The 72,089-nt window shown below is 42.1% G+C and overlaps 2 protein-coding genes across 2 annotated transcripts; one reads left to right on the top strand and one right to left on the bottom strand.

Annotated features, from left to right (window-relative positions):
- Positions 1-32,865: 32,865 nt before the first annotated feature.
- MED10 (mediator complex subunit 10) lies at positions 32,866-36,639 on the bottom strand. Its single transcript, XM_036378742.2, has 4 exons — positions 36,474-36,639; positions 36,207-36,290; positions 34,765-34,867; positions 32,866-33,682 (listed from the first exon to the last, which is right to left on the bottom strand). The coding sequence occupies exons 1-4, from the start codon at positions 36,593-36,595 to the stop codon at positions 33,587-33,589; spliced, it is 405 nt and encodes a 134-aa protein (XP_036234635.1). The 5' UTR covers positions 36,596-36,639; the 3' UTR covers positions 32,866-33,586.
- A 17,172-nt stretch (positions 36,640-53,811) lies between these two features.
- Positions 53,812-71,699, top strand: UBE2QL1 (ubiquitin conjugating enzyme E2 Q family like 1). Its single transcript, XM_036399221.2, has 2 exons — positions 53,812-54,899; positions 70,367-71,699. The coding sequence occupies exons 1-2, from the start codon at positions 54,111-54,113 to the stop codon at positions 70,496-70,498; spliced, it is 921 nt and encodes a 306-aa protein (XP_036255114.1). The 5' UTR covers positions 53,812-54,110; the 3' UTR covers positions 70,499-71,699.
- The last annotated feature ends 390 nt before the right edge of the window (positions 71,700-72,089 follow it).

The following is a 72,089-nucleotide window of genomic DNA, read 5'->3' as shown; positions in this document are numbered from 1 at the left end:
GTATGAATCACATACTTGTGATTTACTTGTGATTAACCTACTTCTGAAACGAGAAGTATAATGTTCTTCTAGATCACAGGTATAGTGACAAGAGGCAGAGGGCCTGTCATTCCTGGTAGGAATTTTACCTGTCCAGAGCTCTGGTGGTGGCTCTCCACATGCTTTCTCAGGATCAGCATCATTCATTGTCATGCTTGCAGTGACCTTGCCCAAACAGCCTTCCTTCCTTCTAGCCCTCTCACTCTCCTTCCAAACTGCCCCAATCTCTTCAATGTCAATTTGTTGTGGCACCTCTGGGGATGCATAGTAGGTACAGGAATGGAGAACAGGGACACTGACCGATCCAATTCAGGAAAGTGGAAAAGTTCTGCTGTGATACAAGTAGGAACATGTTTTGGATGAGCAATTTAAGTCATTAAATTGAACTTCATATCTCCCTGAAAACAATACCTAAAGGGTTTCCCCCAATTATGGTTTTATGACCTTCCTTCCTTCTGGCAGCAGCTCACCGTGTGCCAGTAAATTCCCCCTCTTGCAAAATCTGCAGAATCTGCCAGCTGAATGATGTACACTGGTGTCCCATGGACATGAAGAGTCGACTGTTTTTTGGCACTGCCATGGACAGCTGAGGAGCACACTCAGCACTGATGTGGTGTTGCTTTGGAAAGGATCGACATTGGACAGCACTCTCAGGCACACAGTGTGATTCTTGGGGTGTCCTGTGCAGGGCCAGGAGCTGGATTTATTGATCCTGATGTGTTCCTTCTGATTCAGCATATTCTACTCAATGACTCTATGGTACATCTGCATCCAGGGCTGTCATTCTACCTGATGCAGAACGCCTATGGAACACCTCTGTGGACGTGTCAAGTGAAGTCTATTACACTGAGATGAACTGCAGTTATGAAGAGGGGAGCAGGTTCCAAGTCCTGCTTGGTTTAGGTAAATCTGTTAATCACTACAGAAGGCACAGTCTGAAGGTACTTTACCCTCTCTTTTGCAGACATCTTCTAAAATAGACTAAAGTGTTCCTCTAAGGTATTCCTCTATAGATATGAGCAATTTTGAATTTGTTTAGGTGTGTGACCAAGTCTTAGTAAATTTTTTGAATGACTGTTTGTCTGGTCCTCTTCACTAAAGCATCTATGACAGACAATGGGAAATACCCAGTGGACAATAATAAGCCTTGTTGTTTTGGTTACTTTATCTTATAATGTGCTGTTAATTTTGTAATAGGAATGTCTAAGAAATGTTGAGGCAGTATCTTCACTCTCCAGTCTAAAACACTTAATGCATAAAGTTATGGTTTTTCTCTCTGATGGATGATACAAAATTTTTGTCTCCCATCTGTATCTGTTTCATCAGTTAGACACTGCTCCTGGACTTCTAAATTGTTTCATACTTCACAGGAAGGAGATGTGCATTAAAGGCCCATTTCAACTGTAATAAAAATAGAATCTAATATGGAACAACATATTACAAGTGAAGACATCTGTTCACATTATTATGAGAGTCTCAGTCCAATTACATTCACTATAAATTATGGAAGAACAATTGAGATAAAAATGTGCATATTATTGTTTCAGAGCCTTAAGCTGAGTTGAAGATTAGGGCTCTGGGCATCCTGAATTCTGAAAGCATTCCCTGAGATATCACAATCCAGACTTAATGCAATAACATAAAAAATTATATTCAAAAGCAGGTTAAACACAACTTTGTAAATATATTTAAACTATATTTAAAACTATATTTAAATATATTGTAAATGTATTGGTTGGCCAAAAAATCCCCACAGGATTTAAAATATCTAGGATTTAAACACTGTCTCTAAATAAGGAACTGTGTCATGTCATACTGTCCTGGACAGATACTTTTCCGATGTTTTAAAGTTGATATTTGGTTTACATAGAAATCAGGAGCATTCCATGCAATTCCATTCTTTGATGCAGCCATATGACTGGTGAATTTAACCTACTGTTTAAAAAATATATATTTCTAAAGAATCTGGCTCTGTTGAGATGAGAAAGGATTTTTTTTTTTGCAGGCATCAGCAGTATCATAGGATTATAGAACTTTATATGTTGGAAGGGACCCATTAGGATCATTTTGGCTCAATCTCTACTTCTTAACAGACACAACTTAGATCCCATTATTCAGGGCATTGAGCAATTACATTTTAAATAATCCTGAAGTGTGACATTTAATGAAGTCTCTCAGCAATCTCATTTATTTTTTTCCCCTAACAATTAATTAGAATTTCACACTTTGCAATGTCTGTCCATTTCCTCTCACCCTATCATTTTTATCCCTAAAAAGCATCTCTCTCTATCTTTTCTAAACCTTCTCTTTTAGTAGTCAAAGAAAGCAACAGGATCCTTCTCTTATCCTTCCCATAAGTAGTAATGGAGTGGCAAAACTGGGTACAGTTGTCTTGATACAATTTCACCAGTGTTGATCAGAGAGGGGAAAACAGTTCTCTACCTTCTGGCTTCACTCCTGCTTACGCAGTTTCAGTATTCTCTGTGCTTTATCACAGGGCTGCAGGGTTGACTCACCATGTTGTGTTCCTGAAAATCCCCAGGTCCTTTCTGACAGCAAATGACATCAATGAAAGGGAACTGTTAAGGCTGGCATTATCCTGGCCTTATTTCTTTAAAGAAAAGATTTAATAAACAGGAAGAATATGAGATGGGTCCGCATGCTGGAAATTCAGTTCGAGTTTATCAAAAACTGTTGCTACAACTTCAGTGTGTCACAATCTATGAATACCTCAGAGCTTCCTCTACCTCCATAATAGGGCTTTTTATGAAATTAACCATAATTTTCTTCTCACTTTTGATACTAATAACCTATAATTGTTGAAGAACATGAAATGTAGTCTGTATCTACTCTGCAAATGAAAATTACCTTTGCTGGCTGCCTTCAGTGACTCTCTCTGGTCAGTCACTGGAAGCTGTCAGGCTGCTCTAGTATTCTGGTGTATGAGCCCCTTCCCTTCACATTTCCTGATGTGAGTGTAGGTTACTTGCCTGTGTGCTGCAATTAGACACAGGAAGTTCGTGGACAAAGTTCCTGCTGGTTTCCCTAACTTCTGGTAGGATTCCATATCTCACATGCTCTTTGCTGGTTTTGATAAGAAGCCATAAGCTGGAAAGAAAATACATGTTTTGCATCTTGATTCACAAATGACTGACAGAAACCTGGAAAACACTTAAAATCTCTAACAATTGGCAAATGGGAACAGCAGTGATTGGACCACAAGGAAGGACATAAGTGAGAAACAGTGGTCCATGCTTTGGAGGTTATATATATACACATATATTTGGTATATAACCTCCATATAGACAGTATCTGGATTTCAGTAGCTTGTAAGAATGTTCCTACTCATTTCAGCACACTGAACCTTTTGGTTCCCAGGAATACTTCAAGGATCTCAGACTTCTGCAAAGAGTGAAAGTTACTCAGGACTATGAACTTGTGTGGGGTTAACAGGGTAGAATATAGGGTAGGTTAACAGCTTGGAATGATTATGTCCTTAATTTAGTGCTGCAGGTACAGCAAATGCCTTGTTATTCATTCAGTAAATGAAAACTAAACTGGGTAAAGCATATCCACCACAAAACCATCTACTTGGGTACCACCTTCCAAACTCATTTTCTTCTCCCTTACATAGTTTTGCTGATGGAGACATAATGCTTAGACAAAAAAATAGGAAGTTCAGATAACTATAGGTATCCAGAATTATTTTATCAGCATATTCATGGAATACAGTTGTTTACCATAATTGTTATCATCAAGGATGGCATCTACCAGTCTTACTTTTCTATCTTGCTAAGCTTTTCTATTTCTTCCTTTTTTAACATGGAAAGCCAAGCAATTTATCCACCTTTCTATTACTTTGATCTATTGCAGTAATCACTGCTTTTCTTTTACAATGGATAAATAGTGGGTATTTTCCCCTTTTCTCCTGGCCTAACTTATTTTCTCAGTCCCTCTCTGCATGACATTCTTTCCAAAACGCTCATATCCTTCCTCTTAGAACTCATTCACCAGCCCCTGGATGCAGATCTAGTCTGGTTTTCTCTGCATGCCCTGAAGTCTCTGAGCTCCTGTTACAAAAAAACTTCCTGTAGTGATGGGGTACCATAACTTCGGGTAGATCTGTTGCACAAGGACCCATGGCCCAGAGCACATGGGCACACATTATACCAATGTTACAGAAACACCCATTCTAGTGGGCTGTGAGAGAGTCCTTCAGGGTGTCCCAAAGGCTTTGAATGACAAACCCACAACACCTAATAGCTATACCCTGGGGCCATGGCTTGACCTTTGGTCTACAAAGACTGTGTGGCTCAGGCAACCATCCTCTTGCTCTCAGCTGCATGGAGCCAGCCTTGCTCAGCTCTACTTACCCAAACCAGGTTGGGCAGTGTAGGGGGATAGAATATAAGAAAATAGTGTAGAAAGTAATCTTACCCCTAAGGGGTTGCAGCTGGGCCAATTAGCAAGGATTTGGAACAGGCCTGTCTTTAAGAGGCCACAGCTGTAACCAATGAGAAGAAGAGTGCTATAAAAGAGTGGGGTGGCTGGTTGAGAAGGGAACTGGAGTTAGTTGGCTACTTTGTGAAGAAGAAAGAGTCAGTGCTTGGTGGAGATGCCCACAAGAAACACCAGGAAGGTATGAAACTTTTGTTAAAAGGAGACAACAGTATGGAACCTTTGTAATAAGATGATAACAGGGTAGGGAGGGGAAATGAATGGAAATTTGAAGCACACGTGAAGATTAATGTCATGGATGAAGACCAAGTCATTAAGCAGTTCCAGCTACTGGGAGGCTGCTATAAGTACTCCCTAGAGCCTTCTCTTCTCTAGGATGAGCAGCCCCAGCTCTTTCAGCCTTCCCACATGCTGAAGATGTTCCATCATCTCTGTGACCTCATGCTGGACCTTCTCCAATAAGTTTACATCTCTTTTTGTCCTCAGGAGCCTAGAGCTGAACACAGCAGTCCAGCTATATCTCACCAGTGCCAAGCAGAGGCAAAGGGTCATCTCTCTTGAATGCTTCTCCTAAAGCAGTCTAAGATACTTGGACTTCTAGGCTCCAGGCCTCGCTCCTCTCCCAGTTCCCCCAGATTTGAACTCTCCTGAAGTGCATGTGTTTATCAAGCTTTCACATTGTTTAATGCTTTGAAAGCAGAAATTTATCCATTTACAGCAATGCTCCTTCTGCAGCTTGCTTTAGTAATTGAAAGTTCCTTACAAGTTTCAGTTTCCACGAGGAGGAGTATTTTTCATAAAAGGGCTGTAAACAACATATAATGTGAACATATTCACAGCAACACATCCCACCTCCCAAGACAGCATTTTAGCTGGCAGCTAAGTTTACTTTACAATTTTAGCTCCTAAAGATGGCAGTTGTAAATCTGTATGTTATTAATTGTTGTGGCATATAAAGCAGTTGATGTACCAATTTGGCAAAAGTAGTCTCATAATGCAGAATATGCATATAGCATGTGGGCTATTAATAAGCAAGTCCCCTGCTGGTGAACAGGATTTTTCTTAGTATCATTATTATTGTGATAGTAAAATTACCTTGATCAATGCTCTATTTTACTGGTACATTTCTCTTGAGTGCTCCTAATGGTACAATCAGATGTGTGCAGGTCAACCACCGATTTTTTTTTTTAATGTAACACTTCTTACAATGGAGAGTAGAATCATGGCAAGTTTCTGGACATAAATTACTATCCTCATTGAAGAGGAAAAAAAAAAAAAGTGGAATGAATGCAAGAATAGGTTGGTTTACATAGAGACATATTGACGCGCAAAAGTTTCAGTGCACTTTCTGTTCCCGAGATACAGAAACAAACTGAAGAGTATATTAGCGCACAAGAGGCAAAAACAAAGTAAAGCAAAAACTGGGGAGAATCAAAAAGTGCCAGAAACAAACAACACTCATTATTTCCCTCTTTTCCTGCTCTGCCCAAGTGCTGCAGTCCATTTAGAGCTTCACCGAAACAAAGAGTGCTTAAAAGTAGACTCAAATGGCTTTGTCCTTCTGGGTACATCTGCCCTATTGCCAGGAAATACTGACATATGCCTGTTGGCTGTAAACAAAACAAACTTGCCAGCCACACAACAGAGTCAGATAACTGGATAAATTGGAACTAGAGAAGTCCTGAAACTTCTGCAGGGACCTGCTGCAGGTACCAGATTCAGCATGTTTATATTTGTGTTTGTTCTGAATGCAGAGGAAAGCTGGGAGAAGGAGAGGCAGGTTTATATTGGGTTATAATATAAGATGGTTTGGACATATTAAGTACAGTTCTGATTCAATGCATACTCATACAAAACAAAAGGTCATAATTTTTAGTCTTTTTCTGGGAATCCTGCACTGCAGTCTGTTCAGAGAGACAAACATTTTCAAGATTAACTAACCTCTGTGTTGTGCCTCCTCATGGGGCTCAGCTCTGTTTGTGAGGTTTTTTTCTGTACTCTATCTACTGCTCTTTTGAAGCTTTCATAGTCATTATTTTATTTCTTCAGGTTGTTGTAAGTGGTCTCTTAAGCCCTTTTTTTCAGGCTAAGGGATAGTGTGGATTCATTTTGACATTTGCTACTGTTGGTAAAGCCTTCAAGTTTCATTTTTACTTGATCACTAAATGGGAGCTTGATCTGACTGACAGATCAGTCCATGAAAATGGCTGTAGTAGATTGCAGTCCTTTCTGCTGTCAAGCTTACTGAGACCCTTTCACAAAGAAAAAAAACTTTGCAGATGCTGAGATTAAAAAAATTGTACCTTTTTTTTAAAATATGTTGTGCTCCTGTATAAATGCACTAGGATCCTTCTGTGAAAATAAACCAAGAAAAAAAAATCCTGGAAAGCTTTTGAAGGTCTTACACAGTTTCAGTCTTAGGTGAAGTATTATAGGTATGCTATAAATCCCCAAAATCACACAAGTTATAATGAAGATGTTGGCTCATCCCCAAAAATACAGACAGAGTATGATACTGTGTCCTTTTCTGATTTTGATCTAGTACACTGAGGCACTTCATTTCACGCAGATTGATCAAAATCAGTGTCTAGCTCACAGATTCTTCATTTCATTCTGTTGTTCCAGAATACCTGTCCTCACTGAATCATGGTGCAAGACAATATGTGAAAAAAGAAATAAAAGGACTGTGATCTAGATATTGCTTCAAGTAGCAATAATCTATGTTATTCCCTTTGTCTGAAGAAACTCACTGTGTATTGGGTGATTATCTCTTTCCCTCTGCTTTAGTCGGCCACTTAATTGAGGTCCTGTTTTACAATACTGAATAATGCATATCGATTCATAGCGTTCAGAAAAACTGCAAGAGTAAGATTGGCATCTGGTGGACTTGACAGATGCACGAGGTGCTCACAATGCTTTTCTGTCAGGCAATTCAGTCCCCAGAAAAGGAGACTGCATGACTAATGAGTTTTGCACCTCCTCTTCATGTGCTCATCTGCTTTCCCATTGATGTAATTTATGAGGCACTTCTGTGAGTCACGGTTAGCACACTGAAGTGGCAGCGCTCGGTGGCAGCCATTATAATAACCATAAAGCAAATAAAACAGGATTCAGGAAAGTGGGAAATGAAGTCTTGGCAGCAGGGAACACCTGTTTTCTGTTTATGCTGTCACTAAATATTTGCAATTCATTAAATAGTCACAATCAGAGTTTAATAATGTATTTACATTCACAACTGCTTTTACAAACCAGAATTCTTGCATAATTGCTGGACTTCTGAAGAGCAGGTTTTCTTCATCTCTACTAAATGAAAACTTTCATGCCAGTTTGCTCTGATGAAGTGAATAGTTTATGTGACATCACTTTAATAAGACTTTTGACACTCACATGACCATCTGCTAAAGAGAACAGAGCAGATATTCCTAAACTATCACAAGGAGACACTTCTGCAACCCCTACAGACACATCTAACCAAGCAGCAGATGGGGCTCAAAATAAACTTAATGTGTTTGAAATGCAGTTGTGTCACAAAGACACACTTGGAGCCGAGGACAGAAAGTCTTTGGTAACCATCAGAAAACTGCTGCTGTCTACAAGGGTCAATAGGGAGCCATTTAGTTGGTTCTTTGGAAGTGTATCAGTACAGGTACAGTACATGACAGTTTTTTCTGTGTAGCCCACTGTTTTTTGAGATGAACAGAAACACTGTGTTCCATCAGAATAAAATAAAGCAGGGAAGACTGTGTTCAGTCAGGAACACAGATTTAAGGTAGGTCAAGACAGACAGTGATGTTACTGTACATAGGATTTATTCTGACAGAATATAAAAGTAGGGTTGTCCAGGGTCTTTTAGGTACAAGCCAATAGCACAAGTCATGAATTTCTATTAGCATCCCAAAAGCTGTATTGCTAGAAGTCCAGAAAGCTGAGCAATACTTGTGTGCATGTTATGAAAAAGGGCATAATAAAGTGAATGTGTTCAGCAAGTCATTATTTTTATAAAAGCAGACTTTTGCTGACTGTGACAAATGTCTAGCAATCTGAAGCTGAGCTAATCATTAGGGAGAGCAGAGACAGGAAGTTCAATAAGAAGTGCAAAACACTGAATCAGCATTGAAACTGTCTGCATGAACAGCAGTCCTGCTGAGGAGGACCCGGAGACAACAGGGAATGGCAGGCTGAGTTCAAGCTGCCAGTGTGGCCCTACTGTAAAGAGGGCAGGTTATGGACTGCCCCATGTGAGGATCATGGCAAGCTGACTGAGGAAAGTTCTTAGCTTCCTTCTCTCAGTATTACTGATGAATGCCCATGTACGTGTAGATAGGGGTTCTTAAGTTTAATAGGGCAGTGGAGAAACTGGAGAGAGTCCAGCAGATAAAAGCTAGGATGGCACACAGAACGTATGTGAGGAACTGGACTTTGGTCTTGGGAAGAGGAGATCAGAGGAGCTTGGCTTTCAGAGGACTCATCAGCCTAAGTCTCTGCAAATGGCAGCTAAAAGCTGATGGTGCCACTCATCTCTGCAGAAGCTCGAGATGGACTTGAGTTGCAGTTTGGGAGGCTTAAGGTGGACATTAGGAAAAAATATGTTCAACAGGAGGTAGTGCAGCACTGAAACAGGTTATTCATGGGGCATCCAGAATCTATGATTTTGGAGGTTTTCCAGACATCTTAAGTCTGACTTACTAAATCTGCTGCAGCAACAGCCCTGTTTCAACCAGAAGGTTGGAGTACAGACCCCAAGAATTCCCTGCCAAACAACATTTTTTACAGTTTTAGCATGGTCTCAGGGTTTAAAACCAGCTGGCAACAAAGTACCAAACATCCACTTGCTCACTTCTCCAGCAAGATCAGAGAAATAATTGGAAGGGCAGAAGTGAGAAAACTCATGGGGTAAAGACTGTTCTAAAGGTAAAGCAAAAGGTACACACAAGCAAAACAAGGAATTAATTCATCCCCTCCTGTGGTCAGCCAGGTGTTCAGCCATCCCCAGAAAAGCAGGGGATGCTTATACTCTGATTTGGAAAGACAAATGCCATCATTCCAAATCTCTCTATTAGTTCTTCTTTCCCCAGCTTTATGTACTGAGCATGATGTCATATGGTCTGCAACATCCCTTTCATCAGCTGTGGTCAGCTATGCTGGCTGTGTCTCCTTCCATCTTCCATGCACCCCCACCCCTCTCACCATCGTGCCAGTATGAGAAGCAGAAAAGGCTCTGTGTGAGGCCTGCTCAGCAATAACAAAAAGATCTCCATATTATCAACCCTGTGCTCACCACAAATCCAAAACACAGCTCCATACCAGCCACTGTGAAGAAAATCAACTCAACACCAGCCCAAACCAGCACAGATTGTTTTCTTATCCAACCTGCCCCACATGATCTAGTTGTAAGCGCTCTGAAAGCAGGTGGGAAGACTGAAGCTTATTAGCAACACACAAGGTAAAAGGCTTCCTTAAAACTGCAGTAAAGGATTCATAGAGATTGCTTGCAAAGGCATCAAGAGAGAACGAGTGTGGAAAACAAATTAAAACTCTGAGAAAAGGCAATCTGAGATGAACAGAACTCAAGCCAAAAAGAAGTGTTGAGAGGTAAGAGTACTCTAAGCCCATTTATTTTTAAGGTTAGAAAGGTGAGGTAGTATACTGCAGCACTGAAATAAAAAGTTACATTTCTAATGCTATTTGCACAGAGGCATCACTCCTTTATGAAAATAAACATTGGCACTCAAAGAAAAAACAAAGATCCTGCAGAAAAGAAGTAGCTTTCTTCCCCTTCTGCACAGATCTATGAAGCCCCAAATCTTTCCCTGCCTGGGAAAGTCTGGAGAAGAAAGATGAGATGAAAGACTTATTTGAGACCCACTTCAACAGGCAGAAGCTTAGTGGGGCAGAGCAGCCTGATACCCTTACAGGCTGTGGTGAAGCACTTTCTATTTGCTGAAGTAATGAATTAAAAGTAGAGGAATGGCATAGAATTGATGAATCTAAAGGTGTTTAAAAAGTCAATGTAGCCATTGATTCAAAAGCAGTTCTATTTGAAAACTGTTTCAGTAGATTATACCTAGGTCATGGGTGCAGAAACCAGCATTTCTTGAAGGTTAGTGCTAAAAGTGCAGGGCCATGATGATAAGGACGTGAACAAGATCAGAGGGCTGGAGCACTCTCCTACTGGCTGAGAGAGCAGGGGCTGTTCAGCCTGGAGAAGAGAAGGCTCCAGAGAGCCCTTAGAGCAGTTTTTCAGTACTTAAAGGGGGCCTATAAGATGGGAACAGACTTTGACAAGCACAAGTAGCAGTAGGATGAGAGTTAGCAGCTTTAAACTAGAAGAGGGGTGATTTAGACTACCTGTAAGGTGACATTTTTAACAGTGAGGACTGTGAGGTAATGGAACAGATTGCCCAGAGAGATGGTAGATGCCCCATCCCTGGAAACATCCAAGGCCAGGTTGGATGGAGCTTTGAAAAACCTGTTATAGTGGAAGGTATCCCTGCTCATTGCAGGAATGTTGAACTAAATGAGCTCAAAAGGTCCCTTCCAACCTAAATCATTCCGTGATGCTGCTCTATGATTAAAATAGCTTTATTTCAGAGGTGAGCCACACACTTTTCACAGCAGCACTGCTATTTACTGACATAAGTCAACCAAGACTTTGTGTCTCGGTGCTGAAACAAATCTATCTACAATTACCCAAGGCAAGTCTGCACACTGCAGTCTCTGTGGTTCAGAGGTTGAGTTTACTGCATTTGTATCATTTTCTGTAAACTGAAACTGCTGATTTATGGATCAAATTTAAATTTTTACCTGAATTTGGTTATTGTGCTTATTAATGCATTGCCAGTGCAGTAAAATCATAGTAACTTAGCTTAGTGTGTTCTCAGTTAAGTAAATATTGATGTGTCCAATACAAGCAAGTTGTACGGAATGAACACTGAGACCTTAAGTAACCTTAGACAAGAAATTTACGACTCAGCTGTCTCTCTGCAGGTTCATTTCCTCTCAGCAGCAATTCAAAAAAGAATTAATCCACTGCAGAATTAGCTTTCTCCAGAAATGCAAATCTTCTTCAGCAGAGCAGCATTATTTAAGCACTTTTATTGCTCAAGCAATTGGGGGTGACGTCTTCTTGGAAGAGCTTATAGAATTTGTAGAGTGTGAAAGTTACAGCAATGTGCAACCACAGCACAGAGATGGAGATAGATGCAAGAAGACAGGGACCTAACTGTATGGAAAGAAGCCAATTTTATACTTCATTATGATTTTAGATATAACCTTCTCAGCCAATGCCTCTCTTCCACATCTATTATTAAAAATTTGAAGTTGTTCATAATCTTTGTATTTACATTTTTTTCATACTTCTGAATCATTACATTCTCTTGAAATAACAAGGTTAAAGATACATGGTCTCATAGTCCGATTACTCACCCTGTTGCAAACAATCTTATGGCATAATATTTTGAAACCTTAGTTATAAAAAAAAATTGCTTTCTTGTCTTCCAATGTAGAAGCAGATAAATCATAATGACAAAGACATTTCTGAAGAAGCAGCAGAACAGCTTCTTCCACAGCTACATATACACCAGAAAACAACCTAGACATATATAAATTTGATCTATTCACCTCCTTCAATACTAAAAAGTATTTGCAGTTAGAAATTGAATTATTTTGGGGGTGGACAGGGGGAGGAAGCAATAGGGAAAGAGGAGATGGAAGAAAAATTGCTACAGCAGCAAGATGTTACATTTTTCTGGTTGTTAGACAAGAATTACTTTACTTTTATAGGCCAAAGAGTGATTCTCTAGCCTGCTATTTAAAACACAACTGTAGCATTTGAGTTCCTCACAGCCTTGAATATTTTCACACATTCCATCTTCCCAAAGAGAGCACAAGTGACACCAGCCTGATTCCAGAATACGAAACATGGGTAAATTCCCCAAAATAAGTCAAATAAAACTACCTAATTTCCAGAGCAGAGCTGAGGAGCATGTTTTGAGCTGTATGAGTTCCCTACAGAGAACATGAAGAGAGTTAAGGTGCATCCAAATGCTGACTCTAAAGAGACAACTCAGACAGACAACCCGTTGGGAATATTTGCTTCCAGCTAACATGAACCCATCTCTCTGCTGGTTACACATGGAGCCAGATGGGATTTGCTTGGATGTAAATATGTAAATCCTAAACCTTTTCTTTTAGTCAAATGAATGTTACCTAGAACAGCTACAGTCTGCCTAAAGTAAGCTGATGGAGAATATTCAGTACACATATGACTCCTAAGTCTGAGTTTTCTCTGGAGGCTTCCAGGGCAGATCTTCAGCTACTGAAAAGTGTTCCATCATCCTTCTGTAATAGTGGGTAGAAAATTTCCCTCATAATTCAGCACTCAGGCTCATTCTTTCTGCTGCTGCCTTAGAGTGCAAGAATGGGAACTGTATCTTCTTGTCTCCTCAAAAAGTTTCCTAGTCATTAGGCCATGGGCTGTTTGGGACATAGCAGCTAGGAGACATGGACAAAGAGAAAAGGTTTGTGTTGCAAGTGCCACATTCTCTCTTTACCTTTTGGCTCCATGAGCTGTTTGCAATGGAGCTGCAGACTGCCTGGAAGGCAGCTGGAAGGGAGAACACCAACACATGCTCTCACTTGCTCTGGATGTTGCCTGAAGCATGCAGGCGCCCCTGTGACCCATAGCTGTTCCCCAGCTGCTGCACACAGAACCCCACAAACACATACGGAACAGGGAGCCCCATTACCAGGAAAAGAGGAATGGAATTTCAGGGGAAGACAGGATAGACTGCACTGGTGAGGCAACGGTCATGGCTTTTTCACAAAACCTTTGTTAGCTAGCTCAGGTCTCTTGAAAAAAAAAAAAAGTAATTAAAATGCTAGCTGCTGTGTCTGTAGGTTGCCAGAAACAGAGCTAGATGTGGCTGCTGTGCATGAGGCATGATTGCACCAGCCCCATTCCCTTCATAAAAAAGCCTGCCTGCTCCAGCTGGGAGAGAGTGTTTGGATTTTCGTATGCTTTGTTTTCAAATCAGGCATTAGTTATGCTTAAGGTCTACGAATCTGGTCTTGTGGTTTAAAAAATAGTACAACACTCTGTGTAAGCTATGCAGCATGGGGTTGGGGTTTTTGTTCAAGTGGCATTACAAAATGGGAAGATAAGACTTGTGTAACAAGCCAGGAAATTTCAAGAACAAATCTATTTGCTGTAAGTTTCCCTCTTGTTTTTACAGCTTCAAATGATTTTCTTGCAAGTCTTATTCATGGCCAGTCCCACATCCTGGGATCCTAATTAAATTCTTCCCATCTTATTCATTTAGTGAAGAACATAGATGTGTGAAAAGCCCCTAAAAGCAGGTATAACATAGAAAATGAATGCAATAATCCACAAATATTTCAATATGGAGACTATTATGCTGTTAGCATATAGCAGCTAAATTAGAAGTAGGTAAGCAACAAAAATAATCCCCAAGCTTCACAAACTCATTTGAATGGAAAATTACAGTTGCAAGAGCATCCAAATTTGAACCATGCTCTGCAGTATCCTTAGCATATGGTGTTTATTAACCCTGCAGGTATTCAGAGCCTTGTTACTGAAGGAGGTGGTCTGATGGTGTTATCTGGAATAACCCTCCTCCTCCTCCATTTTAATGCTGGAGACAGTAAACCATTCAGGTATTCAAGGATTTGCAGGCATTTTTGGAAACTATAGACTGACTTCCCTGTTATTATTTAACCAAAGAATCGAGACTGGCCACAAGTAGCAGTGAGGCATTAATGAATGAGCTTAGTCTTTGTGATATGAAACATCAAAGGGAAAGATAATTAAGAAACAATTTCGACTGAATTAAATACAATTGATTTGCCTAACCTGAGTTATGGGATGTGGAAGATGGCTCCTTCTCCACTTTCAGGACAGTTGCAGAAGAGGTTTGGTCACCTGGTAGCAGGACAGAAGCAGAATGTTGTGGCTGTGGAAGCATCCAAGCTGTCCATGCATAAACCACATATTATTGACAGGAGGCAATGGCAGGGGACAGTAGTGGTAGGTTTCCATTTGTGGTGAACAGAAGCCCCCATCTGCCTCCTTGGCTTGCTATCTAGATCAGTTCATGACTTGCCAGGGGCACAGATCCAAGGTGTAGCAGAGGAGCTACCACAGATCTTGGGCTATCACTCCCTGCTGCTTATACACATGGGTGCCAACAACATTGCCAGAGGAGATCAGTGGGGTCAAGAGTGCCTACAAAGATCTGAGAGCGAAGATCAGGAATTATAGGCTGGCCAGCCTGCAAAAAATCCTGGACCAAGGCTCCTTGGAGCACATTTCTGGGCCCATGCAGGTAATTAGGAAGAAACATCATGGGTTTACCAAGCATCAGTCATGCCTGAACAACCTGATTGCTGTCTATGATAAAATGACTGGACTTGTGGACAAAGAGAGAGCAGTGGATGACTTTGACCTTGTCTTTAGCACTTGTCAGCCCTTTTTAAAACACGCTTCCTTCTCTCAACTTAAAAAATAAAAATTACAACCAACAAAGTTCTGTAGTATTTCTCTACCAGTTAGCACATGGGTCCTTAGTTGCTTCCGACCACAGTGAGTTGGCATGGAAGATGGAAGAAGAACTCACACAAACAGTTATGTGAGTCAACTTACGGCTTTTATTTTTATTTCCATGAAAAAACAATACAGATTTCCATTGTATTGACAGATTTTTCTCCCACATAGAAGTAATGGTCCACACCCAGATCTTTTGGTGGAGGTCTGCCGTCCAGCTGAGTGGATATGGGCTGGCAGAGCACCTGGGGTAATGCCACAAAGGAGGAGAGGAAAAACAAATAAAGTGTCAACAACAGGACATGAAACTGAAGAGATCAGAGCAGTAGTTGTAGAAGAAACTTTCTGAGCCTCTGTTCACCCGGACAACAACCAGTCACATTTCTGGGATCACCAGCAACATTGCACCTGCAGGTTTAAAGCATTGTCTGGAGACTGCAGTCTTTCCTTGCTCTTTGGCAGAGAGCACGTTCACCTTCCCCTTGTCTTTCCTGTACTTTTCCCATCTGGGTAAGTAAAGGCATTGCATAGAGATCTGCTGACATCTTGAGAACCTTCTCTGTCACATGCCATCAACACTTATGACTCTCCTTGACCTCCACCACTGCTTTTGAGGTCTTCCCTTTCTAGGGAAACTCATCCAAAGACTTCTGCTGCAGATCTCTATAGGTGATGCAACATGCCCATCCCTGAAGGGCACTAAAGCCACTCCACTCTCCCCACAGGCACACTCACATGGGTCTGACCCGACCATTCCCGTTTCTGTCAAGTAGTTTCTTCCAGAAACAGCCCCAAACTTCAGGGTGCTTTTTGATAGCAGTGAGATGCTGGATGTAGGAATAGGACACAGGTACTTGCTTTCTGTGTGAGAAGACCTACACCTTCATCAGCACATGGAAAATATTCCCTCATCTGGAGCAAAAGCTCCACAGCTGTCCAACTCCTGAAGACAACAGCAAGAACACAACCACAGAACAGACTTCTCCTCATGCTGGCAGCCCATCCACACCTTTGCCTTTTAGCTCTACCACCTCTCTATGTTGATGCTGACCTATTTCTCTATCAGCTTTTTTCTGTAATAATTACATCTAGACCAATAATGATTCCTGAATTAGACTTAAGATTTTACTTTTGCTAACAATAACTCCTTGGCCTTTATATACAAGGTGTGTTTCCTCTTTGCACATAGACTTGAACACAACATCACATGAGTGGGTTTGAATCTGTCTGTATTGAGAGCCTCCACTGATAGCTTTTGATCTGGGATCTTTACCAGTTTCCATTGCAATCATTGATATTTGTCTATGTGTTGCTTGTTACATGTCTAAATTTTTGCTTGTGTATTTGCTTGTCTGTACATAATATTCCTTGCTTGGATTGTTTTACTGTTTCTATACACATTTAATTACAATGCTTACGATTATAATCCATATTTGGCTTCTATCACAAAGCAGAGACATGCTCCCAGCAAATTATTATTTACAACAAAACTGGTGAATGTCACGAAGGTGAGCTAGGGATTCATAAAGTTACCTGTATTTAGTAGTAAAATAAGTTACTGTGTTCCATCCACTGTGTAGTGATTTCTACAGCTACAGCCTATGGTATCTCCTGTGCATGCTGACTTACATAGTGAAAGTGTAATTAAATAGGTGATCATTGGAGCTACAGCTGCTCTTTAAGCTTCTTAGTATTCAAGTAAAAGTAAGAATGAGTTATTTCATTAGAAGGAGGGAATCAATTTCCACCTATATTCTGGTTTACAAGGTTAGTAGCACTGCATTTGTGTTAAGCATGAACATATATATCACCTTGGCTTCTCTTTGTTTCAGAAGTGGAACTGGTCTGGGAGTACCCAGATGACCTTCTGAGAAGGTCAAAGTCCAGGAAGGAAGAAGTGGTATTAATAATTCTAGCAAGGCAAGGAGTTATGCACTCAAGTGTTGTCCAGTTATCCCTCCTGGTGCCTAGATTCAAATTTTATATTCTCAGAAGTTCTATTTTGCTTGATGCCTGAGCCATAAAAAATCTGGCTAGAAGTGTCAATGTTTATATGCTAACAATTCCCGTTCTTTCAAGTCCTGTGGGGGATGGTCTCACCCAGTACACAGACAGGAGCCAGGGAGGAAAGAGAACACAGTGAGTAGAGAAAGCAGTTCTGTCATCTCTTTTATAAAAGAACCCTGAGGTTGACATCAGAGACAATACTGCAGAGACAGTGTTTCTCTGTCTGTGGAAATCAGAATCTAAAGCTCTTTTTGAACACTCACTCCATGAAACTTCATTCCAGTTTCTCAAGTGGCACTTCACAGGCTAATTTGAACTGCAAGCAACCAACAAGTATCCTGCTGATAGCAGGAGTCTTTCCTTGCACCAAACTTCACAGGATGTGATAAATGTGTCTGAGTGAAGGAAGGGCCAGAGATCACTTTTAGGCTTTTGCAGGAAGACTGGAGTGAGCAGAACTGGCTTACTACTGCTCAATCCTTGCTCCCTCAATCCAACCCTTTGCATGTGCATATTCACCTTCCTTTAATCTGTCAGACCTTACCTCCACAAATAAAAGGGTGGAACATTCCTGATACCAGGAAGTCTGAGATGAAAAGCCCTCAGCATCCCAACCTGTCCTACTTTGTATGGAATAATTATTGATTATTGAATCAGAGACTTATAAATCAACTTTTAGAACACTTGCTTAGAAGTTGCTGAATACCCAATATGACAGTGATATATTCAAAAAAGAAGGACTGTAAGCCTTTCAATGAAAGTAATGAAAATCAATACAAAACCCTATGAGAAAGGTGATATTAATTTTAAACAAAACTTATTCTCCACCCATCCTATCATTCTTTCCTCAGTTTTACTCATATAAACATATACACTAGTACTATGGGATGGATCACTTCTGCTTAACATGAAGAACAAGATGTGCCAGCCGGTGAATCCCTGCTATGTATTCTGAAATCTCTTTGCTGGTAGCTGTATTGGGCCACTTATTTTGCATCCCTCAGGAGTCCCCAGTTACTGAACCATAAATCTTTTGCCTCAGGAATTCACTTACAACAGCCTCCAAAATGTTAGGCAAGGCAGCTGCCCATTTTCTATTATTTCCTCATTTTGGGTGTCTTGTGGCTGCAGTCTGTCTTCCTGCTGGAATTCCAGGATGAGAGGGGCACAACCCACATGATATAGACATGCAGGCATTCTCTTGTGGCCAGAGTGCCAGTCTTCCACTGCCAAGGCACCTTCCTCAGCTGCTACTGATTTTATTTCTGTCCCATACGCCATTGGCCATTGATGCTGGCCATTCTCCCAACCTGTGCTCTAGTGCTTTTTGGGGTGCTTTCATGTGGATCAGTTTCTGTTCGTGCTGTCATCTCAATCTGTGTATTTCTGGTTTTTTTCCTTCAGCCTGGGTAAAGGTATGGACAGACTTTGAGAGCAGGGCTTAAAGCACATGCCTTGGCTCAACTCTCTCATGAGCTGGAGAGATTTTTAAGGTGCTGGGCTTTCTTCTGTCTTATCTGCAGGCATCAGAATGCATGGGGAGAATGAGTATATTCCTATTAAGCCTTCCAGAGGCACTAACTTAAACAAGACCAGTGGACTATACATGCATATACACTTCTTCCAGCTATGGAACCAGACCAGAGATGTCAAGTGTAGAAATTCTCCTTCTGGAAGAGTTCCATATGGAAAGAGGAATCAAATATCAAATTAATGTCAATAGTTTTCCACCATCTCCCCCTTTTTACTCAGCTGCTTAAGCCTTACTGAAATACAAGGAAAAAAAAAAACACAGAACAAAGCTCATAGAGTCAAATAAATTATTATAACAACTCACAGACAAAATTCTTGTTTTTCAAAACTCATTTCAAAACCTCATATATGGAGACACAGTCCTTAGTCTCAAGTCTTTGAGAGACCATGGAAAGACAATACAGTTTGTAGATGTGAGGTTTGGAATTTCTAAAGCCAATCTCTCCTGAAATACTTTAAAGTTTGATAGATGTACACAGAGCTATAGAATTGCATGTGCAAGAATAACAGTACTTCCTGCTGGAACTATGCACTATGCTTATCTCCATGGCAGCCAAGCAATTAAGAAAAGAATAAGCAAACATCTACTGCTGTATACTTCTTTCCCTCAGCCCTCTTCCCGTTTTTTGTTATTTGCCAGCAATAGGTACTATGATGTTTGGATCAGAAACATCAAGGTTAAAAGAACAGTTACTGAACAGGGCAAAACATTTTATATCCAGCCCTTCAAAGGTCTGTTCCTGCTGGAGGTATTCAGCCTGATCCTGTCCCACCTGGAACGAGGAGGGACTAAGGAATGAGTGCTGTAACAACTGGGTATCAGCTATCAGCTCTTTCCAGAAGGAGCTCTGCTAAATCTTCCACTTCACATTGGCAACTAATTGGCCCCAGCCCTAACCTCCTTTCCCTCATCACACAGGGGTGTCTACATCTTGTGCTGTCCTACTGTTGGCACTGTGAACCCTTGTGATCCATGGCCCCTTCTCTAGTTGCTGACACAAACTTCTCCACACAAGCAGAGGCTAGAGAGTGAGACTGCACAGGAAAAATATGTAGAGGGATACAGTATGGCTAAATGAAGGTGGTATAGAATGTAATCTTACCCCCTAAAGAGTTGCAGCTGAGCCAACTATTAGAGATTAGGAGCAGGCCTGATTTTAACAGGCCACAGCTGTAGCCAATAAGAAGCTTGTTATAAAAGAGCGGATTGGTTGGTTGAGGGGAACTGGAGTTAGTTGGCTGCTGTGAGGATAAGGAAGAGTCAGTGCCTAGAGGAGCTCTCTACAAGGAACACCAAGGAGGTATGAAATTCTATCAATATGGAACCTTTGCAATGTAACAACAATAGAACTCTTCCACTATAATGACAACAAAAATAGAATTAAGAATATTTTAGGAAGAAGGTAAGAGAAACTGCAGTTGAAGCAGGACTTGATTGGACAGCCATATCAACCAGCAACTTGCTTATACATGGCTGTCCTCATCTATCCACACTTTTCTCCATTTTCCTACGCTTCTAATTCCTGCCCCCACCTTGATCCATCTTTTTTCCCACCCTTGTCTCCAAAATAAACAACTGTAGTTACTTTTTCCCCATTGGTTCCGGTTTTGCTACATCCATAACACATCTGGCACTTCTGATACCTTTAGCTCTTATATCTCAACGTTACATGATACAGAACCATTAAGGTTGGAAAAGACCTCTAAGATCATCCAATCAAACTGTTAACCCAGCATTGCCAAATCCACATCTAAATCGTGTCCCCAGGTGCCACATTTACACATTTTTAAATACCTTCATGCGTAGTGACTCTACCACTTCCCTGGGCAGATGTTCCAATGCTTGACAACCCTTTCTGTGAAGTTTTCCCAAACCTTTACAAGGTTTTATTGATATGGTAACATGAACACTGAGGATTTTTTCCCAAGATTGCACTCTCCAAAAAGACTCCAATGTTGCCTTCCAGTTCTCTTAGAGTTACCTGGGAAGTTTGTCCTTCTCTCACACAGTTCCCTATAACCAGCTGTGAAATCCAGCTGTTTTTCATGGTGTTAAAACAAACTGTAATGTTTGCCAGCTGCTCACTTTGCTGTTTGTTATGTTTGGCAGTTTCTCTTGTTATGTTCCCTATTTTCTCATGTTCTGTTCCATTACCTAAGCCTCACCATGGGGCCTAGTCATCCTCATAATGTATTTCAGTGGGGAAAGTAATCCATAATGTGTCCCGGTGCAGAAATCACAGAAAAATACAAATAACTTGTCCCATAGAGGGAATCACAAAAAACATGATTGGAAAGGATTTCTGGAAGTCATCCAGGTGAGTCTTGAGAATTGCCAAGGCAGGAAATTCACCACCTCTTTGGTCAACCTGTTTCAGTGCTTAACTGCTCTCACCATGGAAGAATTCCTTCCTTACACGTCACTGGCAGTTCCATTGCTCTGCTTTGCTGCTGAAAATTTTTCCTCGTGTCGTTTCACTGCGCACATCTGATCCAGGTCTGGTGCAAAGTTCTCTTTAACAGCATGAAAGGAAAGTTTCTTCCTGTATCCTATGAAGTCCACTTTTCTACTTCTCTGGTTCAGGACAAAGACGAGGTTAAAAAAAATCAATTAAAATTAACCAAATTACTTAATGAAAACAAAAGTCAGCTGCCTTTCCTCATAATGGTTCAAAGGCCATATCTCAGTTTTCAATTCTGTGGAATCACTTCCCCTAAATCAAGGCTACAGGGAGAAGAGGAAGGGGAGAGCCTTGGGTTTAGAGCAGAACAGGGAGGGAAGTTATTCCAAAGCTTTAAATTAAAGATACTGTCAGAAAAGGAACTCTATACCTGGCTAAGGATGTTAGTATTGTCTGAGTTGCTAAGCAACTACATACGTTATTAATTTCAACATTAAGTAAATTCTGTTATTTCAATAATGAATTACAGTCTACTTTGTATTATTTAGAAGAAACCAAAATGTACTTTGTAGTGATAGAGTACTTCTCAGTCTTTCACTTTACAGAAGCCTGCCACTAACATATAAAGCTCATACACTGGTTAAAAAATACAAAATTCTTAATCCAAATGTGGATACCCAGATAGAAGCAGATTTTTTTTCCTCAGTTTTTCCTCTTTCCTTGAGATGTTTTAATGTCACCAAACCTGAAGTTGATCTCTATCACTCAAGTCCTTCTATTTTTTTGTATCTGCATCTCTGTCAGCTTATGGCAGAAAGATGTATTATAGTAATCAGTGTTCTGCTGAAGGTACAGCATCTTTTTTGATGCTTATAAGATTTATGAGCTAAAACAAGCCCTAGTCAGCATAGATGTTAACTACTTCAAAAAATGCTGTTGAAATCATCTGTGAGTACATTTTTTTTTTTTTTACTTTTTTTTTATGCTGAAATAGGCACCAAAGCATACTGAGACATTTTGGTTGTTTCCTCATGGTAAAGAAAAAAAAATTAATTGACATGAAAAAAGAGAAAGCCACACAGGATAAGATGTGAAATCATTTAATAGAAGATCAGCACTTAATACATTTGCAGATGTAAGTATTTACTTATGACCTTTTGTGATTTGTACTGTGTAAGAAATTCATACCACATACTTAGAAGTAACACATAGATCACATAGATCATTGTAAAACTTCTCATCAGTTAGAATAATTGTGCTTTTGATTGTACCATGAATATGATAGGCCAAATTATAATTGTCACCTAGTGAAAGCTGGGGAGGTTTTACACATCTCAACAGACCAATTTATACTGGTCAAGCACCTGATTCATCCTTCTCCCTCCTCTCCTGGCACTTCCTTATTGCTTCTTTGGGGAAGGAAGGTAACTTCACATTTGCAGTCTATCTAGGAATTTGTTCATTTTTAAATAAGGAAAAGTTTCTTCTGGGTGTTATTTGAGGGTGAACAAGAGCCTCAGAACTTAATTCAAAAAGCAGCTCTTAAGCACACAGTTGCATCATGAATATTTATCTGGCTGCCTGCAAAAGCTCTGAATATCTTGGCTACACTGCTCTCCTTCTGCATGAGACCCCCCCCCCCCTTTGTTGGGAAAATGCTGCCATCGCAACCAAGGGCAGCAGAAGGCGAGGGGGCTGGCAGGCAGGGAGAGAAAGCAGGTTGGGTTTTCAGGCTAATTACAAGGTTTTGTGTTCTGGGTCACCTTGTAAATGAGATACGATGCTCAGAAAGCTGCAGCCAAAGCTGCTCGGCAGAAAGTGGAGCACACGCACAAAGGTTCTGCTGGTGTTTAGCCTTTCTTGAACACAACCTGCAATTTTCATGGTGAGCAATTACAACGGCTCTAGAAAATTGGTGCCTAGGGCATCTTGCTAAATAGACTAAAGTTGTTTTTATATGCCAGGCTGTAAAACCGTTCACTCTGGGTCTGGTGAGTGATCTGTATCAATAGACTTCTTCCCTCAGAATTCTTTTGACACACTTGCTAAAATGCATTAAAATTAATTTTAACACAGCCTCAACGAAACAGATTTGAGCAGCTTTGCAAGCTAATGCTGCTTCAAAACATTTTGTCATATTGATCAGTTTAGCACTCCTTCAGTTCAAGGCTGGCATGGTTTCTGATTATCTGTACTGCACATGGAAAACATTTCTAGGCTATCTGAGGAACAGATCTGAAGGCAGCTGGAGTCTGATTCCTACATCTCCTCTGCCTGTGGCCTGTGCTTATGTTTTTCATTCACCTTATAATTCTGCAACTTGAACCACATTTGCCAAAGGAATATTGTGAAAATTAGTATTTTCACTGCTCTTTGGTGGTGCCTCACCCTCACTCCTGCTATTTTCTGGATGACGGTGGGCCAGTTGTTTATTTACACAGTAGGGTTCTATTTTCAAATGCTGCTTCACATAAATGAGCACCAAGGGCATTTTCATTCTTAAAACACTGTACAGGGTGTATATAGACTCAGACCATACCAGGGCTGACACAAGGTACGGATGTTGTGGGGACATGAAATTGCAGACAGGACTGTAAGAGAACTTTGGGGGCCCCTCAGGTAATTGCAGCCTGCACACCTGCACCTCACCTTTACCTGTGCAGCTCTGCAAGGAGAGGACTTTGCTGCTGAATATTTGCAGCCCTGGGGGTTTTTAAAAGCTGTGTAGATGTGGCACTTAGGGTACAGTTTAATGTTGGACTTGGCAGTGCTGGGTTAATGGTTGGACTCAGTGGCATTAAAGGCCTTTTCCAATCTGAACAATTCTATGATAATGTTTATCTGAGGTGTTGATGAGGACATTGGGATGGACTTCTGTCCCTCACTATTCCCCGTCTGCCCATCACAGACTATTCCCAGAACACCACTAACAAAACTTACTCTCTTAGGGTTTTGGCTTTGTTCCTGTCTGCCTTGAGCAACACGGATAAGTCACAGAGAAAAAACAGAGAGAAAAACAAGGGATACAATGAGTCATCACTTTGATAGCTCAGATCAGGCACATAACTGCTAGAGCCTGCTCATAAATTTGGGGGTCACAAGGTTTAGTTTACATCAGAGCCATCATGTCTAAAACCTACTTTTGGACTCTGCCTGCTTTTTAATGAAAGATTTTAGCCTAGCTTAACTTTTATAACTAAGACAAAGAATGCCTGAGTGAAACCTTATGTTCTCCAATAATAAGAATTTCTCAGGAATGTAGTAGGGCTGGTAAGATGATCTTGTCTCTACTAGCCTTATACATAAGCATTTTATTAAGTCCTTTATCTTCTTTTGAATTCTCTGGGTTTAATATTTATGGTCACACTCTGGTTTTGCGCTTTTTTTTTTAATCTTAATTGCAGTTATACTAAAGGTTGCTGTTGTATAAGAGCTTCAGCTGTATAAAAAAATCCAGTCAATTTTGCATATTCTCTCTGCAACAATAGGACAGCATCTTCCTTTAAAATACATCAGTCCTTTGAAATTAGCAAGAAATTTGTTGGTCAGTGCACCTAAACACTAAAGAAGCAGTAAATCAATCCCTGCCCTTGGGTCCCTTGGTTCCACAGTAATTGCAAAAGATGCAAAATTAAACAAGATTTTCATTCTAGTGAACAGAGACAATTCAGACCAATGGAAGAATGGGACAATACTGTCTATTCCTGAGGCAAATCTAAATTGCTCATCCTGCCCTTACTAGGGCTGCCTCAGGACTGTTGCAAAGACAGCTACTATAAAAATGGACCAGAATAGCCTTTTGCCTCATCATCACATCTCCCCAAATACTGCTTCCTCTGCAATACTTTTTTCTGTTGGTATTCCCAGGAGATAAACCAGCTTCAATAATTTGCAGCAATTTATAATTATTGATGAGTCTTCAGGTTGCCTTCTTTGAAGGGAATATATATCCCATTAACTATGTATTTGATTATTAGGACCCACTTCAACCCCCTCTTATTCTACTGACAACTGGACAAAATTGTGTGGAAATTGTTCTGCAGTTTTCTAGCTCTGCAGTTTACCAGATCACTTAGAGAAAACAGACCAGCAAAATTGCTCTAATTCCTTTCAATTTTTAATAGCTCTCTGTGCTGGGGCTTTAATCTGTATGAAATTGCTAAAGCACTGAGTAAATAAAGCAGCTGTTACAGCTCCTGGAGCTACAATATGGCCATGGCTTCCTGGAGAATGTTCAATACTACTACACATAGTACATATAGTCACTTATAAAAAATATAAGTTTGTAGAGAATATAGAATTTTAGTCAAAAAAAGGACTCCTGGATTCTTACATGAGAACATATCAGTACTGCATGACAGTGTGGTGCGGGATCGTTACAACCTGACAGATGCACAGTTCCAGGTTGTGTAGGGCTGGATGACTGCATACCTGCATATTTAAATACCATTTTTATATCTGTTTACACTTAATTGCTAACATGTGTCTGTGGCTGTTTAAATGATTGTACAACCGCAGGCTATGATAGTTTGAACTTTTACATATTCATTTAAATGTGTCTGTGTTTACTTGACCAGCCCCAGAGTGCAGATAAGAAGATAAGAAAAGGAAATGCCAAAGCTGTGAGACAGAAATTCTTTTTTTCTGTACTTTTCAAAATGCATCTGATGTAGTTCCCAGATGGCTTACAGGGGTGAATTAACAGGCTACAATATTAAAACTCAGTCTATTAAGCTGTTTTGAAATTAATGTTATATCAGTGGCAAGAGGTCTTAGGCACAGCAATATGGTTTTATGCTAGAGGATCTTTGTGCAAAGGAGAATGTCTCCATAACTCCCAGTTTAATATTTACTCTTGAAAAGCACATGTACCTGATCCAGCAAATACACATGGGGCTAAGGTCCTTTTCCTTTGCCATCATTTAGAAAAGAGGATTTCTAAACATTCTATCAATGTTGACAAATCCTTTGAAAAAATACTGGAGGGTTTTATATGTGAATCAAAATTGACATATACTTTATGCAAATGTTTGCTTAAAAGCTGTGCACATTGTCTTTGCCTTAAATGGCATGGTGCTGGATAAATACAGTGTGTGCAGATACCTTTGTAGGTCAGGAATCTGACTTGCCAAATGTATTTGTAATCCTGAAATAAGGAAGAACACTTCAATCATAGAGGAACAGCAAAAGCAAGATTATATATTAAGGAAAGTATGTATTAGAAATAAGCTAACAGAGCTTTTGGTGCAGGGAAGGCTTTACATAGATACATAGGGAGGGCTGTTGGAGCTGCCTAACAGTGTGTGTGAATGTCAGACATCAAAGATGCATAGAAAGTCTCTGATTCCTGATGGTCTTCAACAAGATACCTTATAAAGAATCTTAGAGCATCTCAGGTTTTAAAAAGACTGAAGCAAATATTGGAAACAGTTCTGAGAAGAGTGGCAAGTATGATCTGAAGCACACAAAAGTTTCTGTATACACAACAGCTAAACAGTAGCCTGAAACCTGGAAAAAATATGATTGGGAAGGGAACATTGCAGTATTCTATACAACCACAAGGGAAGAGAAGGAAATGTGTTCTCCATACATCTTCCAATGCAAACACTCAGAATTAAATTGGTGGATTACTGAATCAAAGCAAATGAAAGTAGACTTCTTCACATAATGCAAATATGAACCGTGGAACGCCTTACTCTGAGATTTTGTAGATGTTGCAGTTTAAAGGCATTCAGAAGGCAGCCCGAAAAATTCATGGAGGAAAAAAATTGGGACTTATAAAGCTGAAAGGTAATATACATCAAGATGATGATGTCACAGAATCATAGAATTGTTAAGGTTGGAAAAGACCCTCAAGATCATTGATCCCAACCATTAACCCAGCACTGCTAAGTTCGCCAGAAAACCACATCCCCAAGTGCTGCATCTAAGCATCCTAAATCAGCGCGGACTAGGGAAGCATAGCCAGTCAGTCAGCTGTGCACTGCTACATTGTTCCGAGGCACAATTTTCTCTGCCTGCAAATCCTCTCTTCACATGCCTGTGATGTTTCCTTAGGCTGTTTGTGCTCCTCAGATAATGATATAAGGTAACAGCAACACCAATATTTGCATGACAAGCTTTGTAACTGATCCTATGATAAATTTTGACGCCAAAAAGATGAGACAAAAAAGAGGAAATTACTTCCTTTCTTTTGCTTTCACCATGCTCTCAGTGAGTTACGACATGTACTCCTAAGGGTTCTTTCCCCTCCACTCAAATCTAAGTAGAGCATCTAAGCTGAGCAGCAAGTTAGACTTTTCTTGGAATCATAACGCTCTGCAACCATGAGTATCAACCTCTAGAGATGACGGAGATTACATGTCATCTCCAGAGCAGAGCAACTTTAGGAAGTCCATTTATATAAAAGCAGAGAGTCTGTCCAATGAAACAGTGTACCTGTGAAGCTATGTGCCTTCTGCAGTGTGCTGCATAAGAGGAGAAATTCCCAGGCTGGGTAAAAAGCAATGTCACGTCATTTATGCCTAAGGTCTCTGAAAGAAGAAATGTTGTTTGGTTTCTTTCACACACTTCTCTTAAACAGGATGTGCTGTATCACTGAATCCATCTTTTGTTTTATTGAGTAGCAGATGCCTATTCAATTATTCATTTAAGTATTGTAACCTAATAAGTGATGACTGCAAATTTTATTAAATAATCTTACACCAAGTGACATCTGGTGTTTGATCAGAGATCTATTCAAAGCCATTTTTATCTGCTGGAACTTCTTGGGTCTTATGCTTTGACCAAATCAGAGAATGTCTCAAAAAAGTATAGGTCAAATGTAATAAAATAGTAGGTAATAGTCTATTATTGAAAATGTAGTAATACTTTAAAACAAATAAGCTTGAAAATGGAATTTCTCATATATTTAAATGAAAATCTCTTCCTTTAGCAGTGTTTCTAAGGTGACTCAGAATAAAATATTTTCTCTACAAAAATGGGACCTACCAGTGATTTCAGAGACAATTACAAGCTTCTGTTTGTTTACTGACAGGGACTGAAAATTTCCATGATGGTACAGAAGTGGCTTGGTATATGCCATTACATTTATATAGACACAAGAATTTTTCATCCCTAGTAACACTCCAAATAAGTTTATGAATGTCAACCATTAGCATGGGTGTTTGGTTTTTGATTTTTTTTCTGCAGAAATGATATAAATATTACCCAACTAACTTATTAAACAATGAAGCATGATACTAATTTGAATTACCTTTTCCCAGATTTTTATATAAAGTAGCTTTGTCTTCCTTTGAGGAATGTTTGGAAAAATTTGTCTAATGTTATGAAATTGCAAACAGCAAGTGAAGTTGATTCAGGTCAGGTCTGTAGGAAAAGAAATTTTAAGTGCCATTCCTTAGCAAATGAAGGGACTTTTCTTCCAAGAGAGGAGAAAGAATTGTTTTGGAAATTTTCATACTGTGCAGAAAGATGTTTTATTTTTACTGTCTGCATTACATCTTGTTGAGACTAAATACAATCTAGTTCTCAGTATGAAATATGTCACAATACAGAAAATACAGACTTAAGATAATTGCAAGAGCTGTTACAGAAGTATCCTTTATTGTGTGCTCACTTCTCCATTACTTTAATTAAGAAAATATACAGAAGGATCTTAAGCATATGGAAGTAATTGAAATACATGCAGCAAGCAGAGTTTTCTCAGAGCAGGGCAGATATTTATGTCACCTTGGCTCTCTGCTCTGCAGAGCTGGAAGGACATCTGGCACCTGCCCAGAAATGCTGCAGCTATTAATCATGGTAGAGTAAGAAATGACTTTGTGTTGAAACATGAGTATCCAGAAATATTCTTGGCAGGGATATTTATTATGAATTTGCTGTTAAGCTGAGTGTTTGTAACACTTCTTACACGTTTTTTAAGTCTTTGTTTATAGAATTCACCTTTTAAATACATTTGTTTAGCAAGGTTCCAGTAAAACTACAAGTTCAGTGAGTAGTTTCTAACTGATCTAGTTAAAATCTCAAAGATCACTTAGGGCAAAAAGAAGTGGATTGCAGGGTTTATCTGCTCTATTTCTGTGATCAGAGGAGAGTCAAAGATGAGATTATGGAGTACCTGGGGAACTGCTAGAATCACACAGTAAGCACTTTCAATCACTTGGGAACTGCACTGTCGCAGACATCTTTTTGTGAAAATCTTTTCTTAGGATTTTTTTCCCTTCTGAGAAGCTGAGGCCTCGGAAACAGAATGTAAACAATGGTTATCTGCTGCTGTGGAATGTGTCAGGTGGATTTTTGATTGGGCCATCTTGAATGTTTACAATTAATGGCCAACCACAGACCAGATAGCTTGGACTCTCTGTCCGAGCCACAGATCTTTGTTATTCTTTCTTTGCTATTCTTAGCTAGCTTCTGAGGAAACCTTTCCTTCTATTTCTTTTTAGTATAGTTATAATGTAATATTTATATAGAGAATAAAATAATAAATCAAGCCTTCTGAACATGGAGTCAACATTCTCGTCTCTTGCCTCATCCAAGAACCCCTGTGAACACTGTCACACCGCACTCATCAAGAAAGCAATTTTTAAAAACATCACAATATGAAATATCTGGGAAATTGTCGAACCATTCCCACCACTTAGCAGTTCATCCAACCAAATTAGAAAGGTCAGTCACTGAAACCCAAACTGCTCTGGCTAGGATGACTTTTTTGCCATCAAGAGACTCTTTTCTGAGTGGTATGAGAGAAACAGATTGTCTCAGGCACGCTGGTGATTCATCTTACGCTGAGAACTGGCTAACAATGACAGTGCCTTGATCTGCATGAAAAAAAAAACAAATTAACAAGAGCTATAGGTTGGATAAACCAACAGCTGAGCAGCATCCAACTCCTGTAGCACCTGTGTCTGTCTCTGTCAGACTGCACAGCTCTTCATTACTTGTTCTTCACAAGGAGGTTTAAGCAAAAAATGCTTCAAGGACAGGGGAGGCTGGGCACCCAACTGTTTCTCCTTCCAGTAAAAAAAGGGACAGAGACAATGCTGAGCCTTAACAGGTTGCAGCAAAATCCTCAGCATCCTCTTGATACATTTCTTTCTCTGCCTGAGCAAAAGAATTTTACACTGACTTTATCCTAAATGGAGTAGAGGAGCACACACTCCATTTTAAAGAACTGTATACTGAGCAGCATTATCCAGCATCTCCTCATCTCACAATGTATGTTATGAAGATAATTGTCAAAAAAATAATTACCTGTAATTACATATTCAGTTTTATTTCCAAAATCTTATTAGTCTTACTAAAAATTCAAGGATGCACTTGAAACCGGAATGGCTTCTAACTTTCCTTTGAGATAATTAAAGGCCAACAAAAATCTATTTTAGAAGCTTTGCTGCCTGGCTGATGTTGTTTTAATGTTACCCTTTAAAAAATTCCATCTTACCTCCTACCACGCAGGTAAGAGAGTGGGAAAGAGGAGAGATCTAACAGTCTCCTTCACCAAATGCCTTGAAGGTTATCATCAAACAAAGCAGACATCAGGATAATTCAGACATGTGCTCCTTTTCAGAGAACCAATTGACAAAAGAGAAAAATTAAGCTTTTTCTGTTCCATATGCAACTGGAAATGGAAAGCACCATGGTTTCTAGCAATTCTCATTCTACATTATAAACTCATATACACTCATTCTGGCCACCTTTTCTTGTCTGAGACAAACATAATTTACAAGAGTTACCTCTCTTCAATATTATGCTAAATATGAACAGTTGCAGCAATAGCAATATTTTGAATTGCTAGCCCAGAAATCGTACAAGAAGCAAGAATAAAATAATGGAATAAGAAAGTATCAAAAAGGTAGAACAGAAGCTGAGCAGAACATGAAACCTGATGATTTAACTGAGAGTTTTTTCTGGGTTTGTTTTCTGGTTTTTGGTGCTTTTTAAATTTATTTTTATTCCTAATGTATATATCCACCGCCCAAAAAAAAGTTTTCTTAGATTCCTCACAAAACACAGGCAGCTGAGATTTTGTGATGATGTTATATCCTAATCCTCCATCTCCAGCAACTAGCTCAGTCATCATGTTTACCACAACTACCTAGATATCCAGGGAAAGCATGTGATCCATGCTTTGGCTGTAAATGACCTCTCTGAGCTGGGAAAGCCTGAAACCTTCTTCTCATCAGCAGGCAAGGGTGTCAGTGTTATGGGGGTAGCCATTGTCAGTGTGGCCAGCCTCGGGCACTCAATTCATTAACTAATGACAACAATAAATCAATACACTTACAGAGCAGACATTTCACACATTTTCAGGGCCTCTGGGCTGTGGAGCTGCTTATCCCTCATGGCCCTCTAACTCCAAGCTAATCCCAGGACAAGGGGAGATGGCTTCAAACTGAAAGTGGGCAGGTTTAGGTGAGGTATTAGGAAGAAATTCTTCACAGTGGGGGTGGTGAAACACTAGAATGGGTTGTCCTTAGAAGCTGTACATGCCCATGTCTGGAAGTGCTCAAGGCCAGGTTGGAGAGGGCTTTGAGCAACTCCTCCATGGCAGAGGAGTTGAAACTAGATAACCTTTAAGATCCCTTCCAGTGCAAACTATTCTGTGCTTCTATGAATCCATGAGATATAAGTAAGACTTCTTGGAAGCACCAGTCTTAGAGTCCTACTCAACCAAATCTGACACACAAGCTGGTGTCAGTGCTAGGTGACAGAATACTCCAGCACCCAGACCAGTATCTACAGGCCTCTTGCCTCCTAAATGTTCTCTCAACTATCATTTAAATACAGTTTCCCCTGCCTGCTGTCAACAATTTTGCTCTTAAGCTCCTTTTCCAACTACATTATACACACACAAAAATCCCCTTTGCCTGTGTCCTATATACATCCCACTTGGCAGTCACAGACCTTGCTCCAACAGCTCCTAGGGATCCAGGGCATCCAGGCTGAGCCAAACACAAACATGGAGCACCTTCTCTTTGTCACTTTTCCAAGTTCATACAGTAAAATTGTGAAGGTGAAAGTGATTAGAGGTGGAACAAATACAAGAAAAAGCAAGTGTGCAGGGCAGGGTAATATCAGACAGCAACTTGATTAACCTAGACTGGTAGGTAACAAATTTTAAAAGGAACACCTAGTTTTGGTTTTGTTTTTCCTCTTGCTATGTCCAAGTCTGGTGGCACCTGGCATCACGGATGGGCTGTGCCTCAGGCAGGTAACTGAGCACAGAGTGCTTCGGGTGGGCAAACTATGCCACCAGTAACTTCAAGCATGCCTAAATCCCTGTTAAGTCTTAGCCAAGTAGGCAGGCCTGCTATGGAGCACATGCATATACAGTGCTATCTTGGAGCTCCTGCCCAAAACCACTCCATTTAGCAACCAGAAGAAAGCTACAGCAATAAAATAATTTGCTGACACAAAAAGTCAAGATAGATCTGGGAGAACAAACATAAGCACAAAGGGCTCCAGCTTCACAAATACCCAAGACTAAAAGGGCTCCTCTTGCTTCCACTGCAAACCCAATCTATCCCACAAACCTCTGATCCCTGGGTGAGGAGCCACCATCCTGTTCCAAACTAGGGCTCCCTTATGTATGAACAGTTACAGATCCCATAGATGAGTTCACAGCTAACCAGGACTTCGAGTGACAACTGCTGATGCCCAAAATCTCCTGTTTCAGGTACTAAAATGGAGGTTTTCATCATAAAACCAAATAAGCCAAGCTGACACCACCTTCAGATGTAAAATTTTAAGAGCCAAGTTTTGATACACATTTCTATCAGTGTGGAACTCAGGAAAATGCTATTTTTCCACAGCTTTCAGTTCACACTCCAAAGAGAAGCATACAAAAGAAAAATGTCAGGATTTAGATTTTTTCAAATTTTTATTCAACAACCTGCTTGCAGAAAATGAATAAACAAAAGCTTACATTAAATACTGTACAAAATATTGAAGTTGTAGAGGAGCTAGTCCCCAGGTATGCTCACGTTTTATATCCTTAGCCATCTGCACTGCAGCTCCCAGAACAAAAGATCTGAAGGTTTTCCTGGCTGCAACTAATTATGACACATGAGAACTGCAGCCCTTGACAGGCTCCTGCTCAGTAATATTTGGCAAGACAAAAGCAGTCAACTGTTCATACTGCAGTAAAAAACCCTGAAGTTTACAAATGAAAAATAATCAAGTGTAATAAATGTATTAAGAAACAGATGAGCCCACAATCCTGAGGCACACTTTCCAGAAAAAAAAAAACAAAACAAAAAACAACTGTTTTTCTGCTATGGAAATGCACTTTGTGGGAAATGCTCTGCATTGATGACCTGCAACCAATTCCATTTCTCAAACCCTCCAGGAAAGAAAAGCAGATTACCATAGGAAGTTTCAACCACAATCACTGAGAAGAAGTCTTCAGAAAGATTCAGCAGCTTCAGACCAGAACTACGAACAACCATGAAGCTCCTTTACAGTCACCACTGCCATTTTTAGTACAGTTGTTAGGAGGGCTTAGATTCTCTCTCTCTCCAATCAATGTTTTTATAACATGGTGTCAGTTTATGAGACGTTTTTAGAGCTATCAAAGGCCAACTTAAGGAGGAGGATCTTCTCCTCTAATAGCTTTGTACTTTGCCATATCTTCTGGGAACACCTTTGTCAGTTCTTGAATTAACAGGCTTTTAAATTTCTAGAAAGAGAAAAAAATAAATGTATATACATCATCTGGACAATTTATTTAGATTTCATCAAGCAATATTACCTAATGAACAGACATGTTTGTACCCAACACACCTCTCAGTGAAGTACCCAAAAACCCCCAAAACCACACAAAGAAAATGATATTTACAAAATCCACATAAAATGCCCAAGTGAAATCCACGAGGAATGCATGAGGCAAACATACATGTCTGTGAATTCCCAGAAATTCACCTGCATTTTCTCCAAAAAATACAAAGCAGTTGGACCTCTCTAGTGAACTCTGGTGCACCCATATCTGCCTGACCTTGTTAAGGAAAGCTGATTAAGGACATGTCCTCTTGATTTGATATGGAATCCACTCCACCTTCAAAAAGCAACTCACACCTGCCTTTCAAGTACACAATTTCACAAGCACAGAGAAAGAAAAAGAAGCTCAGGACTTATCTCCTTAAGTCCACATTGGGCAGTACAACTTGTCATCCTCCACACTAAGTTCAGCCAAAGAACATTCTCAGAACTCACTAAACTTCCTTTTCTGACTGTGTTTTTTTGCAGTAGTTCCAGGAGTTAAACAGTATCACGGAATGCTTAGGTTCACACTAAATGAAAGTACAAATTCAGAAACCCCTAAGCACTGGCATGCATTTTCACAAATTTTATAAAGATTGACTGATGATTATAGAGCATATTTGACATTTTAAACCTCTACTATCCATTCCAGACTGGAAAAATACCCCTTCTGTTTTGCTTATTTGTAAACTGGCACACAGCAAAATTCCACACCTGCAAAAAACCCAAGTAAAATATCTCTACTGCTACATATAGCTTTAATCAATATAAAAATCACAGTGAAAGCTGCATCCCCAACTGTGGGATAAACTACAGGTTTCCTTTCCTGAACAGGCTGTATCAGCATCAATTAAGATACAGGGATGCAGAACAATTTCTAAGACAAATGACATAATAACAGAAGTTAATAACTGCACAAGTGAAAAATACCCACATATTTACAGAAAAGTAAAAATTTATCAAATACATTACTGCATTATACTTCCATTAATTCTGGTTTACCTTCATAGTGTCAATTTTTCCTTTCACTTGCTCATTTTTAGCCAAAGCTCGCTCCAGACACTCTTTAGTGTAAAGCTGAGGGTTGCGGCCTTGATCGATGTATCTGGAAACAGAAAAGACACTGCTAAATGATCATATTCCAACTAGGATGCTCTCCAAGGTACAGAATTACTCATCTTGCTGCCTTTTTCTTTCCACTATTATCTGAAATGTGCATTTTAAAAACCACCACAGTTAAACTCAGCCATTTCCAAAAGGCATGGCCTTCCAAAAGGACAAGGCCATGGCCAGCAAACCTGTGTTTCCAGAAAGCCTCGAGAGCTTTGAATGAAGTATTAAAGGCACACCAAAAAAAAATATATCTACCAGCTCCTCACAGGTTATAAGCACAGATGATCAGAGGAAGATGGTCCTTTTCCAATCAACTGGACGGGCACTAACCAGGAAGTGGGTTACTTAGGACATGGTGAGCATTAAGCACACGGGAATATGGCACCCAGCAAATCAAGGATGAGGAGGAACTGCACATACCACAGTGAAGAGTAAAAAATTAACACTACTGTATCAGCAAACTCATCTGCAATTTTGTTTTGCAATACAATTCCTGGCAAAGGGAAACTCGCTAGAGAAAATATTGAAGAGAGTCATCACAAATTTACATCTGGAGTAAAAGCCCAATTGAAAAAAGCAATGTACAGCCAGTAGCACACTGGAGTACAGCAGACCAGCAGCATCTGGACCTAGAAGAAACACCAGTAAATTAACATATCAGCTATATCACAAAAGTTCTCTAGTATAGCTCTTCCTCTAAGTTGATTTTTCTTTTAATGTTGCAATTTTCTGAAACTAAACACCTGAGTACTGACTTAATTTATTTTCCCTTGGAACTTTAAATCCTGATCCTAATCTAGTGTAAAAGTCTATTTTTACAAATGAAAGCTGACTTACTAAATGGGTGTCCCTGCCCATGGCATGGGTGTTAGAAACACACGTTCCTGAAGGTCCCTTCTAACCTGACTCATTCTGTGATATTATGAAATCACTAAATTCGGCAGAATTCGTGTTACTGCCTACATATGCAGACGTCAAAAAAAGTCGGAAAGGCCAGACTGGGCAGGGCTCTGAGCAAATTATCTAGTAGGTGGCATCCCTGCCCACGGTGGGGGAGCTGGAACTAAATGAGCTTTAAGGTCCTTTCCAACTCAAAGCATCCCGTGGTTCTACGAACACAGGTATATATTTTATGACCTCTCCTACCTTTCTGCCTTCTCACAGGCAGAAGGTACTTCTGACCTCCTTCTGCCTGCCCACGCTCTCACGACGCTTTCAGAAGGACCGGGTTTGAGACAAGCAGCCCTCAGCTAAAATATCCACGCTGCGAAGCCAGGCTACCTCCAGTCACCGACTGCAGTACCCCCGCTTCCAGGCACACACAGACTTACTCAAAAACCTCCAAGGGCACGCTGATATCGTGAAGCTGCTGCCGGCATTTGTCGATATCCTGCAAGCCCGTCACCATGAAATTCCTGTCGGGAAGAAAACGGGTCGGGTTTAGCCGGTTTCGGGGTCGCTGCGCCGCCCCTGAGGGTGGCTGCGAGGCCAGCGATAGCCAGGCAGAGAGCGAGACAGCCCTGAGGCAGCACCCCGGGCCTGGAGGGGGAAAAGGCCCCGCAGCCCGGCCCGGCCCGCCCCCGACAACGGCCCCTCACAGTTTCTGATTGAGCCCCGTCTGGCTGCTGGGCTGGAAGTCGCTGACGATGATGCCGAGCTGCCTGATGTTCTCCACGAACTTCTCCAGGTGCTCCTCCAGGGAGTCGAACTTCTCCGCCATCGCCGCCACCGCCTCCCCCGCCCAGCGCCACTTCCGCTCAGCGGCGCCTGCGCGGAAGGGCGGGAGGCGCGAGGCGGGGCGGCCGCGCCCTCAGCCCAAGCCGCGCCCCCGGACAAGCCACGCCCCCGGACAAGCCACGCCCCCTCCCTCACGGGCGGCGCCGTCCCGGCTCCCGCCGCCGCCGCTGAGGGGAATCCGGGACAGCGCCGGATCGGCGGCCGCACCCCGGCATTGTGTGTTCGAACGTGTGCTGTGCCTGCCAGCTCTGAGCTGTGTTCGGGCTTGTGTAAGAAATAGAAGCGGTGACAGGCAGAGGTTCTGCTTCATAATAAACCCTACACTGGAATCATCTGGGGAATAGCAAAACGTAGAAACACGGAATAGCAGAGTGGTTTGGGATGTAAGGGACCATCTGGTTCCAGTTCTCTGCCATAGGCAGAGAAACCTCCCACTAGACCAGGTGGCTCAGAGCCCCTTCCAACCTGGGCTTGAACATGTGTGGAGATGGGGCATCCAGAGCTTCTCTTGGCAGCCTGTTCCAGGGCCTCACCACCCTCACAGTGAAGAATTTATTCCTGTATCCAATCTAAACGCGCCCTCTCTCAGCTTGAGCCCATTGCTTCTTGTTCTGTTATTAATTGGTCTATGTTAAATAATGCAGCTATCAGTCATCCCTGTGGGAAGGTTGCCTGACATGCTTAGACCCCCACGGCACATCACAGTAACTATGTTTTACAAATAGCTTGTTTTCAGTCTGTCTGTTTTGGGTTGAACCTGAGCAGATCAGTCCAGTAATGTCAGGAGATAATGTCATCCACCTCTGGGGTCCCCAACATGGGAAGGACATGGATCCTTGGAGAGAGTCCAGAGGAGGCCACCACATTGATCAGAGGGATGGAGCACCTCTTCTATGAGGAAAGGCTGGGAGACTTTGGATTTTTCAGCCTAGAAAAGAGAAGAGGAGACCTAATTACTTCTTAGAAAAGGGGAGACCTTCTCTCTTCTTAGAAAAAAGAAGGGGAGACCTAATTACAGCCTTCCGGTACTTGTTGGGAGTCTGCAAAAAAGATAGAGAGGGACTTTTTATAAGAGCATGAAGTGGCTTCAAACTGAAAAACAGTAGGATTAGATTAAATATTAGAAATAAATTCTTTACTGTGGTGTAGTGAGATACTGGGAGAGGTTGCCCAGAGAAGCTGTGGATGTCCCATCCCTGCAAGTGTTCAAGACAAGTGTCCAAGGCTGGTTAGGGCTCTGAGCAGAAGGCATCCCTGCCCATGACAGGGGCTTGTAACTGGATTATACCTTCCATCCCAAACTGGGAGTTAATGTATTTTATGCATTTTGTAGCTATAACTTGCAGTGATTTCTGCTGCACAATGAGAACCATCAAAATCTGCAATTCTTAATTTCTCGGATGCATCTTATTTTTCCATTTCCTATTCATGACAATAACACGATCAAATGGTTGGTTTCTGTTCTGGGTTACCATGCTAGACCAGTAGCAAGAAGTTAGGTTTTTGCAAAATGTAAAGGACTGTTTGGGAGTTCATAGGATTAAGTATGCTAACCTAAAATTAAAAAGCAAGTAACTGTAAAGAGCACTGAATATTAAGGAAGATATAGGACAGTGCAGATGTGAAATTAAAAAATAATCCTAAAATGCAGAAAACAATTTACCCATTCTAGGCCTTGACAAGTATTGTCATCCTATGATAAAGTAATCCCACTGCCTATTGACCAGCAGTTGCTGACCATCCTGTATCTATCATTGGCAGAATGTTGTCTGGACAGCAGAAGTCCCAGGATTGTGAGATTTTAAGACAAGTACTTCGTAAAATGAGAGATCTTGGCCTGAGAAAAAGAATAACTGTTTCTAATATTTGGAAGGAAGGATGTAGAATAGGGTGCACTTACCAAGTTAGATATGAACATGAGGAACAGGGGTGTCAAGTTTTGAAAGAACAGTGTAAATGCAAACGATTGTGTCAGGCATGGCTCTGCAGGCACAAGGGACTGAGATTCAAACAGAAGAGTTGATTTATGTCCATTTTTCCATATGGGCAGCCACATCCAGTGGAAGTACGGAGCAGACCCCTTCACTTACACTAAATTCAGTAACAAACAAGGGCTTTGAGGTACTGTTAAAACTTCTTTTCCTTCCAGTTTGGGGAAAGTCTTTGATTCTTCAAACTGAGCAAATATGACTTCTAGCTTGCTTGGGATAAATGCTAGAGATGTCCATGATCACATCTAACTCATGGAAAGTATTCAACAGAAAAAATAATGGAAGTTTAACATCAAATATCGAGATATCCAGCTCACTGTAAATCTGTATTTACTAGCCTGTTTAGGTTAGATTAATGAATTATGTAAGATAAATGTATTCAGTGGTATTAAGGTTAAAATTTGCTATAAATATATTACCAGTTGTTAAATTTTTCTCATGATCACTAGCTTGGGCATTGTTTTTATGTTCAGGGATAAAATGTAAAGATTAGAAACTTGTGTTCCAGTGAGAGAGAGAAACAGAAAGAAAGTCAGTCTGACAAATAACTGAATTGATCAATAGGTATGTAGAGACAAAAAGATTTAGAAAGAAAATGTCGTGGCTCATGATGTAAGTAACTGTATTGCACTTGTACCCTGATTTTCATAGAGGGAGTGGGCAATTATACAGACATGTAAGCTGGACATCTGCACTGGCAGTTAAGTAGGGTTTGTAATAAAGGATGGAATGAGAGGCCATATGGATCAATATGACCCATTTGGGAAGAGCAGCACAGATTACATGAAAGAAAATCCTGTTTTGCAAACCCCTAATGAGTTTTTCAAGGGGTCAGCAAGCATATAGGCAAAAGTGATCTAAATTATACAGTCTACTTGATTTCCCATCAGCTCTAAGAGAAATCCTTAAAATAAATGTTTTAAGGAAATAAAGGAATGGAATGAAGAGAGAAATCCTAAACTGAATAAAGAACTGAATTCCAGATAGGAAATGCAGGACAGGGGCAAACATTTAATTCTTGCAAGGGGTGAACTGATCTCAGAAGAGTTCAACGGGGAACTAAGCTGAAAATTCTGCCATTGAGTATGTTCATAGATGACCCAGAAAAGAGATCAGATGGTACAATGAGTAAATTGGCTTATGAGAAAATTACTTGGCAGACTAAAGATGAATGCAGTTTGTAGGAAACTGTAGGAGGACCTGAAAAGACTTTAAGATGGATCATGTAAAGCGATGCGCATAGCAAGCAAAAATCCCCTAGTTTCACATGAAGATTCATGACCTCTTGACCATTACCACACAGGAGCAAGACCTGAGGATCAGAATAGAAAGTTCTTTGAAAACATCAGGTCAGCACTCAGCAGTGTTCAGAAGTCATGTGGAGAGTTAGGAATTGTCAGGAAAGGAATGTGAGAACAAAACAGAAAATGTCGTGCTACTGCATAAATCCACAATTTGCCCCAACCTTGAATACTGTGTGCAGTTCTCATTCCCTGGAGTGGGTCTGGAAAGGAGTCAGAGCAGGGCTGCCAAGATAACTGTAGATATGAAATGGCTTCTGTAATAGGAAAACAGGAACAGACAGGGACACTTCAGCTCGAGAGAGAGAGCCCGCTAATGAGACTTATGGCCAACACTTCACTGTGTTTACAGAGCCATGAGTGGTCTGCAGCCTAGACTGTCTTTCAGCACAAAAACCCGGGGCCATCAAAGTAAAGCCAAGAAGTGACAACTTCAGGACATGCAAAAAGCAGTGATTTTTGTCATACAAAGTTCATAAGCCCTGTGGGACTATTTGCCAATGGATGTTATGGACAGAAAATGCTTAGCTGTGTTGAAGGGAAAATGGGGCAAATGCTTGGTAGACAGCCAGGGAGATGTAGGTAAACCACTCCTGGCTCAGGAAATCCCATGGACTGAAGGTAGCCCCAGGCCAGGAGGGTAGTCAGGAGAGGTCTTATAGATGCTTTTCCCGTCTGCTCTTCAGCATTTACTTCTGATTAGTGCTGAGCACAGGATACTGGCCCAGATGGAGCTTTCATCTGTATCTGGGGGGTTACTGCTATGAGGCCCTCCCGGCTTGTCAAATGATGACCTGTGCTGTGAAGGATGCAGACAGATTGCATAATGGTTTCTTACCCAGCAGAACGTAAAAAGATTGATTTGAGACTGCTTATACAGCCTTTGGGTCTGGAAAAAAGCTCAGCTCGCTGTTTTCTTATTTAGTCTTACATATACTCCAGATAAATGACTTGTCCAATATAATAAGACACAACGTGGTGTTTAAGATTCATAACTGAAAGTGCTGAGACAGTAAACTTCTCATGAATACAAAAAGCAACAAATAATTCATCTGTTCGTCTATCTCTAGAACTATAACTCTCCTCCCAGCTCATGTTTTCTGCTGCTAGCCAGTAAAGTGGAAGAAAATTAATAAAGAAAGTAAAATAGATCATGTTTCTCTCCTGTCTTTCTCTCTTTTCTTCTGCATGATTATATCACTCCTTCTTCATTCTGCAGACAAAGAAATGGAGGTTGAAATTTCAGGTCATTAACTGGGAGCATCACCTGCTAAGAATTCCATTGTGTGAGCCATCTACCCTTCATTGTTTTAATTACAACAGGTAATAAATAAGCAGAAGAGAAGCAGGGGAGATAGATGTGAACAGCACATTGGATACCATTCACCTGCTCCTGATAGGTCAGGCTGATGGCAATTTTGTTTAGGATGTTTTTCAGCTGACTCAGAAGCATGTGGTACTGTCACATTTTACTGCATAAAAATAATGTGATACAATAAAATAAAATAAACAATTTTTAAAAATCAATTATGCAGCTGAATAAGAGCTGTAATTATAATTTCCATACAGATTTTGTGTTTAGTAATGTGTTCATTAATGACTTGAAATAATAAATGCCTTACCACAAATTAGCAGGATGATGCATTTATGTATCATGGCTGGATCTCTGTCTGAGATCATCTAAATTTATTTATCTAAGAAATAGAAGGATCAGGATATCGTTCTTAAGTTAATTTTGTGGTCTTCCAAGTCCTGCAGATCTGGGAATGTTCTGGGACCTGATCCAAAGATAACTGAGACCCATGAGGTTCTTTCTATTGATGGTAAAGGACATGGATGACAGTCTGTTCTCACAACACTGCCTCCAAGGAGGTCAGCAAGACACAGCAAAGGACTTACATATATGCTTCAGGACAGGAATATTATTTTCACAGTGTGGTGATAACTCATCTAGATCTGCAATACTGAAACCTTTTATTTCATAGAGCCTTTATTATCCCATAAAGAATTAATTCTTAATTTTGTTTTTCAAAAATATGCTGAGAAATCAGTGGAATTATCTGTGGTTTTTCCCCCTGGAATATTAAAGTTATTCATCAGACTGAGTTTATGTTACATTCATATTGCTGCCATATGTCATTTAAAGCAAAATTAAAGTCTACTCTTCTGAAATGCAGAGTTGCTTTCAACAGTTGAGTAGGGATTTTTTTACCACATGTGTGAGAAAGACATGTATATAAATATTTATATGTGTATACTTATACATATATGTATATATAATCATACTCCTAGAAAAATGCTCCTCTCGTTATACAATACTAACAAGTAAGGTTGATTTGCCTATTGCTGATTTTTATTTTTCCCCCTGTAACTCAGAATAAGTAGCATCCTGTATTTAAAACTGATACTTTTTTTATTACCTAGGATACAGGAAAGCAGGTATAGGAATATCCTGGGCAGAGACAATTTCTAAGACTCCCAGACAACATGTGTGCTAACAAATGAAAAAGACCTAGGACCTTTTTCCAGCACTGAGTCCAGCTGACATGGAGAAGACCTTATTTGTACTCAAAATCCTGAAATGGACCTCAGAGCAGTTCTGGAAGCATATGGGTGGTCTAGATGAAAAAGCTGACTGTGTACCTTTGTCACTATTCTATAGTGTGGGTGCCTGTGCTCCTGTGCTTGTGTCCTTCCCTGTCACTTCTCATTTTTCTAAGGTAGAGCTGTTACTCACAGTGTACAGGGAAATGGAAGCAATGGCCACATGGGTTCAAACCAGGGGACAAATCAACAAATCAGAAAAATTACTTAGCATTCAGGGTTATACCCCTGAAAGAGGTTTAGATAAGCAAGGTGAGCACAGCCATGGTCACAGCTGGTATGGAGCTACTGGCACCACTTACTTGGGGCTAGAGTATCATAGAAGGGTAGAATATAAAAGGATAGAATGGTTTGGAAGGGACCTTAAAGACCATCTAGTTCCAACTTCCCTTCCATGGGCATCATACCTTTTACTAGATCAGGTTTCTCAAAGCCCCATCCAACTTGGCTTTGAACACTTCCAGGGATGGGGCACCCACAATTTCTCTAAGCAACCTGTTCCAGAGTATCATCATCCTCACAGTGAAGAATTTCTTCCTAACATCTAATCTAAATCTCTCCTCTTTAGTCTAAAAGCATTTGCCCTTGTTCTATCATTATCTGCCTGGGTAAAAAAGTTGCTCTCCCTCTTTTTTATAATCCTGGGCCTTATGGGGCTGTCCCGTAGTAGAGGCTGGAATCGGTGAACATTACAGGGCTCAGCCTGATCAATACAAAGTATCTCATGTTCACAGAAATCCCCACAAGCTGCCCCCAGAACTGGGACTACCAGTTCTTCTTCTGAAGTGCACAGGTTTAAACCAACAGTGGTGTATGAATGCATGGCAGAATGCGTGGTAGGCTCTGGGGGACTTCAGGATGTGATGGGGCAAAAGGTTTGAATAGATGGCTCCTCTAGTCCATCCTGTCCTGTGGACTCCTGGGACATAGTCCTAGCCTGTTGGCTCTGTGGTATACTTTATCATGTCAGTAGGAATTCCTTCCTGGAAGGCACGAGAAGACAGGCAGGCAGTGCACCAAAGAAATCTCTTTGTACTATTATTTGGGAGGGGCCTTCAAGTGCCTTTTCAGTTTTAAACTTGTTCTTCACACTCTTGCATGTTGATATCCCACTGTCTCCACAATCTGCCTGCATCACTGTGAAAGATACTTTACTATTCATACCCAGCATCCAGTCTTCAAATAGGTTTTATTTACAGAAGTTGCCTGAGGAAGACTCTAATTTATAGCTATTGATTCTTTCCACACCTCTGTCTAACTGATGAAGAAATGCTTTATTGCCCAGTTAGTTTAGATACAGATAGTATATATATATCTATTCTGTGCTTTAATCAAATAATTGAATCATCTCTCAGACTTCTATATGATAAACACACTGAATTCTTCACACTTTTTTCTTTAATCAATTTCAGGTTTTTTGGTGTTTCAATTTTTTTCAATCTCAGCAGAAAAGGGAAGGTGACCTGCACATTTCGGTCTTGTATTGGTCCCCACAATGGTGTTGGTCCCTGTTCCCCCATGCCTTGTTCCTCTTCCCTATCCCTTCCTATTTATGCACTGCAGGGCTGCAGAATTCCTCTATTCAACAAGGTCTCTCTATGCCACCAGATTGTGATGATCTGGTACAGACTGACCCCTAATTTCCTTTAATGTTTCCTTTTACAGGGAACATGGTCTGCAGTTACATAAGCTTCATTATTTGCTCCTAGTAGGATGACTTCACAAATGATTTTTATTAAAACACATTTATTTCACAAACACAGCTATTCAATTCAGTCTGCCTCCACACTCTATCACTTTGCTGGCCTTTCTGTATGCTTTTCTTTTATTTGCAAGTCTTATTTACCTCCAGACCATCAATACAACTATTAAATTAGGGCAGCAGCAGTCCCCTGGAAATTCTGCCGGCAATGTTGCCAGATAATGTCCCACTTGTAAACAGATCACCTGGTCTGTCATATTGCTTCCAAAACTGAATTTGGAATGATTAGAACAGCCTGATGTGAGGCAATTCCAGGATAAGTCTGGCATAAGGGACTGCCTGAGAGGCCTCTTTTTACAAACTGTATGGATGAGTTTTCTCAGATTTGCCTTGCTCAGGCCGTTAGTCCAATGCTATTCCAATGGGCATCATGTCCCTGCATGTCTCCACAAGCCCTGGCTCAGGCTGTGCCACATAATATCATCATATAATAAAACCACTATTTTCACAGTCCTTCAGTGTCCCTGACTTTCCAAAACAGTTAGTAGCACAGGCTGTCAGACTGCTTTCTGTACTGTGAAGGATGAAAAGCTAGAGCAGGAAAAGCTTGTTTTCACAATGATCCCCTCACAGACCCCATAGTTTGTGTCTTTTCCATGCCTCCTGCCTCCGCAGCACAGGTCTTCAGACACAACCTCAGAGCACATGTCCAATGGAATGGGACATCATGTGACTAGAGATGGAGGTAAAAAAATCCATATGAACACAGTTCACCATGGTGTTGGGGGCCTCACGTATCTTCCCTGATGTTCACCTTAGCAGGCATCTACTGAAGGAACAGAAGACACTGTGCATCCTAGGGACCATGGCAGAGAAGACTGATCATGCATAGGTAGGGAATAGCATGCCCTGATGCCAGAGAAAGGCTGTTTGAAGAGGAATGGGAGGAAACAAACTATTCTCAGAACAGGAGGAAATCAAATAAGTTAAACTGATTCAAGAGGTGTTTGCTCCCTGCCTGCTACTGGGTTGACAGCAGCCCTTCCACTCTCTGTCTTCCCTTTGCCACCAGAACCATAATGTCAGACCTGGTTACAGCCTCCTTGGATGAGTACCACAGGTAGAGGGGTGAGTCCTTGGGCAAGCCTAATGAGACACGTCTGAAAACAAACACGCCCTACCTAGAAGCTTGGATAGATCCTCCTTTTCCAGTTTTCACATATTTTTCTACTTTGGCATTTCATATACCACCAAAAGCCACCAAATGCATTTCAAATGCCACCACTGGCTGAGTTCCATATGTATGAATTTTGTTGCATGGGATTCTGCTGCAGTAGCCAGCTATGGATGAGAGGTTGTGTTTAGCTCTGCCCATCACCACTGCTGTAGTTGTGGTCTAAGTCTACAACAGACCTAATGTAATTTAACCTACTTTGAATGCATGTCTTAGAACCAAGCAGATTTTTTGTTTCTATTTCCCATATTTCAGTCTAGAAACAAGGATGTCCAGGGTCATCTTCTGTCTCATCAATCCAGATACAGCAGTATTCTTTAGAAACAAAAGAAATTACTTATTTCTTCTAATTTAGTTAATTGTAACAAATTAGTTTTCATAGGAACAACCAGATATGAAGCAGCCAGCTGAGGTTTGCTCCTTAGTACGACCATCCCAACCCTGATAACGCCCCCCCTCTAAAGTGCACAGCAAGCCAGCAGCTGGGGTACCTTCCAGTGCTTCCTGATTCAAGCACAGGTTTGCTCCTACCATTCTTTTGTAGATGATATTGCAGGAGGAAGTGTCTGTTGTTCCTAAATCTAACAGAGAAAAGACTCCATCTTTTTGGCTTGCTAATGATAAACCCAGCAGCTGATCTACAACTGTGTGCAGATTCTGATAATCCACCATCTCATTCTCATGTGCCTCTTTCAATGTGTACAAAGAACCACTGACTTGCACTGATCCCACATGGCAAAATCCCTTCTTTTACATCTATGACTGCAGACACAGGGTGACAAACCATTTGTTCTTCACATGGTATACAACTCAGTGCTCACTATATTCCTCCTTTTATTGGTTTTTCAGAAGCAGCAGTGACTCATGCAAGGAACTGTCATTTCTACTTCAAATGGAGCTGCCACCCAAAAAATTTATTTCTTGAACCTAAGTGGTGAAGCACATGATGTCATTTAATCACAGAAAGAACCAGTGTTGCATGCCTGATGCTGTGAATTCAGCAGGCTTGCTGTTGTAGCCATGCCTGTGGATAACTGCTGACTGGGAGTGTTGTCATCTGTTTGCCCTGTTAACCTAGAACCATAGAATCAGGTTGGAAAAAATCTCTAAGATTATTGAGTTCAATCATTAACCCAGCATTGCCAAGTCCACCACAAAACTATGTCCCTAAGTGCCACATCTACACATAATACAAGTCTTTTGTCATATTCCAAAATGTATTTCGGACTGGATCAATGTTTCTATAACATTCTGCAGATGTGACCCTCTGCAGGGTCCACCTGTCTCCCTGGCAGTTCTTTGTGTAAGCTATGTATGCATCTCTCCAGCCAAGGACCAGGGAACTACCAGCTGGTGGCAGCAGCAGATTCTCCAAGATCAGAATGTGAGGACTTCATCTCAGGTCCTGGTGACACTGTATGAAAGTAAGCAAATACACTCTCCTCATTTTAAAGAAACTGAGCCATTATCAGTAACCTTGCAACTAATCTAACTATTTTTAAAAGAACTTTGCTTTTCTAATCCTTTGATGCCTTTTGAATTTTTTGCTTAGTAGTTTGGGTGTTGTAAGTGGCACTGAGAAACAAGAAGCTAAAACATATATCTCACTGTTGTGAGGACCAGGCTGATGTTAAGGTCTTAGGATAAAGGAGGAAAAGTTCATTGCCCATAAATGCGTTGCAAGTGACCTTTCTTATGGCTGCGTGCTGTAAAGTGGAAAATCAGATAATATGGTGAGATTTAAGGGAATATGAAGGTAAAGGATTGACTGGGGTCAAAGAAAAACTGTTGAGCTGGCATCAAAGAGGAGTGTGTGTTGTTCTGAGATCCAAATGTGATCTTATATAATCTTATACAAATGGTCTAATACTTCCCCATCTTTACTCAAAATACATCACTGAGTGCCATCTTCAGTCACATCAACCTGTTCTTTTAAAGCTGCATCACTCTGGCAGCACATCTTTTTAATCCCTTCTACCAACCCATCGTTCTTTTTTTATCTTCTTTTTTCCTTCTTTGTCTGCTTCTGTGGATTTATGTAAAAACTCCTTATCATTGGTCCCTCATTGTACTATGGAACTTTATTGTGTTGTCACTTCAGGAGAGCAAAAGGTCTGTGATGCCATATGAAAACTTCAGGATCCAAAAGTTATTTCATGGCACCATAAGGTCTTTGAGACTAAATTCCAGCAATTCTGCCTTTAAAGTTTAACTGAAGTTGGTGTCTCTGTGTTAATTTTGTGTGGTTTACACCAACATCCATCTGTTGCTTAGATGATCTACAGTGCTTTTGCTGATCCAGAGGTTAATCTGGTGCTCTGATCAGGTAATAGACATTTTGTGCGTCCTTTTGGTGCTGTGAACCAGACTACTGGAACACCTGGCATGCTGCTTTCAGGCTCAGCTGCTGGGCACTGACAAGTGAGACAGGTCTGGCAGCAGCCCTCAGCTTCATGAGGGATGGACTGCATCTGAGGCAGGAGACCCCTCAGACTCTTCTTGGGGTAAAGAGCCATCCATGAACTGGATACGCTACAGAAAAGGGGCTACCTAGGGCTCAGATTCATATTGCTTGCCCCCAGTTAAAAGCAGGATTGTTGCAAGGCCTCACCCATGGCCCTGGCTCTTGGGTTATATGTAGCAGTTCATGATCTCAAGCCTTTAAAAATTCTAGTAATAACTGACAGAATCACACAAACAAAAATTTTTCTATCCAAAGTAGAGGGACCATCAAATAGTTGCCACTCCTCCAACCATTCCATGGAATGCAGCTTCGTCGCTGAACAGCTACAGATTTACTTCAAAAATGACATCGTAGGACAAAAATGTGGCCAGATGTGGCTGAAAGTGGAACAAGGTAAAGCATGAATTGTACCTTTATCTGGGGAGAAATTTGTAAATGACTTCTGCCCTGTACTGGCCACATCTTGAATTTGTGTATGAGTGCAAGAATTTAAAAATACTTGTGTGTGTATGTGAGAAGGTCACCTCTGACACAGAGTTCTGTGATTCAGAACTGCAGGATGCAAATGTATTTTAGTCAGTAAGTAGCAATACATGGACATGAACACCCTGAACATAAAAAGCTTCTTCTGAGCATTTCCAGTGCTGTGCAGACTTAAAAATCAGACAGCCAACCATATTCTCCATGGATATTGTTTACCTCACTCATTCTCAAAACCTATCACTGTGATACAATGGCTATTCATTTACCCAGGTATCCTTTGCATTTAGCTGGGCTTATCTTGTCTGTTGAGTAGAGGTCACCTCAAGACTGTTGTTTACCTAAGTCAGTAAAAGAGATTAGCATTGCCAGATGGACTTCCAACACCAAGGAGAAGGTAATTTCAAAGAATATGTTAACAGGAACATAGGAATCGCACATATACCTTTATAAGTTTTAATATTTCAGGACTGAACAATTTTATGCCTTTCTTCATTCTTGCTGTTTGTTGCTGAAAATGCCTTTCTTCTGAATATCCTTCTAAAAATAAATGGTGTTGTAACTTTGGAGGATGAAAGAAGGCAAACAGAAAATGAACAGTCAAAGGTGCCCAGTGTGATACTAGTAAGCATCAGGACAACTCAGGCAAAAGAAGGAGAGATTAATAAATAGCTTGCCTGCTGAAAATGTGTGTGTTTGCAAGTTGGCAAACAATTAGCTAAATATAAGTCCATTTTATTCTAGGAAGGCGAGTGTGTCCCATGCTGTAAATTAAATCAATGGAGCCTACCAAGCCAACCTAGGTAAATAACTCCTCCAAAAGAATTCCAGGCCTAGAGGCTGACCTAATCCTGAGTATAACAGCAGGATAAATGAACCCTAAGATTCTAATGCCACCTATAACAATTTATCTTCAGACCTGCAGAGGAAGGCAAAAAAAAGAGCAGTAGAGGACAAATCATGCATCAGGAAGAATAAAATAAAATCTTTCCCAACTCCAGTGGAAGCCCTGAGGCATGGAATTATTATAATGCAAATTGACAGTGATCTAATCTATTTTCTCACACACTTGGGGATACTGACACACCAGATGCCCAGGGACTCATAATATAAGCTTAATTTTCTCTCTTCAGGCATTTTCCTATTCTATTGTGTTGTACAATTATGCCCATAAACTTCTCAGGCTCCTTGCTACAAGACTGCAAGCTACTCCTTCCAGTGCTCAGGAGAGTATTCAAATGCTTCCTTCATCATATCTGGAAGCCTTTAGATTTCCAGTGCAGATGTATTCAGGATTACTCACTGTACTGCCATTTGATCATGTGATGAAGTCAATATCCCACTCTGACATTTACTTCTCAAATATATTTATTAAGTGTTATCACAGCCCTATTCATCTTTGCTGAGCTATACTAAACAAGAAAAAAAGTCTTTTAATTTTCCTACAAAGATAGGACTTTTGTTCCCCTAATCATTCTAGAAATGCTTCTGTGCACTTGTTCAATTTAACATTTTCTATCACTTGGCATTAAAATTCTGCTGCATTTAAATTGAAGTAAACAATACACATATGAACTTTTTGCTGAACCACAGGTAACTCGTTTTTTGCAAACTCAGCAAAAACAAGAAAACCACTGGCCAATATTATCCTACTAGAAAACAAAAACAAAAAACCAACAAACCCAAACAAACAAACAAAACCTTCCTGCCAGCCCCAATATCTAACTGATACTGGAATGGGAGTTCAATCTCCAGCTCTCCAGCTAGCGGCAGATGCTTCTCCACCACAAGAAGAATCTGAGATGCCCTTTATCAGCTGCACCCTGCTCTGCATGGAGCTGAGGGCTGCTGCCAGACCTGAGCTTTGAATGCTGTCCTGTGCCACTAATAAATGGCTAAGCCTGAAAGCAGCTCTCCAGCTGAATATATAGGAGAAATATCTCCCAGAGGTCAGTCTGTTTTGCATACCCACATGCCTCTCTGATTTGAAAGTCATTGCATCAATCTAGGATGTCTTTATGCACTGTGAGTGGATCAACCAGTCCTGCTCCAAGACAAGGACAGTAGAGCCTTGTCTGGGAGATAGCATATGAGTTCTGTTTGACTCTTGCACTTGGCAAACTGGTGAGAAGGTATAATAATGAACAAAGTTAATAGATATGTTTTTACTATTTAAGATACTAAGGAACAGAAATTTATTAGGAATGTGTAAAGAGAGATCATGGACCAAATTTGTTCTTTTTTTTTTGTCATTCAGGGAATATGTGGATAAGGACAGTCTAGATACAGGGGAAGTCTCCCCTGCAAGATGTTTTACCACCTGTTTTCCCTCAAGACTTTGTCACAGACAGGTAGAGAAATTATAAAAGAAAGGCCTCATAAAATCAGGCCTGCTCTGCTAAATTAATAACTGGCTTGCCCCTTCTTCTAAATGGAGCTAAGTACTTTGCAAGTTGCCATGCAAAACCAATCTTGGAATGAGAATTCATTAACACAACAATCTATTCCTTCAGTGAAAAACAAGTGCAAAACAATAAGATCTGTCCCAGGAGAATCAGTAGAAAAAGTATGTAAACTATAGAAGTGCAAAATGTCATGTTCCAACCAATGTGGATGTATTGTTAACCAATTAGATCTGACACAGAGCCTTCTGATAATCTTAAAAAATATGACCCATATAATAAGGATTCGGCCATTTCCTGCATGACGAAAATGGAGTCTTGGCTGATTTATTACAACAGACTTGACTTTAAGGCATCCAGAGTCCATACTGGACTAACCAAATAACTTGCTTGCTGAGGAAGCCTGGGTATAAAAAAGAAGAGTTCGCTCCATCACTTCAGCTTTTTGGCCCTGCAGACAGTATGGGCACAGACTGTGATGAATTTCACTACTTTCAGCACTACCAGAGCAGCTCCCTGTGGCAGCAGAACCCTGTTTGTCCAGGCACACCTATTACACCTTCCTCATTGCTGAAACTTGCTCATCACTTCTTCATTAATCTTCTACCATTTCAGAGAGCAGTGGTGGAAGGCCACAGAGCGGATGCTTGCCTCTGGCACACCTTTGCAGAGACCTTGCTCTTTTCTTTTGGCTTCACCAATAAGTAGATATCTCAGTTATGTAAGACAGGTAAATAACTTCCTTAATGTTAAATTAATGATCACAGCTCCTGCTGCCACCTGGAACACCATGCAGAGACCTTTCAGTTACTTTTCAGTAAAACATTAATGTAGCCAGCACAAAGGCTCACGTTGCTGGTTGGCAGTGTGCTTCAGTTCCGTGTCTGTGCCGCATCACCCTTCCTGGCCCTAGGTATTCATCCAGAGGTGACCACTGAGCACCTTGTTCCACCTGACTGCCTGTGGGGATTGAAGCTGCAGGTGAGGATTCTGTGACTGCCAGTTTTGGCACCAGAGCAGGAACAGTCTTCCAAGCTGTCCCATCAGGTTTCTCAGTACCCTGCTCCATATGCTAATAAGAATTTTCCATGTCTTCCTTAGCTTCTCCCCCTTGCAAGTCCTGCTGGAGTCATTTTCCTGATGAAGCACAGATTACTTTGTTTCCTGGAATCGTCACACACCACGAGATGTCTGGGTGCAGTTTGTCTGCATTTCAGAAATTTTCCAGCTCCATAGATGGGTCATCAATAGTTCAGGGGAGTGGCATTTCTGCCACACCAGAAGGCTACTAAGGGAAGGCTTGGATACAGCTTCCTATGACCTATAAACTGAAGGTTCTTCAACTGCTCAGGCAAATGTAGGAGGTAGGAGATGAATATGGGATGAACAGATCAATCTTTGACACTTCAGCTTCCATCCACTTCACTTTCGCCAGGATGTCTGACCTCCAGGGAAACACTCTGTCAACAGTACTTCCAATACAGATCTCAGGGGTAGGGGATTTAGCAAACACCTCTCCTGCAACAGACCCAGCTAGGTATCTGCACAAAGGAAAAGATCAGAGCAACTCAGAGGGTTATCGCACTGTTAGATTGGCAAGGTCAACAGGACAGAGGGCAGGAGCAAACAAGGACAGTGTTGTGGCACCTGGGCCTCCTAGCACATCACTGACAGCTTGCTCACAGCCCTTCATCTTCTCTCTGTTCAAAGCAGACTGATGGAGAAGCAGTGGCTATCACACACAGGTCAACTCTGCCAGTATCTCCTGACATTGCTCTACAGAGTCTTCAGGGAGCAAGAGGAGATCCACCTCCAGATCCTCCACTGGGAAATGCCTTATGGAATATAATGCTGCTATGTGCACACACTGCTTATTGCTTTACATCCTCTGCACAACTGATGTAATCACACTTTGGGCCCTGCCTTCACTATTCCTCAATTCAAAGCATTTCTTGTAATTTTTTTGCTTTTCCAGTGTCTGAAGGTAAAGAAGATGATGGGAACGGAGATTTTGGGAATCAGCTGCTCCTTCCTGTGTTACACAGACTCCCAGGAGGACAGACCTACTTGGTCTGGAGGGGAGGGATGGGATATGTATATCTGCTGTACTGAAGGAAGCAAGATTGTCCCACCATTCCCAACACAACAAATACCAAAATGTGCGTGCACGCACACACAAACACACACACACACACATATGCACACACATGTATACGTTATGCACTTACAAGTGTTTTTAACCATGTTTATATATCGGTTTTTATAGACATTACGTATGTGATTATACGTGTTTAGGCAGGTAGGTGTAACTATATACGCACATGCACTTATATGCCATAGTCCAAGCATGTGTCCTTACACATGACCACAGAGCTGTTGTGTCCCTGCGGTAGCTGCGGGCTCTGTCCGTGCGCACACACGTGCGCGGAGCTGCCGCGGTGTCGTTTCCTGGCCCTGTGGGCGCCGACACTCGCGCACACACACACGTAAGTGTGCAACACCTGCCCCCGCACCCGCGGGTCTGTCCCGGCGCCCCTCCCCGCCGTCACCGCCCCCGGCCCGCCCGGCCGGCGGGGCCGCTGCCGCAGCGCAGGGCGGGGCGGAGCGGGACGGTCCCCGCGCTGCCCGCCGGCCCGCTGAGCCCGCAGCGGCAGTGCCGCCAGGCGCGCGGGGGGCGCGGCGGGGCCGTGGCGGCGCTGCCCGGGCGGGCGGCCCCTCTCCCGAACAAAGGGCCGAGCGCGCCGCGGGCCGGCGCGGGCACGGCGGGGGCTTGCGCGGGCGGGCTCCGACTCCCCCGCCCGCCTCTGGGGGAGGCGCCCGGAGCGGCGCGGGGCCCGGCCCGCTGGGAGCCGCCGGGGATTGGCTCGGCCGAGCGCGATCCGAAGGTGCCGGGGAAGCCATCTGCAGCGCAGGCGGTTTCGCCGCCGCTGTGCGGGGGGAGGGAGGGGGCTCTCCCGTGCGGGAGGCTGGGGGATTTTTTTTTTTCCTTCCTACCTTTCCCCCCCACCACCACCCTCCTCCTCCTTCCTTTTCACGGGATCATGGCCACGGCGGCGGGGCCGTGATGTCCGCGGGAGCAGCCCCGCTGCGGCAATGCTCCCCGCCGCAGCTCTAGGCAGGAGAGGTGTTTGAGCGGCGGCCGCACATCCTCCGGCACCGCGGCGGCACCGCCGCCTCTCCGCGCCCCGGACCGGCGGAGAGGCGCTTCGCCGCCCGCCCGCCAACAGCACACCCGCCGAGCCGGGCTTTAAATTGATAACAACCACACTAGAGCCCCACCGGTGCTCAGAGGCGGCAGGGATCGCAGAGCCGCGCACAACATGGCCACTCTGCTGCGGAAAATCGGGCTGATTCGGCTGCACAGCCGGGACACGGAGGACCCCAAGCACCACCACCACCGCAGCAGCAGCCAGCAGGGCTCCTCGCTCCGCGGCAGAGGCAACCAGAAGAACAGCAGCAACAAGCCGCAGCCGCAGGGCCCCCCCGGGGGCGGCTGCAGCAGCAGCAGCAGCGAGGGCAGCCCCGGGGGCCACAAGAACAAGAAGGCGCCGGAGCCGGCCAAGCAGCCCCCGCAGCAGGCGCGCTCGGGAGTCGGCCGGGAGAAGCCCCGGGAGCCGGGCAGGGAGCCCGGCGCCGGCAAAGAGGCGGCGCAGCGGCCCGGCCCCGGCTCCGGCCCCGGCTGCGGGTCGGGGCCGGCGGCGCTGGTGCCCGCGGGCCGGCAGCAGCACTGCACGCAGGTGCGGACCCGGCGGCTGATGAAGGAGCTGCAGGACATCGCGCGGCTCAGCGACCGCTTCATCTCGGTGGAGCTGGTGGACGAGAGCCTCTTCGACTGGAATGTGAAGCTGCACCAGGTGGACAAGGACTCGGTGCTGTGGCAGGACATGAAGGAGACCAACACGGAGTACATCCTGCTCAACCTCACCTTCCCCGACAACTTCCCCTTCTCGCCGCCCTTCATGAGGGTCCTTAGCCCCCGCCTGGAGAACGGCTACGTCCTGGATGGCGGGGCCATCTGCATGGAGCTGCTCACCCCCCGCGGCTGGTCCAGCGCCTACACCGTGGAGGCCGTCATGAGGCAGTTCGCCGCCAGCCTGGTCAAGGGGCAGGTAGGGCTCCCTGCTGGGCGAGGAGCACACGCCTCCATCGCTCGGGGTGCGGGGCTGAGCGGGGTTCGGGTGGGAACCCCAAAGGTGGCCAAAGGACAGCCCCAAAGGACAGCCCGCGGCTGTCCGCCACCGGGCCCGCTCCTCCCCGAGTACCTGGTGTCACCGGTGGGGCGAAGGCAGGGACACACGTGTTTGGCTCCGGGGTCCCTTCTCCGGCAGGTGCGGCAGAGGTGCGGGGCAGCTTTGAGGGACGAGGAGCACATGCATCTGTCGTGTCCTCCCGCCCGGCTTTTGTCCCTGTGCTTGGCTCTGCCGCCGGTGGCACACCAAGATACCGTGCTCGTTACCCCTGATGGGCACCTCACAGCAAAAGGGGGCTCTCCGGGCTCCAGTGGGGTTTGGCATTGGTGCCTCCTGCCCTTCACCAAGTAGTCGGCCATGCTCGCTGGTCCCTTGCGTGCAGTGCTGCCGCTGGCGGAGGGCGCGACGCTGGAGCTGCTGCCCCCGGGTCTTTGTCTGTGCTGTCCCGCACAGCTTCCCTCCGGGGACGAGGGGCCACCCCGGCCCTGGGGCTTGGCACACTGCGCTGAGTGTGCCGCGTGGTCACGCCGGGAGTCGTGCCCGAGCTGCTGGCAAACTTGTACAGGTTTGTACAAATCGTCCGGCCCGAAAGGAACAAGTAATTTGGGCTAGGTGCTGCAGCTGCAGCAGCCAGACGGTTCCTGCCAGCTCTCCCCTTCAAAGGAGGTGATCGGTTCTCCCGGCAGAGGATCTCGTCTGACCTGAATCGCTGCATTTTATGCTGCTTTTTCCCCCCTTTTTCTCCTGCAGAATACCCGTAGAAGAGAAATATTTCATAAGCCGTTTTTAATAAATGGGCGAATATTGCTGGTAGGCAGTAGTTCTTTATGCCTTATATTACCCTTTGTATTATAGTGGGCAGTGCACACATGGCTGTGACAGGGTGGTTTTCCTGTTCGTGAATGCCCTTGAACTCGGAGGACATGCACAGCTCCGTGTCTGTCAGTAAATTATACTAAGTAACTTAAATTTATGTCTCGGCAAGGAGGTGGGGAAAGAATAAATAATAACATACTTTTTATTTGCTTAAAAAGAGGTTACTCCTGTTGCTTCTGTGGAATTGCTTGCCTGAGCAGAAGTAAAGGTTTGTTTCTTCTTAAGACTGAAATGAATTTTGATTTTTTAACAGGCTCTTTTGTAAGTGGCATGTCCTCCCTTTAACCTATTTGATTTGGGCCTACTGCTCCTTTTTTTAAAATCAGATAGTATTTTTCTCTGCACTTCATTTCAAGAGGTCAAGTTTCCTAGGTCACCTTGGGATATAAAAAAAAGTCTACCAAGAAGAAAAAAAAAAGTTTTAATTAACACACAGGCTGAGGTACGTTGAAATTCTGTAGCTGCTCTTACTGCATTACACTGTTTGTTAACCTGTCACTTTTTAGAGAGGTCATAGTTCTTGTTATTTGTCACAATAATTTAGAAGGACAATGCTAAATTCTCTCATTTTGTAACAATTCAACCTCTTCCTGAGGTGTTGAATGTTAAAGGGGTTCAGTGAATATTTACTGGGTTCATAAAATGGCTCAGTGGAGAGAAGCACTCTATTGTTTTATTAGTAATAAATTCTCAGATATATAATCTGACAATTTTCTTCCCTAAACCACTTAGGAGATTTCCAGAAAGCAGTAGTAATTTTTGACTACCAGGGAATGTTTATGTGTGCATCATTAATAAACACATTTAAAAAGCAAGAGTTTCAATAACATTCTTCCAGAAGTTTGCAAAGTCAATTATGACAGAAAGAGAATTTAAAAAAAAAGGCAGAAATAAACTGCTGACAGTAACTTAGTAGTTAAATTGATATAACATGGCACGTGTCAACCTCTCAGATTGTTCAATTCAAGTGGAAAGGTTATTAGGCAGTACAGTCAATACATTTATTTTCTGGGTTATAGAGATGTTGCCTGTGATGGGTTTGCCAGCCTGTCACCGTAGCTGGGCTCTGTGTCATGGGAGCCACGTTTCTGTAATTGCACTCCCCTCGTTATGTAATCCCCACTCCATTGCATAATAGGGCTCAAAATACGGCTGGCGCTCCCCTATCCCTGTTTCATTTTACAGGTGATCCACTTTAGACTGGTTAGTTTTTAAAAATAAAGGTGGAGCTGACAGAGGGTCGAGAGCTGAGGTGCTGCATTCCCCAGCACCGTGTGGCTGGGTTTGGGTGACTCCTGCCGTGCCGCGGGCAGTCTTGGTGTCTGCAAGGAGCCGTCCCAAACAAATAGCTGTGGCTGTCACCAGGTTAATTGTGTAATTTCTGTAAGCTGCCTGCAACCTGCAGTAGCATGAAATATTCAAGATGCAGTTCATCAGCAAGGCTGGAAGGGTGAGGGCTGTTCTCCATTGCCTCAGAATGAACTTGCCTGAGCAAATGGCAGCAGCCATTGGGCTGAGGGTGAAGATGGGGCACTGCTGCCACCAGTGAGTCAAAGGGACCTTCCAGAGAAATGTCACTGGTTCCCATCAGTGATTTAGCATGAAATCACCATGAATGCTCCAGCCTGTGACGCATCTAAGAGTGCGCCTGGCTGGCACGGGTGCCAGTGTGAGTGGGCAGGGCTGAGTGTTCTGCTGGCACACCTTCCTCCTTGGGGCAGTCCAGGGGATCCAACCAAGGTGGCTCATTTTGTTGGACATTTCTCGTCAGTCCCATTTTGCTGAGCCAGCTGTGGCACTGTCATTCTCTGCTGGTTCTTCAAAGAGAAACAGCATTTCTTGGTCTCTTGGTAGAGCTAGTAGTGGCTGTGAGCATGTATGACCTTCTGGTTTTTGACAGAGCAATCCAAAAGCAGATAAAAGTAACATTGAAACTACATTTTCAGACAGTTAAGATTCTTGACAAACTCAAAAGTTTTTTCATGGATTTCACAGACTTTTTCGCAGAGTAGAAGAGAAATTGCGATAATTCATTCTGACATCTCACGGGATGTCACTCAGCAGTTGTGTCTGTATAGAAACTTAAATGTGTAACAGAGAAATTAAGCACTTTTCGGTTGCTTTTCAGCATTGCACTTATAAGTGGTGAAACCTGTGTCCACGTTCCCAGACCTGAGCATATCTCCCAAGGCCTGGATTTTAAAGCAGGGTGGCTATTTCTCTAGATTTCACCAAGCAGGAACCATATGTCTCAGGTGACCTTGCTTGAGAGATGCCCTACCTTTTGGGATGCCACCATGAATCTAGCATTGTATTTTTTGACTTTTTTGTCTGTAAATAAAAATGTTCAAAGTGAAAGAGAGGTGACTTTTGTTTGAATATAACAATTCAACAGCCCCAAATTTAACTTTTTTTTCCCCCTCAGTTTTCAAGGAAAAAATGTTAATTAACAAACAAGTTGGGGTTTGTTTGGTTGGTTGCTCCAGCTATTCAGCTGAGAAAATCAATTATTCACACAGCTCTAGTCAGTATCTTGAGGGGAATTCTCAGTACATCAAAGGCCAAAGACTGTTTATCTGTCTGGGATCCAGGATCCTATTTTAAAAAACTTGGTGTTGTCCTTAACTCAACTGTAGCCTTGCTTTTAAAGGGATGACTTTGTACTTGCTTCCTGCACAGTCAGCTGCTCGCTGGCTCCTGTCATCACAGGCAAGAGCTTGGCCCTGCTGAACCAGCGAAACAGTCGCTGTGAGCTGCTTTGGAGCTGGGGTGCCAGCCAGGGAGGTGGGGTGATGCTAATGAAATAATTTAAATACCAGTTGTTTATCGTCCTGGAGGCAACTGTTCGACCTGTCTGTCTAGGCAGAGCTTCCCTTGCCTGCCTCTCTGTGCCTGTCCAGGCCTTGGAGGTAGGCCATGGAGTGTTACTCCTTCTTAGCCCTTTAGAATGATTTATTGGTCATTTCAGAGAGAGGTTTAACAATTGGTCAGTTGCTCTCCACTTCCAGATAATGATGTCATTGTCACAATAATATCAATAATGGAAGGAAGGAAGGAGGAATGGTACTGGGTCACAGCAGGAGGTTCATCATGCTCTCCTTGGGTGACAATGCACACAGATGAGACCAATGCCCATGTTTTGGGGAGGAGTCATCTCTCTCCTTTGAAAGCATGGTAGATGATATGGTCCCAAAGGAAAAGGAGCCGACTTTGACCAAAAGTAAGAGAGGGTTTTGTGTCTTCTAATAGATATGTTGTTTCTCACTGGACAGAATGGTTTGGTGGATGCTTAAAAGAGAACAAAGCTGTATATACCAGTGTCCAAGTAATGCATCAAGGCTTTTGTTTTTTTTCTTTTTTTGAGAGCAACAAACAGAGCTGCACCTGATCCCTTGGGGACTTCAGATGTAAACTTGCAGTAGTTTACAAGGCTGACCAGTAGATGCCTTGTCCTCTTTTTTGCAAGTCCCTTGTTCTGTCCGTGGAGACTGCCAGACAAAGGCAGCTGTCAGGTAACTGTGAGCTCTGCAGATTGTCATGAAAAAGGTCTTCGTTTGAGGGAAGTACTCCCTTGTTCTTCCAGTGAATAGGAGGAACATAAAAAAAATTTCCAGGATTCTTGCAGGGAATGGAAGAAACATATAAATTTTGCCAGGACATATTACAATAGGAACAGGGTATCCCTAATTCTGAGTATTGTTGCTGTTGTGGGCTTTTATATAATAATTTAGATAAAAATCAAAAGATAGTTTATAGTTAAGCTTTAATTTTGTATCAGAAAAGTTCCTGAATTCAAATAAAAGTTGGTGATGTCTTTGATCCCTCACATTGCAGCATTAGAAATACCTCAGTGGGGCCCTGTTCATTTACTTCAAGTGCTGTGTGCCTCGTATGACTATTGAACGGATTTATCTTTCCATTTTAAAGATTCAAATATCTCAGCTGAGTTTTACCAGGTTGAAACAGCAGAAATGGGCTTGTTTTATGACAAACAGCTACAGAAGGTAGCTGTTAATCATAGTCTAAATTACTCCCTCTTCATCCTTTCAAACAAAAGTGTGAGCGAGCAGATAGCAGATGGGACTTGCACAGTGTCCAGGAGGTCAGCAGACTCCAGGTCTTTCAAATATGTATAGCAGAAATTAATTGCAGATCCATGGGTTTTCATACTCCAGATGCTGGGTTTGAGGAGTGTAGCCATGAATAAATCAGCTAATCTCAAAGGCTGCAGAAATGTACAGAGAGCACAGTGGTCTCTGAATTATTTGGAGCCATTGTATCCTATTAGGCCCTTAAAAAATTAAATTGTTTTACTTTTTGCTTATGATTAGTTGCCTGAGCAAGTGATTATGGGTATCCTCAAGAGGGGAAATGTTGCTTTAGGTCCAGGGGTGAAAAACATCGACTCATATACAAGGATGACAGAGGAGACCAAGACTGTGTTAGGGGACTTGTCTACCATAAAAAGGTATAAATGCTGGGCCAAAGAGATAACAGAATATTGTTTGTCTACAGAGGAAAATCAGATCTACTTACCTTCTAAGATGTCTCCTTCATTTCATTTGAGAAACGTAGGATTAGAAGCTGAAGTTTAAGTAGGAGCATATGTATTGAGATGCTGGGCCTGATAAATGGGCTGGAAAAAATAATTGTTCATGTGTACTCTGATATATTGGTGTTCTGACCATCCACTATTATTATGCAAATATATTCTGCTGAGAGGAATGAAGACACAGGGATTCCAACTCATTGAAATAGGAGGTTGGTTTAATTCTTTTAAAAAGCAGAGGGAACATAATCTCCATTTTTCTCCTTCAAAGCATAAAAATGAAAATTTTAAAATACTTTCAACTATCCCTATTACTGTTAAAATAGTTATCAAATGAACGAAATCCCTAAATTAAGCCAAATTACTAATTTTAAAACACGCTTTTATTCTTCTTGGCATTACTTAGCTGATCTCCTAAATAAAAATTTGAAAGAATTGTGGCTTTGGATTTTGTGAGAAAATTGAATTTGCTGAAAAGAGCAAGATTCTTCTTCCCTGAATTATATAAGAAGTGCTCATTTTCTTCAGTGTGAGTGTTCAGGCAGAGAGAACCGTGTACCATTGGGGTGCTTTGTCAGATACTTCACTGAAAATTGTATTTTTTCGAGTGCAGAAAGCCTAGTCATGAAGGTTGATGTCCTGAAGGAGTAACCTAAATAACCCACTTTCTATTGTGAGGAAGATTTACTCTTCCTTTTACACGCTAGCCTTGAAAATATGCAGCTTTCCTAGCATCCACACAATGCCCAGGGATTTCCATGCATGACCGGATACTTCCAGATTGAAGATTTGTAACTCCACAGTAATTCAGCTCCTTATATGCTGGGAGTCTGATTGCCAGGCATGATCCGTGGCATGTCCCCCTGTGGGCATCTGCTCTCACAAAGTGGGACGGTGGTTAAGTAACATAATATTTACTGCGTTTCTTTTTCCAGTCTCAGCTCCTTGGGGCTGGTGAGAGAGTCAGTGAAGGGCTCTTCTTTTCCTTGACGTATTCAGTCCTTCACATGCAGTTTCCAGTTTTCCCCTGTGAATGCCAAAAAAGGTAATGCTGGCATTCAGTGCAAAGGGAGATGGGCGGTGGGAGGATTGCTGGGTGCAATTCCTCTGCATTAAACAGGGAGAACCTCAGATGCTGTGGTAGTTACGCTGGTTGAATGGCTCAAAATGTGTCTTAATTGTAAGGTACACAGGATCCAGTTGTTGCACTTGTAAATGGAATAGCAGGTTTCTCATGGATATCATTGTATTTTTTGAAAGTGCAGGGTCTGGTCTGTGTTGTACTCCACAAGTCATTTCTGGAGGCTGCTGAGCATTACACCGTGTTGGCCATTAACTCCATCTGGAAACATCAGTAACTGAGTAGGTCCTGGAAGTCTCAGGACAAGCTTTACAGGGAGGATGTGATACTGTTACCTAACCTGGCTCGCAGTGAAATGAGCGCTGCACTGGGGAAAGTGCCTGCGCTAGGGAGAAGCGTAGGTGTGCTTTGATGAAAGTGAATTTGTAGTCCTTGCCGGTGTGCACAGAACAGGTAAGTGGGCACCACACTTCAGATGTTCAGGTGATTCCTCTTCTGAAACAGGATAAAGGTCCCAGTCTGATTCACACTATTCCTATTCAAAGTAACACTGAGGAAGGATACATCAGGCATGTCCGTCCTCAACCCCACGTGGCAGATCCGTGCGTGCATTGTGCACGTGCAGAGTCTGTCCTTGGAAAATGTCTTTTTATCTGCTTCACGATCTTGTGCGTTTGCTTAGTTAAAATCAATGATTCCCATTGATTTAATCCTTTGCTGCACAGGCTCTCCAAAAGCCATGGAACTTCTGCAGTGACTCCTTGATAGAGTTACAAGTCAGCTATAATCACAAACCTGCATTGAAAGATGAGTGAAAATAAACCCAAGGAAGGAAGACATAAGCCTGTATTATGAAATGGCCCGGAGCTCAGATGCTTGTCATAGTCAGGCTTTATGAGCTGTGGAATGACTTAGTATTTCTCCTGTTTCTAGGCTTGTGCTACAAAGGGTAACAAGCCCCCAGCTGCAGTAAGAAGGACTCATTTCCATAATACGTGTCCATGAAAAAAACAAAGCATCATTAAACAGAAGAAATTGATGTTATTAGTTTTTCAAATTTTCTAATAATTTCTAAAAATATTAAATTTTCTGTGAATTTGATAGTATTATCTCCATTAAAATATACCTGGCATTGAAGTGTTCTATAATTATTTGTGGGAGGAGGTTGGAGCACTTAGCCTGAGAAAAAGTGATCTGAGTTTACCTTCCAGGTTTTGCCACTGACTTCAGGTGCAGTCGTATAACTTCACTATATTCCTCTTTCCCACATGTAAAGTACAGGCAAACTTATAAATGACCCACAGGTCGTTTGAGGATATGTGCTTGAAGCACTCAGAGGCCTCTCTGAGTAGATGTCCATGTGCATCAGTATGAAACATACTGCAGTCAAGAGATTGGCACATTCATATAAATAGCAGTAGAAAAGCACATCCACTTGTGACTTTCATCTTACTAAATTTGGGTTTAGCTCAATTATATGTTCCCAGAGGCAACCTGCTTTTTACTACGGTTTTGCTCTTGTTTTTTTTGTTTTTGTTTTAACATTGTAAAACTTAGGGGAAGGTGAAGATAGGCATTGTTGTGGTGTCTTTGTCTTTAAAGCCTGTCACAAAGGATGGTTGGGTTGGCTTTGCTTTGGTTGGTTCACACTCATGACTATGTCTGACTGGGGTAGCTTCAGGTTCCTGATGTGGAGGACCTGTGGGCTTATGCAGAGTTGCGGTCATGTTCCCAGCCTTCTCACCTGGACTGGCCTTCAGGAACTCTACCAGTGCCTGGTTCCACATACAGGTAGTCCAGTGGGCTCAGCAAAAGACTGAGAATACGTAGCAGAGAAAACATCCCTCTGTCACCTAGACTAGCAAGTGCCCTTCTGGTGGCAGGGAACAGGGACTGCCTCTTTTGACAGAAGCCCACCATGTTGTCATACCTTCAGCCCTGGAGGTGCTTGAGTCACCAATAATGTAGCCAGCCACACAAATTTTCTTATTCTTTTGCCAGCACGGAGTTTGTCCCACCCATAAAATGCAGGGAGGGAGTTTCTACACCCTTATCTGTGCTGAAATCAAGCTGCCAGCTCGGTGCTGACTTAGGGAGAGGCGAGCAGCGCAGTGCTCTGTAGCTGTCAGACAGAGATTGGGGCTGTAAGTGTTTGTATCGATTAAGAGCTACTGGCACTAGGCTACTGGCACAGACAAATGAGCATGAATAATTACTCAGCTGCAACTCAGATTTCTTTTTCCTGGACAAAGAACAGTTATGCTCCCAGAAGGCACAATTTATAGGATGCTTTAAAGCCAGAACTTGCTATGTTTTTACTTCTCTTATGGATTATTCTTAAAAAGGAGACCAAAAATGCATGGAAGTACTGCTTTGGAAATTACACATTTGCAGGAAAACCTCCTTGTTTTAATTCACTTGTGCTGAAGCATTATGAGTATTTGTCTGTATCACTTTCTGTACCGCTTTACTTTAGCTATAGCTAATAATCATATACAGTGCAATATAAATTGTGTGCAGTTTTTGAGACATGATTAACTGTGCCTCATCAGTACATGAAGGAAAAAAATTATAAACCATGTAATTGGGGGGAGAGACTGTGTATATTGCACTCTAAGAGCGATGTTGTGACACATTGCAATCACTGCACTGAGAGCATGACAGTACTCACTTCAGCATCGCTCTGCTTTTGAATGTGTCTCTAAAGCCAGTGGAAATATTTTCCTCTGAAAGCTTGTTTAAATATTCTAGAATAAGGCTGGTTCAGGCTTGAGTGCTGAGTGCCTCTGTTCCTTATCAGAAAATGTTTGAGTGTGTTTGCATAGAATAGTTGGGGCCCAAAGCCATTAGTCACTGGCACATAATGGAATATATTAAGTACCAGAAACTTTTAGCATGCTTCAATATTTAGGAAGTCCATGGATTTTGTGTCATACATGGAGAAACCTGGCACCTTGGAAAATGGGCATATCGTTGTGGTTCATCTTCCTGTCCATGGAGGGATCGCCATAGATGCCATATCTGGCATAGTGACTCTCTGCAGTCTTTTTGTGCCTCTCTCTCTCTCTGCTTGTTTTTCATCTCTTGACATTTACCTAGGGTTGGGTCAGCAGAACCTGCTGTAGAGATCTGTTAAGAGATGGAGGCAGAAAAGGGAACTGCAGCCATCCATGTGTCCTTATGCTGGCTTACATGATGGGCCAAGGTTAGCCCCACATGCAGAAGGCTTGTGTGATTTGCCCTTGGGAGACCAACCTGGAGTTATTTGCATTGCCAGGACTAATGAAAGTACACAGGGCTGAGGAGATTGTGTTAAGAGCTGTGCTAGCAACGTGAAGGTTTGCCTGCTTCTGAGTCTCTTAGCTGTGCACTACTGGAAATTTACACAGCTTTTTGATAGCTGGTCCAGGTAAAACACCTGGATGTGACTGAAGGTTTGCTGTGACACCTCAGAGATCCACAACACTGGAGCTTACATTGTTTCACAATAACATCATCCCTTTAAAGGCTCATGGCTGTGTACACTGAATCTCTGAAAATTTGGAACCTAATAAAGCAGGGAGTTCCCTGAGCACAACCTTGAAGGGTTCAGGACCTGGCTGTGCAGTGCCACAACTGGCCTGTGTTGGCAGTTCAGCTCCAACTGTCTAAGCTGGACTTGGAGACCACCACAGCTCCCTTCCAGACAGTGCTTTTGGTGATTGCATGATCCTGTGGAAGGCTGACCTCTGTTACATAGTCCCGTCCTTCTAGGGAGTGCTAACAGGACACAGATGGAAGCATACCTGGTTCTGACCTAAAATCATTGGGTTGGGATCTGGGAGCTACTATCATTTATTTGACAAGAGAGGGAACTCTGTTTGTCCAGAGAAATCCTCTTGAGGCTGTCCTGACTCTGCAAGGACCAGAAGAAATGGCAAGACTGCTTTTCATGATACCATAAGCCAGCTGTGGGTAAATATATGGTCATAGTGGGCTCGAGAGTTTCAGGCTTCATATTTGGCTTCTGTACAGGATGTAACTCTGTCTTTGGACTACTTTGTGATCTGGTGATGCTGGGGAAGAATTGACATGGCACATTGCTGACAGTGGTACTGACAGATTTTAAAGAGCTAATAGTTCCTGAGTTGGATGTTTTTCAGGATATGCTTCGGTGTCACAGAGCATTATGAAGGGGAGATGTGTTCACAGAGACTACTGTGGCATCACTTGGAAGTAGAGAAGCTGCCAGATTTGCCCACAGAGGTCTGTAGATGTGAATGTGTCATGTTTTAACCTCAGATGCCAACCAAATGCTACACAGTCACTCCCTCACCTCATCCCCTGGCTGGGGAGGAGATTCCAAAAAAAGAGTAAAAACTTGTGGGTGAGATAAGGAGTTTGGTAATTGAAACTAAGTAAAATATAATACTAATAATAATAACAAAATATTGTAATTAAAGACAGAGAGACAAAAAAAACCCACAAGAAAACCTAGTGATGATGCACAATACCATTACTCACCACCCACTGACAGATGCCCAGCCCCATCCCCAAGGAGTGATTGGCCCCTCCCAGCCAACTCTCCCCAGTTAATATACTGGGCATGATGTTCTGTGATGTGGAACATCCCTTTGGCCAGTTCAGCTCACTGTTCTGGCCATGTTCCCCCTTGGCTTCTTGTGTGCCTGCTCACTGGTAGAGCACAAGGCACTGTGAAAAATCCTTGGCTTAGTGTGAGCATTGCGCAGCATCAGCTAAAACATCAGCGTGTTATCAACATCATTCTCATGCTGAATCCAAACCACCACTTCTACTAGAAAGAAAATGAACTCTATTACAACTGAAACCAGGACAGGGGGACAAATCATACATGAGGTTCACCTTGGCTCTTCTGCTGAGCATGGCAGGAGGGAGTGGTTGGTCCCTCGGTACGGCCGGGGTCCTGAGAAGGCTGCCCACAGCAGATCGTGTTCCAGGAGGTCTTTCTGCCCGCCATTATCAGGGTTATAGACTGGATGCTCATCAGCTGTTTGTGCAGGCTCATTAGTTTGGGCAAAGCCTGGTTGAGTGGCGTGCAATTGCTCACTGTGCCACGCAGGCTGGCCACAGCAGGAGCACGAGCGAGGGAGGAGGCTGAGCGCAGCACACGTCCCCTGCGCCTCAGCACGGCTGCAGGAAAACCAGTTGGGTGCTGTGGCATTGCTTTCACCTTTCATATGTTTCTAGCTTGTTAAAATTATATCTTGATAAGTACATGAAGTCACAGCAGATGGCAAAATCTGAAACGTTCTCTCCAACTCTTTAATTAGGTTTTCAGTTATCCCTTTATGAAAGGCGCTCCGCGAGTGTCTGAAAGTATTGCAAGTATTTAAATAAGCTCCTGGTGCGACTTCTCAGAGCTGAAGTCGACAGTGATATCTTTATGAAAGGCTCCTTGGGGTTTTGCTGTTGTTTTTAACCTCTTGTGGAATGTTTTGATCTTGTTCAGATACCAGTTTGATATCTTTCCTTGATGTGGTGCCGGACACATCCAAAAGTCAGCCATGCAAATGATCTGTATTCCTTACCCTGGCAGTAGTGGCACATGTGGTTTGGGGATTGGTCGAAATGCAGTTGTGCCTGACAGAGCTGTGGACAGCACATATTTACATACTGTATTTACCAACACTGCCATGTTTACAGAATGCAGCAGCTCACAGGCTGCCCAGAGCTGCTTGTTTAAGTAGCAGGCTGAAAATAAACTGTAGTCAGGGCTGGTAGTGATACCTGGTAAAACATTTGACACTTTCTTCTATAACTGCGTCCAAAATTACATTTTTTACTTAAATTTGGGAAGAATTTTTTGGGAATGGCAAAAATCTAAAAATAAGTAAGACGGTAGATACCACCCAAATATAGGCTTGAAAACATCTGAAGTTGGTCAGCTGAAATTCCAGCCTTCTTTCTTTTTACCCCAGGTTTACTTGAGGCAGCAAATAGGGAAACTTTCAGTCTAGGAGGTTAAATTTTATCCAGATTATAAACATCTGACAGGATATTGGTTAATAAGAGACAGTACTGACCGTGCCACCCATAGTTCCTGTATAAGCATAGAAATACATGGACTGCAGCAGGGTAGAATTAGCTGGCCTTTGATGGTGCAGTTCACATACAACCTGTATATGGTACCAGAGTGGAAGTGGATTTAATGATCCCTTGCATTAATAACAGAAAGGTTTCAGAATAATCTCATGAAATGATGCTCCTTTCATCTGATATGGCTCCAGTAACATTTTACATGATGTGATGATCCTTACTACATCATTACAACACCAGAGAATTCTTACATTCCTGCTTTGAAAGCTGTACATAATCAACACCAAATATGAGCTGTTCACAATGCAAAGGTCCTACTTCTAGGTGCAGCTTACTATAAATACTTTGTAAAAGCTGGGTGAGATGTGAATCGTACTGTCCTAGTGCTATGCATATAATTCAGAAAGCTATCAAAGCCTTAAAGGATAAAAAATAATATGCAAAACACAAGAGATGACAAATGGATCTAATCCAGAAATTAAGCAGCAGAGTAAGTTTATATTTACTTTCAAAAGTATTTCTTTGGTGAGATTTTGAGGACAGCATTTTCTGTGCTGATTTAATCTTCTGTTGCATTTTGTTTTTTCTTTTCCTGTCTCTCTGCATGTACTTCCAACAAAACCTCAGATTAGGAAGAAATTTCACAATGTTTTGTAACAACAAAAATACTCCTGCAGAATAATTGTGATTGATAATTATATAGGATATAATTATGTATTATAATTATTGAATAGGATTTTAAAACTATATTACCCAGCTTTATTTAATTATTCCATCTATCATAACTAAAAATGAGCATTTTCTAAGAAAATTTATGATCAGGACTCAATTGAGAACCATTCAGATCATCCTTATTTGGGACATATTAATTGCTGAATTTGTGTGGAGATGTAGAAGGTGTCTTGCTGTTTGGTCTATGAAGGGGGTTTAAAGAGGAGATAGATTTCTAGTCTGTAAATGGCAGCCAGGGAGAAAGGTGAGGAAAAGCATTGACAGGTAAAACAGATGTTCTGGGGAAAAACAAACGGGTACAAATTGACTGTGAGTAAAGGGAGGTGTGAATTGGAGGGTGTTCGTAATCTTTGGTTAAGGTGTTCTCTGAGAGACCGCTCAAACTGCACTGAAAAATTATTTGCTAAAACAGGAGTAGGAAACAGCTTTTTCTTTTATGTGTCCATAGTTTTGCTGTAACAGGAGCAGTGCTGAACACAAAAGAGCCTCTGCAATATTGTGACAGCTTTCTAGAAAGAAATTGTTTGTCCATGCTGCAGACTAATCTTACTCATTTTAGTCTGTAAAAGCAAATTTGCTACCCCGAGGACAGATTTTGTTTTCTTTTTTCCCATTTCCTCTCTTTTCTTCCCTCAATATACCTGACTATTTTCTCAGTATTTGTTGCATGCAATGCCAATTTTTGGTTTAAATTCCAAATTGACAATAAAATCAGGGAAGCAAAAGATTATTTTTGAGCTAAAAACAGGAAAAAATGAGAACATACTAAGTTGAACAGAAAAAATGATAACATACTAACTTGGTTCTTAATAATTGTAACACTGTAATATGGTATCCGCTCGTCAAATACAATTTATTGTTAAAAAGGCTTTCAGTGCAATCTATCAAACAATTACTAAAATTACTAGACTAGTGACTTTAATAAACTTCTATTTTGTAACAAATCCAGTAGGCATAAATACTTTAAAGGTATTTTGATTATTTTTTTAAAGGTATTCATTGTTGTAGAGTGGTAATAATCTGCAGCAATAATTCTTTCTTTTATCTCTGTTGGTTGGTAATTGACACAGACCAGTGTGAAAAATTAGGTAAGATATTGATAACTCAATAAAAGTCTCTACTGCTAAACAAAGATTTGAATTTTCATACAGCTGTGCAGTTAGAGGTAATATAATTATAGCAGGGTAATAAAAATGCAGTATATGCAAATGGATGTATTTTCTTTCATTACCAAACTTGGCGTGAAGGGTAATAAACAAATTATAAGTTTAGATTTAAGATGGAAGCAAGGTGGTTTAAGGCCCTCCATTTAGACAGGGCAGAGCTGTTCGTTTCTCACGGGTAGGTAGGTGGCAGGAAGAGGGATGGAGTGTGTGTCCCGCGGGATGGAGTGTGTGTCCCATGGGATGGAGTGTGTGTCCCATGGGATGGAGTGTGTCCCATGGGATGAAGTGTGTCCCCGGAATGGAGTGTGTCCCATGGGATGAAGTGTGTCCCCGGAATGGAGTGTGTCCCATGGGATGGAGTGTGTCCCGCGGGATGGAGTGTGTCCCATGGGATGGAGTGTGTCCCCGGAATGGAGTGTGTCCCATGGGATGGAGTGTGTCCCCGGGATGGATGTGATCTTGGTGTCCCTGCGGGGGGTGCGGCACAGGCAGCCCTGAGTGCAGCCGTGCCCGGGCGGTCGCTGTCTGCCGGGAGGGGTGGGCAGGAAGGGTCTCACGCCGAGCATGGAATGCCGGGGGTGTCTGGGAGCAGCCGAGAGGGAGGCGAGCCCCGAGGCACGGCCGCGGCAGCAGCCACGGGTTGCTGCAAGCAGGGCAGCGTGCCAGCGCAGGGGCTCGCCGGGAAGGAACAGCCCCGCAGATGCCTTCTTTCTTTCTTTTCTTTTTTATTTTTTCCCCCCTCTTTTTTACCCGTTCACTGAACATCATTTTAAATCATCTCTGATAATGCATTTATGTTTAGGAACTATGCTTGCTGGAACCCGTAAGTGATGCCTCTCGTCCTAATGAGTTGAAAAGTTAAGCTGTGGTTTCCAGATGCGTGTTCACGTCTTTAATGAAGGTTTTCTTTTTGTGTTTGGCGCAGGGCCGTATCTGCAGAAAAGCTGGCAAATCAAAAAAGTCGTTCAGTCGAAAGGAAGCTGAAGCAACATTTAAGAGTTTGGTGAAGACCCATGAAAAATATGGGTGGGTCACCCCACCCGTCTCTGATGGCTGATGTTAGCAACCTGCACTTGACAAAAATGCTGAACAAAAGTACTGTGACATCTCCTCAGTGCTGTACACCGCCCATCCTTTTCTACTTCAGCTTCAGTTACATACCATGAATGTCAAGCAGACATCTAAGTTATTTATGAACAGATGTGTTTACAGAGGGAGAGAAAAAAAAATGCTGTGTAGGATTATATTTCAAGACTGGAGAATGGTCATCATTGAAGTCACTTGAGCGGATGCTGAGATTGCGTCATTTGCCCCCATACAGCCCACATTGTCTTCAGCTTCTTTCCATGACAGCAGCACCAAACAGCAGTACTGGAAAGTCTATCCATTACTGCTCAGTTCATTTAAATGTAAATGAAACAGTTAATATTTAATAGGGAAGCAGTGCATTGCAGGTACATGTTTGCTGTGCTGTTTATCTTTGTCTCCTAGCAGGTCAACATAACTTGAAGATTTGTCTTTATGTGGAACTGTGGTCTGCTGTGACTAAATTTAGACCTCATTTGTGCTCTATATATGACCTTTAATTCATAAACGAAACCAGAATTAAAATGCTGAGAGGTCCTAGTGTTGAAAAATTATTAAGTGGAATCACCCAACCGGTTACAATGTGCTCTCTGTGCTGATATTGTGATGTGCTGTTCAGAAATAAACCAGTGCAGTTAGCTGAAGGTTAGGTGGTTTTTTAAAACACGTCCACACCAGGGCTCAGAGGCGTTGGTCGGTGGTAGCAGAAAAATTATTACCCTGGCAGTACCTTCTGCAGTAGCATGTGGCCTGTCAGCTCTTCAAAGCAGCAAAACAAATGAGTGGAAATGGACAAAACAACCTTAAAATTTTATCTGTTTAATTTTGAAATGATATGCCAGTAACAGAGTAAAAATTTTCGAGTCAAATGGAACATGGTTTGTAAGATGATTTGCATGACTGGAATTTTTCTTTTTTATTTTTTCTCAATAGACATTGTATGTACTTAGAGCCCAGTATCTGAGAAAACCCACTGATGTATATAAATGTCCTATTATTTAATCATTAAAATTTAAGTTTTCTGGTAAACAAATTGAAAAAAACAACTTTCTAAGGGACTCCATAAAAGCTGAAGGTAATGTTAAGAATGGTCTAGAAAAGCATTAAAAAAATGTGGATTCCGAATGGAAAATCGTATTGGACACGTGCTGAATAAAATCACCAGTATCGTTTCTGCTGCCTCAGGAATTCAATCATTTTGGCCAGCTTTTGTATTCAAAGTAATGGGTTTTTTGTTGTGAGATTCTAAGCACCATATAGATGTATCTGTTGTGGTGGTATTTTAATTGAAAGTAGGACAGTATCGATTGTAAGACTGATTTGGAGGGGGAAGGCAGTGTGTGTTTGGAAGCACTTCCCATTATACGGCTAACACAAGAACAAATCGAAATGGTTGACCAGTTTCTGTTTGTGTTACAGCAACACTGGAGACTGTACAGAGAGCTTGGGGGTCTGGAGTTTGATTTAAAACTATATGCAGCATAAAAGAACAACAGGAGTACAATGGAGTTCAAACACAAGAGAAGAAGCAGCGGAGCAGATATTCTTGCAGTGCTGGTGCA

Source organism: Molothrus ater, chromosome 1 (assembly GCF_012460135.2).
Source record: "Molothrus ater isolate BHLD 08-10-18 breed brown headed cowbird chromosome 1, BPBGC_Mater_1.1, whole genome shotgun sequence".
Taxonomy (NCBI): Eukaryota; Metazoa; Chordata; class Aves; order Passeriformes; family Icteridae; genus Molothrus; species Molothrus ater.
Note: the sequence above shows the minus strand (reverse complement) of the source record. Positions and strands in the feature narration are given on the sequence as shown.

Bases quoted from the DNA above. Each gene is read 5' to 3' on its own strand.
- UBE2QL1 (XM_036399221.2), top strand. From the start codon at position 54,111: ATGGCCACTCTGCTGCGGAAAATCGGGCTGATTCGGCTGCACAGCCGG. The intron at 54,900-70,366 runs GTAGGGCTCCCT...TGTTTGGCGCAG, and splicing joins CCAGCCTGGTCAAGGGGCAG to GGCCGTATCTGCAGAAAAGC.
- MED10 (XM_036378742.2), bottom strand. From the start codon at position 36,595: ATGGCGGAGAAGTTCGACTCCCTGGAGGAGCACCTGGAGAAGTTCGTG. The intron at 36,291-36,473 runs GTGAGGGGCCGT...TCTTCCCGACAG, and splicing joins ACGGGGCTCAATCAGAAACT to GAATTTCATGGTGACGGGCT. The intron at 34,868-36,206 runs GTAAGTCTGTGT...TTCTGTTTCCAG, and splicing joins GTGCCCTTGGAGGTTTTTGA to ATACATCGATCAAGGCCGCA.